Source organism: Bos grunniens, chromosome 19, assembly GCF_055505025.1.
Source record: "Bos grunniens cultivar Pamir isolate PY7600 chromosome 19, Bosgru_T2T1.0, whole genome shotgun sequence".
NCBI lineage: Eukaryota > Metazoa > Chordata > Mammalia > Artiodactyla > Bovidae > Bos > Bos grunniens.
Window position 1 is genome coordinate 38,354,010 of NC_141183.1, and position 61,385 is coordinate 38,415,394.

At 56.2% G+C, this 61,385-nt stretch overlaps 2 protein-coding genes across 11 annotated transcripts; one reads left to right on the plus strand and one right to left on the minus strand.

Moving 5' to 3' along the window:
• Window positions 1-445: 445 nt before the first annotated feature.
• On the plus strand, window positions 446-15,788 carry MYBBP1A (MYB binding protein 1a). 2 transcript variants are annotated; one of them, XM_086359543.1, is made up of 26 exons: window positions 446-665; window positions 843-941; window positions 1,659-1,742; window positions 1,833-1,907; window positions 2,008-2,115; window positions 3,079-3,254; window positions 3,403-3,570; window positions 3,682-3,799; window positions 4,817-5,112; window positions 5,345-5,455; window positions 5,988-6,113; window positions 6,321-6,488; window positions 6,613-6,712; window positions 8,739-8,835; window positions 9,186-9,337; window positions 9,666-9,752; window positions 9,831-9,989; window positions 10,091-10,270; window positions 10,358-10,518; window positions 11,452-11,704; window positions 11,904-12,029; window positions 12,103-12,171; window positions 12,723-12,836; window positions 13,041-13,142; window positions 14,271-14,419; window positions 14,581-15,788. In XM_086359543.1, the coding sequence occupies exons 1-26, from the start codon at window positions 459-461 to the stop codon at window positions 15,155-15,157; spliced, it is 4,062 nt and encodes a 1,353-aa protein (XP_086215669.1). In that variant the 5' UTR covers window positions 446-458; the 3' UTR covers window positions 15,158-15,788. The 2 variants fall into 2 exon arrangements, with proteins under 2 accessions (XP_086215669.1, XP_086215670.1); XM_086359544.1 differs by lacking the exons at window positions 446-665; window positions 843-941; window positions 1,659-1,742; ... (9 more) ...; window positions 6,613-6,712; window positions 8,739-8,835 and adding an exon at window positions 9,012-9,096.
• Window positions 15,658-53,271, minus strand: SPNS2 (SPNS lysolipid transporter 2, sphingosine-1-phosphate). Of its 9 annotated transcripts, XM_086359547.1 has the most exons (15): window positions 52,694-53,204; window positions 46,355-46,372; window positions 41,890-41,947; window positions 38,659-38,761; window positions 37,650-37,752; window positions 27,612-27,748; window positions 23,497-23,648; window positions 23,194-23,260; window positions 21,525-21,667; window positions 21,076-21,228; window positions 20,774-20,963; window positions 20,401-20,466; window positions 18,498-18,596; window positions 17,763-17,923; window positions 15,660-17,231 (listed from the first exon to the last, which is right to left on the minus strand). In XM_086359547.1, exons 1-15 carry the CDS (start codon window positions 53,061-53,063, stop codon window positions 16,721-16,723), a joined length of 2,331 nt encoding a protein of 776 aa, XP_086215673.1. In that variant the 5' UTR covers window positions 53,064-53,204; the 3' UTR covers window positions 15,660-16,720. The 9 variants fall into 9 exon arrangements, 3 of the variants coding, with proteins under 3 accessions (XP_086215671.1, XP_086215673.1, XP_086215672.1); XR_015148042.1 differs by lacking the exons at window positions 38,659-38,761; window positions 41,890-41,947; window positions 46,355-46,372 and adding an exon at window positions 18,239-18,402 and having other exon boundaries at window positions 15,658-17,231; window positions 37,650-37,715; window positions 52,694-53,252; XR_015148043.1 differs by lacking the exons at window positions 38,659-38,761; window positions 41,890-41,947; window positions 46,355-46,372; window positions 52,694-53,204 and adding exons at window positions 18,239-18,402; window positions 39,326-39,392 and having other exon boundaries at window positions 15,658-17,231; window positions 37,650-37,715.
• Between the last annotated feature and the right edge of the window lie 8,114 nt (window positions 53,272-61,385).

The following is a 61,385-nucleotide window of genomic DNA, read 5'->3' on the forward strand; positions in this document are numbered from 1 at the left end:
GGAATATCCCGTGGAGAACGAAATGGCAACCCACTCCAGTATTCTTGCCTGGATAATCCCGTGGACAGAGAAGCCTGGCGGGCTACAGTCCATGGGGTCGCTAACACTTCACTTCACTAGAGGTACCGTGGTTAGGACTCGGCTCTCTCACTGCGGAGGGCCGAGGTTCCATCCCTGACCCATCCCTGGTCTGGGAAATAAAATCCCACAAGGCGGGGGGCGTCGGGGGAGTTAAATAGAACCAAGGCTTGTGTCTGCATAAAACCCTCCGGTGATTTCCTATCACAATCAGGACGAACTCCGAACCCCTGAGCTCCATGAGAGCGGAAGAGCCACACCTCCCCGCCCGCCCCGCCCCCGTCCAAGCCAGCTCCGCCCCCAGCCGACCCAATTCATTGCGCATGCGCCCCGACCTGACCTGGAAGAGGCTGTCTTCCGAGCCCACGTGTTCGACGAGCATGGCGGAGCCGGGGAGTATGGAAGTCACCGAGCCTCAGGCTCCGGGAGAGGCCCAGAAGAGCGGCGTCCGGCCTGCCGACCGCCATGGCCTGCTCAAGCACAGCCGCGAGTTTTTGGACTTCTTCTGGGACATTGCGAAGCCTCAGCAGGAGACGCGGCTTGAGGCCACAGAGAAGCTGCTGGAGTATCTGCGTGCAAAGCCGAAGGTATGGTGGCGGGACCTGGGGCAGGAGCAGCAGAGATCCCGGCAAGTAGCGGCGGGCTTGGGGTCACGTGGTCGCGAACCTGGACGCCCCAAGTGAGCGCGCGCCGAGGAGTGGGCATGGGCGGGTGCCAGACCACCCTTCTCACTGGTCCACCTGGGGATGTATTTGGTTCCTTAGGGATCTTCCGAGATGAAGTACGCCCTGAAGCGCCTAATCACTGGGCTCGGGGGTGGACGAGAAGCAGCCCGGCCCTGCTACAGTTTGGCCCTGGCACAGGTGAGGTGGTGGCCCCTGGAAGGTGTCCACCTGTGCTGGTCAGAACGGTGGGGGAGTGAGTGAGCAGAGCAGATGTCCCCGCTGCAAGGGAAGTGAGGACTGACAAGTAGGGGTAGCATCTCAGGCGAGCCGATGGGAGGTGTGCCCACGTGGATGCGGAGAAAATTGTGTAAGCAAGGCCTTTGTGCAGAGAAGCCCAGGCAGGCAGAGAGAGGGAGGTTGAGGCTGCTTTTGGGTACCTGGGTTGACCAGCCTCCGAGGTACATGTACTGGCGGTGCTAAGCTCTGGGGTGAATTCTCTTATCTCTTCAGGGTTCAGGACCCTCTTCTCCCAAGGGGCACACAGCTAATTATAAGCCATATCTAAGGAGCTTGGACAAATGGAAGGCCTCTAGAGACCCAGTCCTTGAAGACCAGTCTAGCGGGAGCTCAGAGCTGGCTGTGGGGACAGCGTGTTTGGGAATCACAGTCTAGTGGCCAAAGCACCCCAGCTACACATGGGACAGGGAGACAGGGGTCCGCTCCATTCACAACTGTGTTCCATCATCAGCACTGCTCAGAGGCGGGTAGGCAGCTTCAGAGGCATCTTTGGGGCGGGAGCAGGGGCCCAAGGCCTGCTCCCAAGGGCAAAAGTTGAAGGAAGAAATAGAAAGAGATTGACGTCTGTCGGGATGTGGCAGGGCCACTCCCCCTGAGCCTCTCTCTTCCTCCTGGCAGCTATTACAGTCTTTCGAAGACATCCCCTTGGGCAGCATCCTGCAGCAAATACAGGAGAAACATGACCTGCAGAAGGTTAAGAAGGTGAGAGTTAGCAGCCCCGGGGATATCAGCAGTCCCCCAGGGTGGGAAATGCTTGGGTCCTTCTCACGGGTGCCTGGAATCCTTTTCTAGGGGCTGATGAGACCTGCCCTCTTTGGAAACCTGTTTGGGGTGCTAGCCCTCTTTCAGTCAGGCAGGCTAGTGAAGGTAAGAGCTTTGAGGGTTCTGGGGGTATGTGGACTGCCTTGGAGTGGTGGGGGAGAGTGGCACGCTCCGCTCATACCGTCTCTGCCTCTGGGACCACCAGGACTCAGAAGCACTGATGAAGTCAGTGAAGCTGCTGCAGGCCCTTGGCCAGCATTACAATCACCTTCAGGAACAGCCCCAGAAGGCCCTGGTGGACATCCTTTCTCAGGTATGGGCTCAGCAGCTGTGGAGCCTTGGGTAACTAACACCACCCGTCATAGAAGAGCATGAAGAAGACACAGGTTAATGCATGGAAGTGCAGTACCATCCCACGGAAGCATAAGTATGGAACATGATGTTTTGTAGTAACTTTCCTTAAAAAGTAAGAAGGAAAAGGGATGTGGTTTAATAACATGGTTTAGCCTAACATCTAAAGTATTTTCATGTGCAGTCAGTATCAAAAAATCTATGGAGATTTTTTACATTCTTTATTGTGGTAAGTCTCCAAAATCCAGTATATTTCATACTCACTGGCATATCTCTGTGCAGAATAGCACATTTTACATGCTCAGTGTCCACATGTGACCAGTGGCTTCCGTACTGGACCATGCATTTGTAGAACAGTGCCTGACGTGTGCCCAGTGGGTTAAACATGTTGGCCATTGTTGTTTTGGGCAGAGCTGGCCCCTCAGGGGTCCCCACTGCCCTACTTGGGAAGTGGAGGTGGGCTAGTACCTAGAATCCTTGCTGTGGTGAAAAAGCCAGGGACTGGCACATCCCAGGCCAAGGCTTTCTGCATAGCCCTGGCCACAGAGCTGGAAGGACCTGAATTGAAATCCCAGCTCTTCACTGGGGACTCCTTGTTTAAAAAAAAAAAAAAAGGCTAGCCCTGTAAAACCCAAAAGAGGAATAATTAAAAGGGTGGTCCTGGGCTAGTTAGCATCAGTGGGGTGCTTATTTAAACCCAGTTTCCAAGGACTTGGGAATTTGAGCTTTTTAAGAAATCCCCTCTGGTGATTCTGTTGCCTGACAAGGTGGATTGTGACTATCCCTTCTCAGGCTGTTGCTGTGCCAGGGGCCTTGGGGGAGCCTGGGAGGTAGAACAGGGCCCAAAGAGCTCACCTCACAGCAGGACAGACAAAGGATGCCGTGAGGGCGCCCTCCACACCCCCAACCTGTCTCTCCATGCCAGGTCCCGGAGGCCGCGCTGCAGGAGATCCTGCCCAAGGTCCTCAAGCCTGACTTGAATTCAGTGCTCGGCTCCCCTGAGCACCTGGAGCTCTTCCTCTTGGCCCAGCAGAAGGTGCCCGAGAAGCTGGAGAAACTGATGGGACCGGTCAACCTGTTCTCGGACGAGAACATCCCCAGGTGTGAGGGCGGTGGGTAGGTGGGCTCTCCATCCACAGGTTTGCACCATGACCCAGGGTTGGGGGTCCATGTGGCCCTAGATGCCTGGCCCTTGTTTGCTGGGGAATGCCCCCTGAGTCTTCTTCACCTCCACCCCCCACCTCTGCAGGCTGGTGACTGTGCTGAAGACGGTGGCCAACTCTGTGAAGAAGGAACGCAAGCTGCCCACCGTGGCTCTGGACCTGCTCCGCCTGGCGCTCCAGGAGGACAAGTTCCCATGGTTCTGGAAGGAGGTTGTGGAGCAGGGGCTCCTGAAGAAGCAGTTCTGGCCGGCCAGGTGCGTGGGCACTTGACCTCTCCCTGCTTCCCATCCCCCCTCCCCTGTTTGATGAGCAGGGCTGGGTTAGGGGGCCGAGGGCTCTGACCAGGCCTTGTCGTGTGCCCCCAGCTACCTGTGCTTCCGCCTGCTGGGTGCAGCCCTGCCCCTGCTGTCCAGGGAGCAGCTGCAGCTGGTGATGCAAGGGGACCTGATCCGACATTATGGGGAGCACATGGTCACCGCCAAGGTGAGCGCTGCCCCTGCGGCCCAACCCTGCCGGAAAGGGCCAGGTGACTGGGCTGCTTCCTGCCAAGAGGTGGGAAGGGATCAGCCAGCTTCCAGAAAAGAGGGTGGTTCTTGGTGTCAGTGGTCCTGCCTGGGATGGGCAAACACAGCTGCCCCTGGGAGGAGGGGCTGGGGACCTGGGTGTCCCCCACCCCTTCATCTTCCCCTATGAACCGAGAGTGGCAGGGTCAGCCCTTCTGCCCCCAGGCCGCTCAGCCCAGGCTTGTACAGCCAGCAATCTGTCCAGAACCCCCTCCACCCCAAGCTGGTGTTACAGGAATACTACCCACCAGTGCTGCTTTGAGTACGCCCACATGCCGCACACTAAGCTAAGTGCTCGACGGGAATCGAGTAGCGGTTAAGATCAGGGAACCTGGGACCAGACTGCTGGGTTCCTGTCCTGACTCCACCGCCGCTAGCTGTGTGACCTTCCATAGGTCGCTTCCTTTCTCTGTGCCTGCTCCTGCTTGTCCATGAGCCAAGGAGCAGGACCTTCCTTAGAGTTGTTGTGAGGATAATCAGGCTAATATCCACAGGTGCTTAAAGTAGTGCCTGGTGTGCAGGAAGTGCTGCTGGGTTTGCTTCTAGCTCATTCTGTCTTTACCGCCAGCTTTGGAGAGCTGCCATTCCCCTCTTCCGAGTGAAGGACAGGCTCAGAGTACAGCGCAGGGGTTAAGAGCTCCACGGGCTGGGGGACCAGATGGACTGGGGCCGAGTCCCAGCTCCGCCAGTTTTAGTCCTGTGACCCTCAGAAGTTGCTTCCAAGCTTTCTTATGCTTCATTTTTCTTCATCTGCAAAACAATTAGAGGTGCTAGGACAAAGATTGTCCCAAAGACTAAACGTGGGGGCTCCTGGGCGACCCAGCTGGGTACAAGGGAGGGGACTTCCTAGGCCCCAGGGAACCTGTTGTGGAAAAGGCTGGGAGTGTGTTGGACCCCTCCTGGCTGGTGACCCCAGCGCTGTGCCCGACTCTCGCAGCTCCCAAAGCAGTTCAAGTTTGCCCCGGAGATGAACGAGTACGTGGGGGCCTTCCTGGAAGGCTGCCGGGGCGACCCCGAGCGGCAGCTGGCTCTGGTAGTGGCCTTCACGTCCATTACCAACCAGGGCCTCCCTGTGGTGCCCACCTTCTGGCGGATCGTGCAGTTCCTGAGTCCCACCGCCCTCAAGGGCTACGTGGCCTGGCTGCGGGACATGTTCCTCCAGCCTGACCTGGACTCCTTGGTGGACTTCAGCACCAACAACCAGAAGAAAACCCAAGACACTTCGTTCCATGGGTGAGTGGGTCTGTGGGGCCCAAAGGCCTGGACCCTGCCTCCCAAATACCTTGGTTCCTCGGGCCAGAGAGAAGCCACACCTTTGCTCTTAAAGGCCTCAGTTTCCTCACACGTGGCCCTGTGCTGGGGATCAGGGCGTTGGGGAGCCTTGGTTGATTTTCCCGTCTCAAGGGTAGGAGACACCCATTTCACCACCTCTAAGTGGTTTCTGGGACTTGTCTCCTGCCCACAGGCCCGAGCGAGCTGTGTTCCGGCTGCGGAAGTGGATCATCCTTCGCCTGGTCAGCATCGTGGACAATCTGCACGTAGAGAAGGAGGAGGCGCTGATCGAGGAGGTGGCCAGGTACGGTCCCGAGATGTGCCTGAACCCCGACTTCCACGGTGCAGCGGCCTCATGTCTGACCTGCTGTGGTTCCCTCCTGGAGCCAAAAGCCTGAGGGTCAAGTCATCCTTGCCCCTTGGGCAGGAGGAGATTGGGGGAAATTCCCCAGGGAGTCTGGGTATGGCAGGGGGGGCGGAGCTCCAAGGTTCAGGCTGGCTCAACGATCCCCCCGCTGCCTTTGTGTATCGATGTCTGGGGGTCCTTAATGACGACACTGCTGCTGCTACTCACCCTCACGGCGGCCCTGAGACGGGCAGGAGTGGCGGTGACCTGGCCGAGGCCACGCATCTTCGCATCTTTGGTTCCAAGGGAGGGATGCTGGTCCTCTCCCGGTTCGGGCTGGGCTCTGTTCTGCTGGGGCTCCAGGCCTGAGGAACGTCCCTCTGTCGTCATTGCCTCCTGGCCCCAGGCCCTCGGTGAGGCCACCCGAGAGTGGCTGGTCAGGATGGTGGCACTGACCGAGGGCACACGGGTATCCTCCCACCCTCCCCAGGTTTTGTTTCTTCCACTCGTTCTTCGAGACAAAGAAGCCCACGTCGCAGATCCCCGAGTCCGAGCAGCACTTCACCCTCCCCTTGGATGGCCGGACGCGGGAGGTGGTGTGCAGTGCTTTCTTCAGGTGGGCACCGGGCAGCCAGGGAGAGGCTTGAGGGTGGGCGAGTGGGCGGGGAGGTGGCCTCAGGCAGGATGGGCGCCACTCTCTCCAGCTCTTCATCTGAGGCCCAGTGAGTTCCAGGGGCTCAAAGTGTGGGGATGGAGTAGGGTGGCCATGTGTACCAGCCCAGCCCATGACCCTGACCGCCCCCGCCTACCCCACCACCACCAGTCTGCTGCAGACCCTCAGCACGCAGTTCAGGCTGGCGCCGGAGCAGACGGCAGACGGGCGGCCCTGGACCTACCACTTGGTGCAGTTCGCAGACGTGCTGCTGAATCACAGCCGTAACGTGGCTCCACTGACAGCCTTCACCACGCAGCAGCGCCAAGCCTGGGACCGGTGAGAGGGCGTGGTTGCCACCCATGGGTAGAACCTCCTGGGGTCTGACACTGGACACATGGGTGGGATCCCCTGGGGTCTGACGCTGGCTGCGGTGGCCTGAGAGCATGCTCATCTCGCCCAGGATGCTGAAGACGCTGAAGGAACTGGACACCCTCTCTTCAGAGGCCAAGGCCACTGCCTTCCAGCACCTGCTACTCCTGGTGGGCATCCACCTCTTCAAGGTAAGGCGGCCTGAAGTGGAGGGGGCTTACAGACCTAGGGTCTGCGGGGGCCAAGAACTGCTCTGTGGAGCTGAAGGTGACAGGTTTCCTAGGCTGACTGCTCCTGGTTGGAAGTACAGCCCAAGGGAAAAACCACTCCATTCACTTACTGGACACCAGCTCTATCCTGGGCTTCCCTCGTGGCTCAGACAATAAAGAGTCTGCCTTCAGTGTGAAAGACCCAGGTTCAATCCCTGGGCCGGGAAGATCCCCTGGAGAAGGAAATGCCTACCCACTCCAGTATTCTTGCCTGGAGAATTCCATGGACAGAGGAGTTTGGCAGAGGAGTTTGCAACCATGGGATTGCAAAATCAGACACAACTGAGCAGCTAATACACACTCTGTATCCTGAGCTTTCTGAGCAGTGTCCCTTGTTGTTATTACCCACAGATTGGAGGCAGACACGTTTCTGACAGGTGGGATAATAGACTCACAGAGGTCAAGTAACTTACCCGAGGCCACACAGCTTTTGGCTGGGATTCAAACATGGGGCTCTGACTCTACTATCTCATAGGACCTCCCCAAACTACCTCACTGGCCAGGGGTGGTGGATGTCGAGGAGGACAGGGCCTGGTTCTGGGCAGACCCATCAACCAATGGGGATGCTTCTTCTGTCTGTCTGTGGTCAGTTCGAAGTGGAGCCACGATTTTTCCGTTTAGCTTTTGCACGTTTGGAATCTACAGTGGTGAGTTGAGGGTAGTGTGTGTTTTTCTGGCGCCGCCCTCCCATGGGCTTCTATGTTCTATCAACTATATTTCTCATGTCATGGGTACCTCTTCTCATAACCAGTTCTCTAAAACCCACTCCATCTCCTTTTCTGTTCTTTCCACAAAGGAATTTTGACCATGTGTGGAACTTAGTGCCGACAGCTGTTTTGACCCTTGTGGTTTCCTCTGGCTGTGAACCCAGGTCTCTGGAGGTTTTCCTCTCAAGTTGTACAAGGCTCTTGTGGGTTGCTTCAGGTCTTCAGTAGTCTCAGGAGATAGGACTCCCTTCTGGCCTCTCGGCTGAGGTTTTTGCTTCCACGCCTTGGGCACTCAGCCCAGCTCGAGGACAAGCAGTGTGGGGAACAGTTGGTCACCATGCCCCTTCCAGTCCTTGGCACTGGACATCCAGTAGGGGCTGCCCAGACCCTGGACCTCTGAGCTTGACATGGATGAAAGCTACCCGGCCACAGCCAGGATGCTAGAGGCAAAGATGCCCGAGGCTTTTGAGCCCCTGTTCTGGCCTTCCTTCCACCACCCCCACCCCAAATATTGAAGCTGCCCTGCAACATTAAGGAGGGAAAGTCTGCCTTTTTGGTACTAGCAGTCAGTTATTTTCAACTCACTGGCTGGTAGCTGGAGTCTGGTCTTATGCTTCAGCAAAATAGACTTGAAAGGACTGTGAAAGTTGCTCAGTTGTATTCGACTTTTTGTGACCCCATGGACTATACAGTCCATGGAATTCTCCAGGCCAGAATACCAGAGTGGGTAGCCTTTTCCTTCTCCCAGGGATCTTTCCAACCCAGAGATCAAACCCAGGTCTCCCGCATTGCAGGCAGATTCTTTACCAGCTGAGCCACAAGGGAAGCCCAAGATAGACTTAAGTTAGTTTAAATTAAATTTGTTGTAATTGGTCATTTCTAGTTCTTTTTGTAACGATGTCGAGCCAGGTGTGGTGGAAGAATCTAGAACTGCAGATCAGGAGTCTGGGACCTGCTGGTGCCCTGTGATCCTGATCCAGCCTGGGCACCGGTGGGGAGGTTGGGCTTCATCTTCCGTGAGGCTCACAGACTGTGTGTCTGGATGTTAGGTCATCAGCTCTTGGGCTGCCCCTGGGGTCTGGCTGTAGCCCTCTGCTCTAGATTGTGAGGGGGACTGGCCAGGACAGTCTGGAGTCTTTGGGGCCTTGATACCAGCTCCTCCCTCTTGGTCACTCCCTCTCCCAGCTGAGCAAAGGCTGGGCATGGGGCCTGGCCCCTGATTTCTGTCCTGTCCCACGTAGTCCCCCGCAGAAAGCTGTGACCTCCTGGGCGACATCCAGACCTGCATCAAGAAGAGCCTGGGGGAGAAGACCCGCCGGACCCGCTCCAAGGCCACCAGTGGGTCGTCGTCCCTGGGGCGGGGGCGGGTGATGGGCAGACAGTAGGACCCAGCATGGGGCGCTCAGACCCGCTCCAAGGCCACCAGTGGGTCGTCGTCCCTGGCGCGGGGACGGATGATGGGCAGACAGTAGGACCCAGCATGGGGCGCTCAGACCCGCTCCAAGGCCACCAGTGGGTCGTCGTCCCTGGCGCGGGGACGGATGATGGGCAGACAGTAGGACCCAGCATGGGGCGCTCAGACCTACTCCAAGGCCACCAGTGGGTCGTCGTCCCTGGTGGGGGGTGTGGGGGGTGATGAGCATGGGTCACTGGCACCCTGCCCGGGCTCACCCCTGCCGTGCTTGCAGACCCCCAGGAGCCGCCGTGGGTGGAGGTGCTGGTGGAGATCCTGCTATCCCTCTTGGCCCAGCCCAGCCACTTGATGCGCCAGGTGGCCCGCAGTGTGTTTGGCCACGTCTGCACCCATCTGACCCTACATGCCCTGCAGCTCATTCTGGATGTAAGTGGGGGCCTCTGGGGACGTGGGTCCCAGGATGGGGCTCTCCGAGCCCAGGGCTGCTGCGTCCTTGCTGTGACCTGCATGGTTGGGGGGTGAGGGCCTCCTTCAGAGTCTTCTGCTATGCACCCCTGACTCAGGGTCAGGACTGTCAAGGACACTGCAGGGAATGGCTTTCTCTCCCAGGCTCCATCTTCCTCCCTGAAATGGGGACCTTTGGCCAAGACTGGACGGGACGGGGTGGGAAGGCAGTTGAGAAGGTCCCAGGGCCTGAGGGGGTGGTGAAGGGGCAGGGACCACAGACGCGACGGGCACCTGGGACTCCCCGCAGGTGCTGAACCCGGAGGAGAGCCAGGATGAGGACGACAACGTGGTGGTGACGGACGACTCCGAGGAGCAGCTGCTGGGGGGTGCGGAGGTACTTGTCAGCAAAGGGCAGGGGGCGGGCGGACGCCCAGTGGGCCACGCGGAGGTGTGACACACGGCCCCCCCACAGGACAAGAGCTCAGATGGCGAGGACAGCAAGGGCAGCAAAGGCTCGGAGAGCGAGGAGGAGAGCGATGACGACGACAGCGACGAGGAGGACCGAGATGGGGACGTGGACCAGGGCTTCCGGGAGCAGCTGATGGCGGTGCTGCAGGCCGGGAAGGCGCTGGTGAGTGGGGGCTGGTCCCGGGCCCCCGTCCCTCTGCTCCTTCTCCTGCACGAGGAGGGGCTGCTCACCAGGCCTCTGTCCGCCCGCCCTGCACCCCCCAGGGCGGAGCGGACAGTGAGGATGACAATGACGATGAGGAGCTGGGGGACGAGGCCATGATGGCCCTGGACAAGAGCCTGGCCAGCCTCTTTGCTGAGCAGAAGCTGCGCATCCAGGCCCGGAAGGACGAGAAGAACAAGCTGCAGAAGGAGAAGGCGCTGAGGCGGGACTTCCAGATCCGGGTGAGCCCAGGCCCTGCGCTCCCCCTCACCACACCCCTCCCCCTGCCCTCGCCCCCACGCCTGGCTGAGCTCACCTTCTCACTACAGGTCCTAGACCTGATCGAGGTGCTGGTGACCAAGCAGCCTGAGAACCCCCTGGTTCTGGAGCTGCTCGAGCCGCTGCTGCTCGTCATCCGGCGGAGCATGCGCAGCAACAGCAGCGCCAAGCAGGAGCAGGACCTGCTGCACAAGACGGCCCGCATCTTCACGTGAGGGCGGCAGGGTGGGCCCGGACAGCCGGGCCGGGGGGCTCCCGGAGGGAAGGGGTGGGAGCCAGGGGCCCGCATCACTCAGGAGCCTACATCACTCAGGAGCCTTCACCCATGTGTTCCTGCAGTGCTTAGCACAGGGCCCCCAGTCCCATCGATGCCCTCAGGGTCACTGTAGTTGGGAAAGCAGACTTGGTGCCCAGTTGTGACAGGCTGGGGCTGTGGCAGCGAGTGGACGGGAGACGGGACACCTAACCCAGTCTTGAGGGACTGGGGAAGGCATCCTGGGAGAGGTGTCAGCAGTGCTGGGGGCTGTGGAGCTCGCTCATCCACCCAGAGACCACAGGCAGAACAGGAAGACGTGTCTAACACAGAACATAAGCAGCTTGTGGCCTGGCCGACCTCAGTGTTGAGGGGCCACAGAGGCCTTTGCAGCAAGAGCAGACGTGGGGTGAGGCAGGGTGGGCGCAGCTGGAGCAGGGAGCCCAGCCACGGAGACATAGATAGCAGGTAGAGTCCTGCTTGCTGGGGAAGGGTGGGGGAGGGCAGTGTGGAGACAAAGGCCTGACAAGAACTTGAGACGGGGGCGTGCCCCCAGTGCCCTCACCTCACCGGCCCAGGTCATACTTTCTCAGCTCGGTCTTTGCTCAGACACACAGTGTCCTGAGCACACAGACCCTGGTTTTGCTTTACAAAGGGCCCGGAAGCCACTGTCCCCATGGGGCTGAGGACCACATTGGGGTGTTAGGGTGTCACCCAGGGAGCCAGTTTCCCTCTGGCTTCTCCTCGGTAGATCTGTGTGTGGCCCCGGGCCTCCCCCCGCAGCCTCAGTCAGACCCTGTCTTTAGGGGTCTGTTTCCCACCTGTGAAGTGGGGCTCGGGTCTGCTGGGGTTGGGGGACGTTGTGACCAGCTCTGCCCCTGCCCCCCGCAGGCATCACCTGTGCCGCTCCCGGCATTACTGCCGCACGGCAGGCGACCGCGTGGAGACTCTGTACGCCCGGCTGGAGCGGCTGGTGCAGCAGGCCGGCCAGCAGGCTGACTCCTCCGTCGCCCTCTACCACTTCAACGCCTCCCTCTACCTGCTCCGCGTCCTGAGGGGCAGCACCGTGGACAAGCCCGCCCGCAAGGCCCAGAAGAAGGAGAAAGCCAGCAAAGACGCCAGCTCCCAGCCCCAGGGCCCGGAGGTGAGCAGACCTGGCCTGGGGAGGCTCGGCCTGAAAGCCCAGCGCCACTAGATGGGAGCGCGTCCCAGGAGGCGGTGGGGCAGCCAGCCTACCTGTTTCCTTCCCTGGGACCCAGCCTTCAACCGTCTGTAGGCAGCCCAGGCTGGGCTCCCATGCCAGGCCCCACTCCGGCATCACACTAGCTCTCTCCCTTGCGCAGGCTGCTAGCTGCCTGGACTTGAGCCTTGTGACCCCGATTTACTCGTCAGCACTGAGCTCCTTCCTGACCAAGCGCAACAGCCCCCTCACGGTCCCCATGTTCCTCAGCCTCTTTTCCCGGCACCCGGTGAGTATCGGGCGCGGCCGCCCCTCGGGCCGCTGTTGGGCCCCGTCCTCACTGCCCACCATTTCCTCCACAGATGCTCTGTAAGAGCCTGCTCCCCATCGTGGTCGAGCATGTGACGAGCCACACGCGGCCCCGCCATCAGGTAAGGCCTTCCCGGACCCCAGCCCCAGGTTTGTGTGAATACCCGCTTGACTTTCGTCTTTGTTGGCTGTTTGAGAGGCTCAGAACGCTGCCCTGGGGGACAGGGTGGGGTGAGCCTGCCCCTCCAACCTGGCCAGTCCCCTCAACCGCACCACTGTAGGCCCAGAGTAAGTGGACATGGGGGGACACTTCCCACATGGCCTGAGTCCTCCGGCTCCTCAGAGGTCACGCCCTGGCCTGACGGGTATGCCTGGGGGTCAGGGTAGGAAGAGGGGGCTGGAGAAAGATGTCCTGAGTTAGTAGAGGGCCAGGAACTGTGTGCAGCTGACAGCCCTGCTGCCCCCCCTCGGCCTCAGGTCTCCCCACTACCTGAGACGAGCAGGTGGGAGCAGGCGATGGTGACAGCTGAGCCCAGAGCTTCAGTGATGACCCAGGCGGGCTGTGCTGGGCGCAGCAGGCAGCCCCGCCCGCGCCCCCTCTTCAGGCTCCTGGAGCTCATGGGGGTCGCCCAGCGTGCCAAGGCTCCTGGTGACCACATTGCCCCCACCCCAGGTCCAGGCCTGCCTGCTGCTCCAGAAGACCCTGCCCACACGGGAGCTACGCGTGTGCTTTAAGGACCCAGAGTGGAAGCAGCTGATGGGCCAGACCCTGGGGAAGGTCACCGAGGTAACAGCCCTGCACTCGCCTCCCCTACCAGCCGGCTGTGGTCCTCGGGAACCCAGGGGTGAGGGTTGCTGGACCCTGTGCCTCGGGGTGGATTTGGGGTTCCCCCAGGAGATGTTTCTTCCCTGGGGACCCTAGTCTCTCACATGGGAGACGAGCTTCGGGCAGCTCTCCAGAGTGGCTCAGCCCAGCCGCCTTCTCCCCCAGATCCTGCGGACGCTGGGCGAGGCTGAGACCAAGTCAGGGCACCAGAAGGATCTGGCGGCCTTGGAGCTGCTCAACACTCTGTTCAGGAATTTCCATCATGAGGTGAGCGCTGGGCACAGCAGGAGGTCGCCAGGCGGGCAGAGCACACAGTCTGAGCAGAGGCTGGGGGGCAGGTGGGAAGCCATTTGGGAAAGGGTCTGGATGCCAGGATGAGAAAACTGGGCTTTATTTATTTGAGGCGGGCTAGTGCTATACAGAAAAGGCAATGGCACCCCACTCCAATACTCTTGCCTGGAAAATCCCATGGATGGAGGAGCCTGGAAGGCTGCAGTCCATGGGGTCGCTGAGGGTCAGACATGACTGAGCAACTTCATTTTCACTTTCATGCATTGGAGAAGGAAATGGCAACCCAGTCCAGTGTTGTTGCCTGGAGAATCCCAGGGACGGGGGAGCCTGGTGGGCTGCCGTCTGTGGGGTCGCAGAGTCGGACGCGACTGAAGCGACTTAGCAGCAGCAGCAGTGCTATAACCTGTGCTTGGCCAGGGTAGGGTGAGCTGGTGTGCTGGTGCCGTGCTCCAGTGAGAAAGCTGAGAAGGGGCTGGGAGGGCTGGCGACCACGGGAAGACGCTGTTAGGTGGGAACCCAGGCTCCCAGACTTGCAGAGATGGAGCTGGGGTATGGCATGTGAGATGTGTGAGGACCACGGGGCGGCAGTGGGCAAATCTCTGGTTCCCCTAGTCTGGCCCAGAGGGAAAGGTGTGGGGGTCCTTGGCGTAGACACTGATCAAAGCCCCAGTGCTCTAGCTTCCAGGAAGGTGCCGCGGGGGCAGGTGCTGAGCGGCAGGCAGGCAGATCCCGAAAAGCCACACCCAGAGTGATAGCAAAAAGCCAGGAGAGGGACCGTTCTGGAAGCCAGTGGCTTTCAAAAACACCCCACTCAGTACGTGACAGGGAAGGAGAGATGGGAAAAGGGCCTTTGGCAACCCGAAGGTCACTGGGTGGTGCCCCCTGAGGTGGGTGGGCTTTGGGCCATGGGAAGAGAGAACAGACTTGGCTCCTGGGACCCTTTTTTCTCCCCAAGGTGAGAGAGGCTAGGGAGGCACAGGCTAAAGGGCTGGCTGAGGGGCCACAAAGTGGTGGGTGAGGGTGGGAGGGATGGGGACCGGGATCTGGGGAGAGGCCACGTCTCTGGTCCCCACTGCAGCCACAGCCTTGCCCGTCTCTCTGCAGAAGCTGACCATGGACCTGACCGCCGTCCTGGGCGTGCTGCAGAGCCAGCAGCCAAGGCTGCAGCAGAGGCTACAGCAGGGGGAGCACTCGGCCGGGTCCAGCCGCCTCCATGACCTCTACTGGCAGGCCATGAAGTTCCTCGGAGTCCAGTACGTTTCAGGGAGGGCAGGTGCTGGAAAGACCCCCATGTTGCGTGCGTTCTGATGTCCTCTCACCCATCGTGGGAGCTTTAGGCAGCTTGAGGACGACAGAGGCGCAGGTCACCCCTGCCCGGGCCACAAGTTTCCTTACTCTGCTCACTTCCCCCCAGGCGCCCCAAGTCAGAGAAGGATACCAAGGAGGCCCCTCAGGCCACACAGCAGAGCCCGGTTAGCATGAAGCGGAAGAAAAAGGGCTTCTTGCCAGAGACCAAGAAGCGCAAGAAACATAAGCCTGAGGCCACCACGCAGGAGGCGGCGGCGGCCAAGCCCGAAGCCGCCAGTGGGGACCAGCCCCCCAGCGCCGGCAAGAAGAAGAAGAAGAAGAAGAAGATGAAGAAGACCAAGTCCCCAGCACTGTTCCAGATGAATGGGACACCTGCTGCCAAGAGTCCAACCCCAGAGCCCCCTGCCGTGAGCCCCAGCACCCCAACCAAGACCCCAAAGCCACAGAAGAAAACCCAGAAGCTGGCCCAGGTAAACGAAGCCACTCCCCTGCCTCATCAATCCCCCGAGGAGCCATCTGCCAAAAAACGTCAGAAGAAGCTACCCCAGAAGGGCGTTTCAGGCAAGTCACCACAGTCCGCGCTGCCTCGGAAAAAGGCCAGGTTGTCCTTGGCCATCAGGAGCCCCAGCCTCCTCCAGAGCGGGGCCAAGAAGGTACAGCTGAGGAAGGCGAAAAAGCTCTGAGTGCCCCCCTCCACCCTGTTGTGCTCAGTCCTGACTCCTTGCAATCCCATGGACTGTAGCCTGCCAGGCTGCTTCTATCCATGGGATTTTACAGGCTAGAATACTGGAGTGGGTTGCAGTCATTCCCTTCTCCAGGGGATCTTCCCGACCCAGGGATCAAACCCGCAGCTCCTGCCTTGCAGGCAGATTCTTTACCCACTTCATCACCCTAGAGACTTTTTTTCACCATGATTTTAATAAACTAGCTACTGTCTAAGGTTCCACCTTTTATGCTGGGGGTAGTGGGTCTGCTGCAGCAGGCATGGCCTGAGAGACCCCAGCCCTAAGCTGGGCCCTGCTGCTGCTCTCAAGCCCAGAACACCCTTGGGACCTTGGCTCCCAGATGCTGTGGGCCAGGCTCAGGGCTCTGGTGTCTGTGTGGGTCGGGTACAAGTGTGACCACACCCCTTGCCCCTCATCCCCACCCCTCAGGCTGCTTTGCTGCAGGAGCCACCAGGGCATGACTTAAATAGCTTTATTTCTTCATTTACAAGAGGAATATATTTGGCTTCTCTCTTAAGACTCTGAGATTCACAATCAGCAGCTCTAAAAAATAAAGGAGCAGTTTGGCTTCCGGAAGGAAGAGGAAGCAGCACTTGGACCTGGTTCTTGTACAACAAGAAAACATTGCTGGGGCCCCGGGCTGAGGCTGGGGCGGGAGTGGAGGCCAGGCTGGTCTTCGGGGGAATCCCACCCCCTGGTTAAGCCCCCCTCCCAGGGTACCCCAGAGCTTGGTGGGGAGTGGGGTGCTCCACCAACTTACCCACCCCTGAAGCCACGCCAACCAGAAACTGAGCAGGGAGCACTATGCTGGCTGGCTCTTGGGGTCTCCTGCCAGCCCCACAGGGCCCACCAGACCAGAACCACCTTGATGTGGTGGGGAGTGTGTGGCGCAGAGGGGACAAGCGGTGGTGGGGGCGTGGGGGGGGTCTGATGTGAAGTTGGCAGCTGTACCCTGGTGTGTGGCTGCAGGGGTGGGGGTCTCAGCCACATGGAAATGTGTGAACTGAGCGGCTGACGTGCACAGGGAGGTGACTCTTGACTGCTGGCCTCTCCCGATGCACCTTAGCCTCCACCAGGCTCTTCCCAGCGACAGGAAGCTTGGAGGATGGCCGCTTCCTCTGGCAGCCAGAGCCCTGGCTCCTGCCCCACGGATTCTGGGAATACTCCCCTGGGCGCTGCCCCTGGAAGGGGTCCAGCCTCGGGGCAGGAGTCAGTTCCTGGCATCTGTGGGGATGGTCAGGCAGAGGATGGACAGTGGGGGTGCTTCGGTGGATCCAAGGAGCCCTCTAGGGACAGGGAACCCCCAAAGGTCTCAAGCATGGGGCACAGGTGGTATGTCGCTGCCACCAGGGCCTTCACTCCCGGTGATGCCAGCTTCCTGTCAGCCCAGTCCCCGACCTGGGAGACCTGACAGCCAGCCCAAGGTACAGACCAGTGTCCTCCAGAGTGACCAGCCAGGCTGGGAAGCGCCAGCAGCTTGGGTGCCCAGCTCTTGCCAGGTTGAGTTCAGTGTCCTCAAGGTCAGAGGTCCTCACCCACCCGGCCCTTGGGGAGCCAGAAGTGCCGCCCTGAGGCCTGGACCCCCTCCTTTCCGTGTAGTCCAGGGGCTGTTGGGTCTTCAAAGCTGCAGCCAGCACCTTGCCCAGCAAGCTGTATGGGAAAGTCCAGCCTCCTGGCCCCAGGGTCTGGGGAGGGCAAAGACGGCCCCAGGATCACATAAGCTGGGGACAGGCCAGCCTCTCCCCACGCACCCATAGGGGGCTGTCTTCCTCTGGGACCCCAGGGCCCCTGTGCTCCAGACTGGGGCCTGAGGGCAGCCTGTCCCAGGGCATGGCTCCAGCAGACACAGCCTTCCAGGTTAGTTGAGGGCACAGCTTCTTGGAGCCACTGCCACTCAGCAGTCCCAGACCAGAGCCGGTGGGTGCCCTGCTGTGGGTCACAAGGAAAGCTTCGGGACAGCCTGGCAGGGCCAGGGTGCCGGGGGACACCTCCCAGACTAGGCAGGAGTCTGGGTCCATTATCCCAGCAGCACCTGGAGGGAGGGGGTCAGAGGTCAGGTGCAACGCCCAATCCAGGGCTCCCCTCCGGATCCTCCCGGTGGCAGGGACAGAGCAGATCTGCCACGGCCAAGGTGTGGGGGCAGCGACCTTGGATTTTCCTCTGCTGGGAAGCTGAGGCCCCCCGAGGCCAGGCCCAGAGGAAGGTCCAAGTAGGAGTTGGGCTCTGGCACCTCCAGGAGGATTTGGGAGGATGGAATCCAGAACAGCAGGGAGTTCCTGGCCAGTCCGCACCCTGACCTGTGCCCCTAGCCCTTCTGAGGAAGGAAGGGGGAGCTGATTTACTGGAAGAGGGAGCCTGTCCGCCCCCTCATCCCATGGGTCTACCGGTCAATCCAGGCAACATTACTGGAGGAAGAGGACCAGTCCCGGGGCTGGGATGTGCTCAGGCAGGAGGTGACTCACAGGGAGTCTAGAACATCCCTCTGCACGGCTCCCCATTCTGAGATCCCCACCCCTTCCCTCCTGCAAGAAGCGCCCCCAACACCCACCCAGCCCGCACTCACTGCCTCAGACTTTCATGGATGTAGGAGGCATCACCAGCTGGTTCACCCTGGGGGAGAGACGGGCGGGGGTCAAGGTGGCACATCAGCGGGGGCCGGGCCCGGGCACTGCTCTGGAGCATCGCATCGCGGGAGCCGGCGGGCCGGACGTGCTGGGCAGGGACCTCGTCAGCCCCAGGGGGAGGTGGGAGAGCCCAGGAGTGGGGAGAGGGGGGAGAGAGAGGGGAGTAAAGAGGAGAGGAGAAAGAAGTCAGACGATGAGAGGAAAACGAAGGAGCAGAGTCCCAGCCCTGAAAACCATTCATTTCAGAGAAACACTCTGTCTAGACCCACCACACAAACCCCGGTGCCACCGTGGGCTCCCACTAGTGATGCAGGCCACACCTCTTGGAGGCGGGGACCTCGTCGGCCAGGTGAACCCACCCACTCACCCTGTCACAGCCGCAGTAGGCCCACCCCCACCCACGCTGCCAACTCACTGCTGCTCAGCCTTGGCACGGTCGCTGAGGAAGAAGAGCGCGGTGGCCAGGAAGAACATGCCACCCAGGACCACAACGAAGGGGCAGAGCATGAGGGCATAGCCCAGGCTCAGGAACTCCCAGAGTGGGGAGTCCTTGGTGCTCTGGCGAATCAGGTCGGAGATCTGGGGGGTGGGGGAGCCAGTGGATGTCAGGGCGGGGCCACCTCCCAAAGCCCCCACACCCGCCCACCCCCTCCTCTCCAGTCCCTGGTACTCACAAAGCCAATGAGGTAGGGGCTTCCGGCATCCCCCAGCAGGTGGGAGGTGAAGCTCTGCAGGGCCACAGCAGTAGCCCGCCTGGTGGGGATGACCACATACTGTGCAAGAGGTGGCAGGTCAGAGGCCAGGGGAGCCAGGCGCACCCACCTGGCCTCATCCCAGGGGGCCCGACACTTCTGATGCTCCCATGGCCTCACACGAAGTTCTCTCTTCCCCACTCCCTCCTCCAGCTCCTAAGTCCACACTGCCTTAGCACCTGGCCCTTGGCCCTTGGCAGGGAGCCAAGCGCACCGGTCATGGGCAAACCGAGGCCCCAAGGCACAGAGATGGCACATGGCCGCCCTGGGGCCAGAACCCCAGCCTCAGGCTTGCCCTGACCTCCCCCACAGGGGAAAGACCCATCCTGGTTGCCCTGCCGAGGCCCAGGCTGGCGGAGGTGGGCGATGCTGGTGAAGAGGATGAGTGGAAGAACCTCCACCTTCACCCCAGCACCAACTGCCGGAGCCCCTGGGCCCCCAAACCCACCCTCCCACCTAGACCAAGCAGCTCCTGACCCACAAGGGGGCCACAGCTCTAAAGCCGGGTGGGCCAAGGCCAGACAGAAGGGCTGGTGGCAGAGGAGCGGCGGGTGGGCAGCAGCCACCTCAGCGGGTTCTCTGGGCAGCCCCCTGCCCCAGAACCCCACCCTTTGTGGACAGACTATGACAGCAGCTAGTGCCCACCAGGCACCCAGTTACTGGGGGCGGGGGGAGGGGAGACCTCGATTGCATGGCCCCGTTTCCAGGAATAATTAGTCACTTAGCTGTGACACTTAATAAAATGGGACACAATTTCCCTGGGACCCAAACCCTGTCAGCAGCTGGGGCTGCCCCTGGGGGTAGAGGCAGAGCAGGGGTCCTGCCTACCGCCAAGGACACTTGATTCAGTCTCACTCTGACCGTCACTCCCACGTGTGCAGTGACCCGCCCCACCCCTGCCACCCGTGCCTGGCACCATGCTGAGGCGCAGAGCTGAGTCAGACCTCCCACCCTTCTGGCCACGGGCTGGTCAGGGGTTAGTCAGGAGAGACAACCCTGGGTGAAGCAGATTTGCAGGGAAGCTCAGGTGAGGCAAGGAAGGCTTCCTGGAGGAGGAGAGATGGCAGGGGCCCGACACCCAGGCCGAATCTGACCTCCTAGGCTGACCCCAGGTGCCCTGAAGGTGGCCCCTGAGGAGTCCTTACTCCTCCCTGCCCCCCAGGGTCCCACCCCCAGCACCTCCCAGACACTCTCCCCACCACCAGTCAGTCCCCCACATTACCCTCCTCTCAACCCTCTTCTGGCCCCAACTTGGAGGATCCCTGAGATCAGGACCACATGTCACCCCATCTCAAACCACTACCCCCAGACTGCTGCCACAGTCAAGGCCACAGGCCCCTCCAGGTCCCTCCTAGACTGCTCCTGTCCCTGCTCAAGGACACAAACCCCTGCCACCACTCAGACAGCCCTTTGTCCCTGGCTGGCTGGTCTGGAGCCTATTGTTGGCCCTGTGAAGACAGCCTCTGTCCACCCAGCCCAGCCACAGGCATCGGGCAGGCACGCCTGGGACCCAGGCTGAGCCAGAGAGGGCAGAGTCCACAGGAGCTCAGACCCTGGGGGCGGAGCGCTGGCAGACAGCACCACGTCGGTGCCAGCCTGGCACTGCCAGCCTCCCGGCCACAAACCTAGTCCTCCAGACATTACCCTTCTGCACCCAGTCCCTACATCCCTCCCTTCTGCCTGCTCAACCCTCTGATTCCAGGCACTGGCCCAATACAGACCCCTCAAAATCCCCGCTGTCTCCCTTCTCAAGTCCTGCCAGCTCTCCCATCCCTTCACCCGCCCTCCCCAGCTGCCCTGAGCAGTCAGCCATGGCCTGCCTCACCATGAGGATGTCCGCGGTGATGGCCCAGTTAGAAAACAGCAGCGTCTCCCCTACGAAGATGCAGATCTGTCCAGGGTCGGGGAAGACCAGAACAACCATCAGGGGGCGCTCTACCCACTATAGGTCCCAGGCTGCTCCCTGCACCCTGGCTGCTGGCAGGGAGCCCCCCACAAGCCTCCCCTACCCCAACTCCTGGCAGTCAGGCTCCTGAGAAATCTGTGGATAATCTACAGGCTTCAAGCCAGGCCCACAGCCCTGAAGGGCACCCAGAGCCCTGGTCAGAGCAGGGACAGAGGACTGGAGCCTCCGGTGGGGGAGGGGGGGGCGGCATCTCCCACCCCCACATTTCCTGCTCCAGAGCCCCTGCACTCACATAGGCCCCCACGATGCTGCTCTTGGCGGCCACGAAGATGAGGCAGATGAAGATGGCGGAGCCCAGCATGCCCACAGCACACACTAGCGGGTCAGCCCTCTGGGTCCGCAGGCGGCACCAGCGTGTGGCTCCCGCCCCCGTGACCACGCCCAGAAAACCCGTGAAGCAGGTGATGGCCCCAAAGATGAGGCTGCAGAGACAGAGGACAGTCAGGGGGCAAAGCTGGGGTATGGGGGCTGACCGCATCCCTCACTACCCACCCCCGCCCGGCCCCTGGCACCAACCCCCGGGCCCGGCCCCACCTGTCCTTGGCCCCACAGGGTGGGCTGCTGCAGGTTTCCGCCGTCTTCTGCACGACTTGGGCACGGTGCAGGTAGAGCGGAATCCACATGCCCAGGGCCCCTGTGGCGAAGGACACGGCCGACGTGGCCAGGGAGGAGAAGACATAGCTGCGGCTGGAGAGAGGCCGGGGCAGCGACATGAGCACGGGGGCTGGCAGCCCTGTGGACGGCAGGGCCCAGGAGGCAGATTTTCCTCCCTCACACCCTCCCCCCAAGGGCAGAAGGCCTCGGATGCCTTCCCTGCGGGCTCCGGGGCCAAGGGCTCTGGCTTCAGGAATTATAAACACTAGTGGTCTCAGCACTGCCGACAATGGAGATGCCAGGGAGTCCAGCCAAGCAGGCAAGGGGGGATGTCCTCTCATCTCGGAACCCCTCCCTCTTCCCACTGGACCCCTCCCAGCAGCACTCACTTGCGGATCAGGGCCTTCATGTCCCGGAGCCATGACGTCCGTGCCTTGAGCTGCCCCCCGAGCTGGTCGGCGTGGCCCCTCTTCGTGGCCGGGACCAGGACAAGGATGAGCGTTCCTGTGATCATGCCCAGGATGGGGGACACCTGGCGGGGCAGGGTGCATCACGTTAGGACACCAGGGCCCCAGAGTCTTTGTCTCTCTTGGGCACTGGGAAGGGGCACCAGGCCAGCCACGCCTTCTCTGGGCCCTGGGCTCCTCCTCTGGGCTCGTATCTGCCCAGCCTTCCAGACTGGGCAAAGCCACTGGGGGTGATGCTAGCACAAAGGGCAGGTGGGCTCCAAACGGGCTGTCCAGACTAGGGGTAGGACGGGAGAGGGGACTGAAAGTGAAAGGGAAGGAGGGAGGAATGGTCAGAATGGAGGAAGGAAGGAGGATAGATTGCTAAATAGACGGACAGATGGATGAATGCTTGGATGGACGGATTGCTGGGTGGATGAATTAACACATGGAAACACAGGAGGATGGATAAATGGATGGATGATGGATGGTACAAAAGGAAGACAGGTAGGTGGGCGGATGAGAACTAGGAAAGGGGAGTTCCTGGGATCAGGGGCCAGATACCAGCTCTTACCCACCTCCCTGGGTCTGGGAAACTTTCTCATGCCAGCTCCTCTCCCTGGGGAGGGTGGGCACTGAGAAGGGACTGGTTGGGCATGAAACTTCCAGCTAATATATCAAGTAGGTGATCATTTGGGAGGGGCCCATGTGGGTGGCTCGGCAGTAAAGAATCTGCCTGCAATGCAGGCAACCCGGGTTTGATCCCCGGGTTGGGAAGATCCCCTGGAGGAGGGCATAGCAAGCCACTCCAGTACTCTTGCCTAGAGAATCCCACGGACAGAGGTGCAGGCTGCAGTCCTCAGGGTCACACAGCGTTGGACACAACTGAAGCGACTAAGCAGCTGCAGCAGCATGGGGGTCCCTGGAGAACAGAGGCTCGGGGCCCCTTTGGGTCTTCCTTGCATCCTGCCCAGTGTCAAGAACAGAATCTCCAAGGCCCCAGGCCTCTTTCCGGATGGAAGGAGCACATCTTGGGAGCCTGAATTCCAATCCGCCAGCTCCTCCACCCGCTCATGAGAACAGGGAAATCTGTACCCACCCCCACCAGCCCTGGGAGCCCGTGGGCTGGGGAGTTCCTTTCCATTTGCCGTCTCCCCCACCCCCCATCAAAAAATTCCACGGAGGCTGCTTCCTTCCTGCTTTTGAGGAAAAAACACTTTGTCTTAAGCTTCCTCTCCTTCGCTAGACTGGGGATCTCTGTTTCCTCTGATTGCACCGTCCTGGGGCCTTGGCACACTTGTGCTGAATCCTCCTGCAGGACAGGAAGTGGCCCCACACAGAGGTCTGGTCTCAGTCCCACCCTGGCGCAGTGCCCCCCCCACCCCCAGCTTGAACCAGGAAGTGCCACCATGAACCTGGAATTTCCTTCGTCCTCGCAGACTGAGGCCCCTGAGGGTGGCAGGGGCAAGTCTGGCTCCCCAACACCTCAAAGTGGGTTCATGGAGAAGAGCCCAGATCTGCGAAGTGGGAAGCTAGGAAGCCAGGCCTGGGCTCTGTCCCCGAATTTCTGGGTGACCCTGGGCAAGAGCTGGTCTGGGGAAGGTGTCCTTACCCGCAAGGCCCAGTGCCAGTCTCCGGCCGCCTGCTTCACGCTGGAGCCGGTGATGTAGCCCAGGCCGCTGCAGAGAAAACAATGTAGTCAGGCAAGGATGGGCAGGGAAGTGGGGGTCAGGGAATGCTCACCAGTCTAGGAGGCCACCAGCCCTGTCCCACCCCAACACCCCCCTCAGCCAGCCACAGAGCTGGTCCCGGCAGCTTTCAACGCTGACCGCCCGCATGTTTAGGTCACAGACAGCTGGACATCAAGGAGAGGGGATGGTCAGAAATCCGAGGGGACCCTGCCCGGATCCCTCACCTGCCCAGCGGGATGGCGAAGTAGAAGACAGACAGCATGAGCGTGCGTGTGTTCTTGGTGAAGAGGTCGCCGATGATGGTGGGCGCAATGGTGGAGTAGCTGGCCTCACCGATGCCCACCAGCCCGCGGGAGAGGACCAGCAGCCAGAAGTGCTGTGGGGGAGGGGCGCAGGCTGCTGGGAGACTGTCCTGCTCCTCTGCCTGCTCATCCTTGGTCCCCGCTTTGCTCCCCACTCCCTGCGGGGCCCCGGAGCCAGGATGGAGCCCAACCACTGCCTGAGCAACAACTACACCCCAGGCCTCTCCAGGCCTCAGCTCCTACCTCTGAATAGTGGGTCAGACTGGGCCCAGGACTGGGATGGAGCTGGACATTCACAGGCTGAGAGTTGCAGGTGTGGCAGGAGCAACAGCCTGTCTCCACTGCCAGCCCCACCAATTAGGAGCCTTCTTCCCTGGGTTCTGGCCCCACCTCGGGAGCCTCAAGCCAGCCGCACTCTGAGTCCCATCCCTGACAGGGCCGCTGGGCTGACCCTGGCGGCACTGAGGACCCAGTGTACACGGGGAGTGGGCAAGGCAAGCCCAGTGGGCTCAGCACCCCTCCCCCATCACACATCAAAGAGCAGAGCCCAGCTGAGCCGGGAAGGGTGGGGCCCTGCCAGCTGCCAGTGGTCCTACCCGCTTTGATGTAGAGCCGGCCCCTCCATCCCCCCCAGCTGCCCAGGGCCTGAGAACCAAGCCTGGTCATTTTCCCCTGGCCCCACCCTGCCCACCCATCCGGCCCAGCATCGCCCACATCCAACCCTCCTCCAGGTCTCCCTGTTTCTCCATCTCTTTCCCAGCCCTCTCTCCCATCGCTGGTCCTGCCCACCCCTCTCTGTGCCTCTCGTTTCCATAGTTCGTTCACCCTCTCACTGTCTTCCTTCCCCGGCCCCTGCCTGTGCTTCTTTCCCTGGGAATCAGCTGCTCACAGCCTTAGCCTAGTTTTCTGTTGGATTCTTTGTCTGTCTTGCAGTGGTTTCTGTTAGCTTCTTATATATCATGGGAATTGATGTTTATTAGATAGGTCGCAAATATTTTCCACCATCATCTTTCTTTCCACTTTTTTACGGGGAGTTTCATCACACAGAAGCTTTATTTTGTGTTATTTAATTCAATGCTGTCCCAGCTGCTGATTTTCCCTTAATGGTTTCTGAATTTCATATCTTGCTCAGGAAGGGCTAGTCCATCCCAGAACTATACATATATATATTCTCTTTTCTTTTGTGTTTATTTTAGAAAGAGAAAGAAAATTGGAATGATGTCCTGTTCTCCTCGGTTACAAGAGCAGGCAGATAAGGCCTCTTTGACAAAGGATCCCATTGATCCTCACTCCTCCCGCTGGAGCTGGGTATCTTGTGCATCTGTCGTGACTTCTACCTTTGCCTGTATGTACACATATCAGGGGACAACATTTAGTGCCCCCTGTGTGCTTTAAAAAAAAAAAAATCAAAGGACCATGTTTTTCTCCATGCATCTTGTCCCACAACTTGCTTTTTTTCCCTTCATCTTTTGGAAACCCATTTCAGCTGGTTGATGTAGATCTCGTTCATTCATTAGCTGCCAAGAATCTCATAGCATGAATACACCCCATTCTATCTGGGCATCCCCCTAGTCATGATCATTTAGACTATTTGTCTTCTCTCTCCCTGTCTCTTTTTTTCTATTACAAAACTACGACAAACATCCTTGCATGCACCCATCACTTTGTGTCCATGAGGTGGAGTGTCTCTCTTCGGCATATACTTCGAAGTAGAAGGCAGGGCTCTGGGGTATACCCAGAATTTTATAAAATCCTGCCACTTTGCTCTCCAAAGAGGCTCTCCCAATTTACACTCCCACCAGCAGCTTTAATAACACTTGGTACTGTCAGCCTTTTTAATTGCTGCCAATCTGATGGGTGTGAAATGGCATCTCATTGTTGTTTTAATTTGCAGTGCTCTCCTTACTCTTGAAGCAGAGAACCATCTCTTCCTACATACATTGCCCTTTGGGGATCTTCCTCAGGAATTGCCTCTCACTATCCTTTGCCTATTTTTTTTTTACTGAGCTATTTGTCTTTTTCTTGTTGATTTTTATAGTTTGCTTTTAACTTTACTTTCATCTATCTGGGATTTATTTTGAAGTGTGGTTAGAAATACAGACCATACTTTATCTTCCATCCAGATGGACAGCCAGTCCTCCCAACACCATTTATTTGAGATGCAACTTTCATCCTTCCATGAAAAGGAGGACTCTGTTTCCTCAGTCTCTTAGTTTATCCCTCTGCTGTTTTAGTTAGAATAGCCATGTTGTGATAACCAATGGGGCAAGGCCCCTTTCACTGTTATTTTCACAATGCTCTTGGCTGTTCCTGGGCATTTTCTCTGCCAAATTAACTTCAGAATCACATTGCCAAGGTCCACCAAAACCCCCCATGGGACTCAGAACATGACAGCAGTGAATTTAGAGATGAATTGGGAGTGACCCGTCTGTTTCTCCCTCTGCCTCTGTTCATCTTCTCTCCCCAGCTTTCCTTTCCTTCCACACACCCGGAACGGTGCCCAGACTTGACATCATGGTCCTAGACTCACTGGTCAATCCCAGAGGCAGCCTCGTGGGCAGGACGAGACCCAGAGGAGGCCCAGGAGCCTCTTCTGGTCCAGTCCCAGTTTTGACTGTGGCCATCAGACTTTACCTGATGCTGTAGGTCTGGAGCTTAGCTGACCTGACCCTCCTCCTTCAAGTTGCCCCATGAAGCAAAGCTGGAACCCCCAAATCTACCAGTTCTCTCTGCCCTCACCTCTAACCTTCTCTCCATAAATGTAAATCTGACTCACCCTTCCCTTCTTCAGACTCTCCCAGGATCCCAGAAAGAAGTTCAGGCCTCCCAAATTGGCAGTCAAGGCTCTCCATGACCTGGTCCCTGCCTTCCTCTCTAGTCAAAGCACTCTCCTCCTTGATCTGTCAACACTCTACACCATTTGTGCCTCCATAGGGCTGCTCCCTCAGCCCGTGCCATCTTCACCAAAAGGCCAAACCTGCCTGTCTTGCCTGCCCAGCTCAAGTGCCACCTCCTCCAGGAAGTCTTCCCTGACTATATGGATGTCAAAGACTGTTGTCTCTCCTCAGTGAGGACTTTCAGCACTTTGCATATCTTGAAAGTCTGAATGTGGGAGCTCCTGTCACATCTTCCCACCCCTAGCCTGGATGCTCCCAAGGCCAGGGTCTCCTCTTTTGTCCCCTAGGCTGAAAACTCCCTGAGGATAAGACCTGATTTTCCCCCTTCTTCCTCTATCTCCATCTACAATAGCCATCATGTGATTGTCCTTTCTCTGCTTGAACACCCCTAGTGATGGGACACTCACTACCTATCAGAGCAACATATCTCCTCTTTGGAAGAAAGAACAGAAATAAAAATGTGCTGAACACCTTCCATGTATGTGTCAGGGTGTGGACATCCACCCGTTCAGTTTTTTCTCACAATAGTCCTTCACACAGAGAAGTGTTATCCCCCTATTGAAGATGAGGAAACTGAGGCTCAGAGAAGTAAAGCAAGTTTCTCCAGATCACAAAGTTGAATGGGCCACAGAACTGGGATCTTCAAACCCTGAACTGTGGGAGCCAAGTCAGAAACATCTTCCTTAGGTTAAACTGATGTTTATTTCCAGAGGACTTTGATCCAGGGAACTGGCTGGCCATTGGACAAAGAGCAAACTGTGTGAGGCCCAGAGAAAGGTGGCGATGTATCTAGAGTCACGCAGCAAGACAACAGCAGAGCCGAGACTAGAACCCAAGGTCCTGTCTCCTTGGCCTGACTTGCTTCCCCCTCTTTCTCACATTCTCTGCAAATCAGAACCAGCTCAGGGAGAGTTAAGATGTCCCACTGGGCTACGAGTCCTTCAGCTCAAGCCCAGCACAGGGAAAGGCCATCAGCAAGGCCAGTGTATCGAAGTACCCAAAGACCCCCTCATCGCAGTACACTTGAACCCAACAGGCTGGAACCCCAGTCTAGACTAGGACAGGCCACCCCCTGGAGGAACCAGGACACGTGGACGGGATGCACAGGAATGCCGGGTGGGAAGCCCGGGCAGGCCTCACCTGCTGGGGGATGAAGGAGCTGGAGAACGTGACCGCCGACCAGAAGAAAATCCCGCAGCTGAGGATCACTTTCCTGTTGAAGCGGTCACCCAGGTAGCCGAAGATGGGGGCGGCCACCATGAAGCTGCAGATGAAAACTGCATGGGAAAGGAGAGTTTCAGGGGTGGGGCAAGGGTATGGGAGGGTCCCATGGCGGAGCCCACCTGCTCAGATCACCCAGCAAGAGACCAAGTGCCTTTTGAGGAAGCAGCCCCCACCCAAGAGGGGCAGCCTCGGCCAGGCCCCGGGCCCAGGGGAGCCAGGACAGCCCCGTTGGGTTAGGAGACCACACAACTACATCCTCTTCAATGCTCAGCGGTAGGTGAGCCCTTCGGGTACTTGAAAAGGGCTAAGCTATCCACTCCAGTGTTCTTGGGCTTCCCTGGTGGCTCAGCTGGTAAAGAACCCGCCTGCAATGCGGGAGACCTGGGTTCAATCCTTGGAGAAGGGAATGGCTACCCACTCCAATATTCTGACCTGGAGAATTCCATGGACTGTATAGTCCATGGGGTCGCAGAGAGTCAGACACAACTGAGTGCTTTTCACTTTTTAAAAGAGTAAAGATTTATTCAGTGAACACTTTTATGCACCAGGGGCTGTTCTGGGGGTTCACCGCATCACATCTTGTGTGTCCTTCTGACCCCTGTCCCATTTCACTTCTCTCTCACACACACTCAGAGAGAAGTGATTTGTCCAGAGCCCCACTGGCAGTAAGTGTCCCAGTGGGGATTTGACCTCCTATCTGCCTGACTCGAGCCAGTCTTCTTTATACTTTGCCATACCGCTCTCTTTATTATATTTGAAAAAAGAGGTTCAGAGAGGGAAAGGAACCTGCCCAAGGCCACACAGCAAAAGAGGGCAGAACTGAACCTGGAAACCCAGGTCTCATGCTGGCCTAATCACACAACCACCCTAACTCCCAGTAAGCTACAGAGGCTTTCCTAACAGTTAGGAACATTGTCATTTCTTTGTTCATTCATTCATTCAATAACTCGCTCATTCATCCATCCTTTCATCCATTCAACAAAGACGAAAATTCCTGGCCTCTTGAAGCTTTCATTCTAGTGAGAAACAGACAATAAAATTAAGAATATAGTATGTCAGGTGGTGACAAGTGCTAAGGAGGGGAAAAGGGCAGAAAAAGGAGATAGGAAAAGCGTGTCAGAGAAAAGAATACAAGCGTAAACATTTAAAATAGAAAGGTCAGAGAAGGTGACATTTCAACAAAGACCTGGAGGAGATGAGGAGATGAATCATGCAGATATTAGATTGAGGACAAATGCAAAGGTCCTGGAGCAGGAGTGGGCTTAGCATATTTGTGGAACAACAGAGACCAGAGTAGCTGATGTAGAGGGACCTGGAGGAAAGGCTAGATGGGGTAGGGCCTTGTGGCCCACTGAGGTGACTATGGCTTCTAGTGACAGAGGAAGACACCAGAGGATGCTGAGCAGAGGCGTGAGGTGACCTGGTTTTGTTCTTCCAGAACAAGAGAGCAGCAGAGTCTTAGAGGACCCCATGGGGATGGCTCTAGCAGGATGGGAGGGGCCTTGGGGGTCCCAGGTGGGATGAAGAGGCCAGCAAGGCCGGGTAGGCGCCAGGTCACACAGAGAGGCAGCCCCCGATTTCCTCCTCCTGGAAGGCGGACCAGCAGCTGACGGGCAGATGGCCAGACAAAGGCCGGGTGAGCAGACAGGGTGGCCTCTGACCGCCAAGTTGGACGTTCACAGGGGCTGGCTGGTCCCTCACAGGCCTGCGCCCCTAAGAGAAGAGACAGACGGAGGGAGGAGGGCAGGCTGGGGCCACGTGACTGTCTCTTATCCTCTGGAGGAAGACAGAGAGTGTGTATGGTGTGAGGATACTTTGTAATCCCAACTGGGTGATGCGGGCCTGCTGCAGAATCAGCACAGCAGAGAAGTGCAAGAATCTGGACTCCAGACACACTGTCCAGGCTCGAATTCAGCTCTGTTCCTTGCCAGCGGGGTGACCTTGGGCAGGTCACAACCTCTCTGTTCCTCATTCCATGGTATGCTGATAAATGTTTAGCAACTGTCTCTCCAAAAGGCGGGGGGAGGCGGGCCCTGATGAGTAGTGTTGCCAGTTTGCATGGTGCAAATACTCCCAATGTGGCCTGATTTCAAACTCCCAACATGATGTCACTGATCAGAATTGAGAAGAGATACGCAGTTCCACAGAGCTGTATATGAGTCTACCATCCAGATTCAACAGACATAAATAACCTAAAGAACGCAGATAATACATACAAGGCAGTAAAATAATTAGGAAGTGATGAATCTTGAGTGTTTATTACCTTTGTTTTTAATATGTTGTTTAATTGTAAGTTGATGTAATTTAGTTTTTAACAACGGTCTGTGCTTAACAACAAGCTCACACAATTCCTGAAAATTTAACAATCAACTCTCAGGAGTCTAAGCCACCTCCGGCGTGCCAACTTCCTCATCTGTGAAATGAAGATAAAAATAGCAACTCCCGGCTAGCTCTGGGCACTACTGAGATAATGCTTGTAAAGTGCTTAATGCCACGCCCTGCCCAGAGTGGGTCAACCTTGGTCGACAAAGGGCCCTTGTGTAGATCAGTCAAGGTAGAAATTATTTCCTCGTATCTAGAAAAAGAATTATTCCTGCTGGGTCTGTCTCCCAGGATCTGCCTGAGATCAGAGCAGAATAGGGGTAGGAAAGAGACTGCAGTCTCCTGAGGACTCCACATGTTAGGGAAGAAGGAAGACTCGTTCAGTCTATGCCTGTCTCTGCAAGGTGGGGAGTGGGCAGAAAAAAAATTAGAGTAGAAGTTGCCCCCGCTGTCCAACCAGGGAGCAGACCTCATCTGTGGGTTGCCCAGCTTAAAGAGTTAAAATGCCAAGGAACCAGCAAGTAGGGCTAAATTCTGCTAAGACAGTGAAGGGAGGCTTTCTGGAGGCAGTGATGCCAGAGATGGGCATTGAAGGCTCCATATGAGTTTACTGTGGTGATGATAACACTTAAAATCAAGAATACCAAAAGATCAGTTACAAATCGTATGACTGTATAATGGTTAATGAGCCATAATGCTGACCATTAATAATAACTGCAGTTACCATTTATGGAGCATTTATTCTAGGCAAGGCCCAGGGATGTACCCTGGACATAAGCACAGATCCTCTCAATCTGATTCTATTATCTTCATCTCACAGAAGATACAATAGAGGCTTAAAGGAGTGACATCACACAGCTAGTGTGTGGCTGAGGCAGAATTTATACTCCAACTTGACTCCAAAGTCCTTGCTCTAAATCACACTACAGACTGCCAGGCTGGGAAGGCAGAAGATCCCAGCTGATGTTCCAAAGGTCAGAGAAAGTTCAGGGTGTGTCAGGGACAGCAGGAAGATGCAGGAGGCTGCAAGCTGGGAAGGTGATGGAGGGAGCAGCAGGGGATGGGGATGGGGAGGGGGACCAGGCCGTAACCCCTAGGACTGGGTCTGGCGGTTAGTGAGTGGGCAGTGGGAGATCCACAGCACTCTGGCAGTTAGTGAGTGGGCAGTGGGAGATCCGCAGCACTAGACAAGCCCCCACTGGATGGATGCAGAGAGGCTGAAGGAGGTGGGTCAGGCCTCAGCCTGACATCCAGCCATCCTGGTCCAACCCTACCCTCCTGTCCACAGGGGAACTGGAAGGCAACCCCTCTGGCACTTCCCCCACTGGTTTTGTGCATGCTCTGTGTGGCCAGAGGCACCCAGGACTGCAGGTGGACTCCTGTTGGAGCAGCCGCACCCTTTCCCCACCCTCATCCTGCCAAAGGGCACCGAGTCCCATTTTACAGCCGGAGCCACTGGAAGGTGGAGGAAATTGCTCAAGATGACACAGCAACCCTCTTGACCTTGGCCTCCCTTCTTCCTCAGGGCCTTCCCCTTGGGGACAAGGGAGTCCAAGGTCAGCAGGAAGACTCAATCCATCTTGACAGCCCTCCCCTTCTGCTCAGGGGAGACAAGAGAAAGGACCTTTCCTGGCCCTCAGGGATGTCACAGGCCAGCAGAGAGGCCTGAACACAACCAGGTAGGGACCAGAGGAAAACAAATTCCCGACGGGAGGAACAACACGGGCAAAGGCCTGGACAGGTGACCCATGTCCCAGGAAAGGGCCAGAGCCTTCTCCAGCCAGCAGGAAGCTCTGGTGAAAATAAAGACCAGCCCAGGCTAGAAGCTTCCCAGGCCCACCACCGCCAACCCCATAGTCTGTTTATTCGAGGAGAGCTTTCTGGGCAGAGTGGCTGCCCCACCCCTGGTCTCCGCAGGGATGGCTTTCCCAGCACGAGGACATCCTGTGGTCAGGGTGTGGGGATGCCCTCCGTCAGCTCACATGTGCTGAGCCCACAGGTCCCAGACAATGGAGCCACAGGCAGGGAGCCAAGGCAGGGGGCAGGGCCTCGGAGGGCGGTGTGGGAGGAGTCGGAGCCCCTGGCTCACCAGGAGAAGCTGGGTCTGAGCCTTGCTGCTTCCTCTGCAAGATGGGCGATGCCCCTTCCCACTTTTTAATTTTTTTGCCTCCCAGCACTGGCTTCCTGAATAGCACAGTGGTAAAGAATCCACCTACCAATGTAGGAGACGCAGGTTCAACCCCTGGATTGGGAACATCCCCTGGAGGAGGATCCCGCTCCAGTATTCTTGCCTGGAGAATCCCACGGACAGATGAGCCTGGCGAGCTACAGTCCATGGGGTCACAGAGTCGGACACGACTCTTGTGGGATCTAGGTCCCTGGGGACAGAACCTGCATCCTCTGCAGTGGAAGCGCAGAGTCTTAACCACTGGACCGCCAGGAAGTCCCACCTCCTCCTCGCAGGGCCAACAGGAAGTCATCAGGGCTTGGCGCCCTCCACCTCTCGTGGTGCTGGCTGAAAGCCTTCTCCCGGTGGGCCTGCTGAGGAGGCCAGCACCCACAGCTCGGAGCAACCCCCACTGAGAGCTCTGAGCCCTGGCAGGCAGCCCCAGGAACCCTTCTACCACCACCCCCCTCCCTGCACCCCATCCCTTGGGGCTGCTGAGGAGGTAGTCCTGGAGCAGGAGTGGGTGAGGTCTACACTGGGGGAGCCCTGGACTCCCATACCATGGCCTTGGAGCACGTACCCAGCCCCACCTCAGCCTGGGCTGGACCAGGGTTATTTTTACAAAATCCGGATCCGACCAACTTATTATTGGAAGGAGACTCGCCATCCTCCACATCCTGTGGGCAGGGAGGGAGCTCAGGCAGGCAAGGGGCGGTGGGGGTCAGGCTATGCCTGCCCATGGGATATGGAGGATGGAGGCCCAGGCCAGCTAAGATGACCAGGAGGACCCAGATCAGCGCCCACCCCCCGATCGGTGCCTGGACACCCATCACACTCAAGAGGAAGGAAGGAGGGGGACTACACCTCTTGCAGACTCTGCTCAGGATATAGACCCTAGGCTGGCCACTGAGGCCTCAGGAAGAGAGGTTCTCCAGCATCCCTTCAGACAGGAGGGCCGTGAGGGGACAGCCACAGGGGCTGCCCAACTTTGCCTGCAGAACCTGAGTCTTTGCCAAAGCTGGAGGATATTGCCCGGCTGGCCGAAGTTGGGAGGGAGCAAAGTGGGGAGGGAGACTCAGTCCCAAAGCAAAGGCGCCGTCTGGTTTCAGTCTGAGCTGGCCCTTCCTCTGTCCCCTGCCCCCGAATCCTAGCCCTTCCTCGTGATGCCACAAACCCCAGCCCTGAGTTGCCTCCCAGCTTCCCCCTCCATCTGCTCGCACACTCAGCCTCAGCGTGACCCTCCTGATGCACACACCTTACAGGGACCAGCCCTGATCTGCTATCTTCTCTGGCTCCCCACTGCCTCCAGACAAAACCCAGATGCTCCACACCATCAGACCCCACCTGCTGTCCCCAGCCCCTCACCTTAGCTCTCCCCACGACAAAATTCACGCCAGAGCCAGCACAGCCCTCACTCTCACTCCCCGCTCCCCTGAGTTGCATTTATGCAGTGTCCTCAGATCCAGCTTCTCATTCACTTATTTTCTCTTCAACTGGGTCTAGTCTACTTGTTAACTCATCTAATTATGTTTTATTTTAATACTTATATTTTTCACTCTGGAATTTCGAGTTTAGGGCTTTTAAACATCTTTTTTTTTTTTTTTAAATAATGTGCTATTCTAGTCCTATAAATTCTACTCGTTCTTTAGAGCTTTGAGTGTTAAACATACCTAACATAAAGTCCTTTCAAATGAGTCTGTTCTAATGCTTTAGGAGTGGGTTTCCCCATTTTCGGAGCTGGGGGACTCTCTCCCACAAATGTGGGTTTCCCTGTGTGCTCTGTTCATTTTGAATTTGGGTTTGTCTTCAGTGGGAATTGTAACCTGTGTCCTGTGCAGGTCCTGGGTCATGACAGCTTCCCTAAGGAGCAGTTTGGAACTTGGTTCTGCTGGGATTCCTGAAAACAGATGCCTGTCTGTGGAAGTGGGTGGAATTCCCAGGCCTGTACAAAGCACGAGCTAGACTCGGCTCCCTGCTAAAATGCTGAACCAAGGAAGCCATGTCTTTTCACGGATGGAAAAACTGTCCATCAGCCTGGGTATATAGCTTGAAATCAGGGAGCTTGCCCCGGGCAGAAACTGAATCACCCAGATATTGGTGATCAACTAAAAACACAGGGACCCAAATCTGCTCTGCACAATCTTCAAAGTAAAAAATACCCCCAAGTCTGGAAACTGGGCCAGACTAGTCATACTTTGATGAATCTGGGTGATGGCTCTATGGAAACCTGTTACATTATTCTATGATTTGTGTATATTTGAAAGTCTTCGTGATAAAAAATGTTTACATTAAAAATACTGTAACAAGCTTCTAAGACATATGCTGGTCCCCACTTGGCTTTGGTACTAGCTCCCACTCCTGTTTCCGAGTTCAACTCTTTGTTTCTATCACCTGGAAATGTCCCTGCTAGCTTTAGCTTTCAAACTCAGCTATGTCATTTAAATATGTTTTCTTGACATATTTTATCCAGCTGGAAGGGGGAAACTCTGACAAATCAACAAGCTAACTGAAGTCCTTTCCCCTGTATGTGTGTGTGTGTGTGCTCAGGCACGTCCTACTCTTTAAAGGCCCCATGGACTGTAGCCCACCAGGCTTCTCTGCCCATGGAATTCTCCAGGCAAGAATACTGGAGTGGGTTGCCATCCCTCCTCCAGGGGATCTTCCTGACCCACGGATCAAACCCAAGTCTCCTACGTCTCCTGCATTGGCAGGCAGATTCTTTACCACTGCGCCACCTGGGAAGCCCTGCTTTCCCCTGAGCAAACTCTAAGTCATCCTTCAAAGCCCCACTCAAATGTCCCCTCCTTGGGGAAGTCTTGGCTTGCCACCAGACACAGCTAGGTCCACGCTCTCTGCTACAACCACCACCACCCCAGGCTCCCACAGTCTCTGCTGGATGGGGACTAAATATGTCTTCTGTTCCCATCAATACAAGGAATCTTCCTGCATGCAAGGACTGAGTCCGAGGCAGAGCCTAGCGCAGGGTCTGCTGAGCAGTAGGTTTGGCAACAGCTGCCCCTTTAGGTGTGGGCTCTGGGGACTCTTGACTTCCCAAGACAGCAAGACCCAAGAGCTGTACTTCTGCTGTGGGCTTTCGCAGAGGCTGAGCTATGGCTGCTGCAGCCGAGGGGCCGGCTCAGAGCTGGCAGCAATATGCGAGGGGGCTGCCAAAAGTAGGCTCTTCCCAAACCAGTCTTCATGCTCTGGTCCCCAGGGGAAAACAGCACGGGCAGGCCCAGGCCGAACTCTCCGCCCCTGCCCCCCAACCCTGTCTCCTGGCCCAGCAGCCCCTGGTGCCCACAAATAAGCAGGCATCCCAGCCCTCAATCCTGGCCCTTTGATCTGGGCAAGCACCAACACCTGGCTGGCGCCCTCCACCTGGCTCCGACCTTATCAGTGCTTGGGGAAGAGACAGGTGCCTGGGGCCCAGGCCAATTTGATGATTTGCCTGGTAGCCCACTGAGTCACATCCTGGTCCAGCCCACCTGGCTTCTTGGCTCAGTTGGCCAGAAGGGCAAGGACACTCTGGGGAACCCTCCCAGCTGGTGCCCAGGGTAGGGGGTAGGATGAGGACCACAGGGCAAAGACTAGAGGGTCTTGGAGAGTGCTGGAAATGCTCACCACGGCCTAGAGGCACTCACCCAAAGAATGTTGAGATGCCAGACACTCTGACGCCTGGGACAAGCCTCACCAATCCAGTGAGTGTCTGTGTCCCATCCCAAGCCAAGAAGACCCCATACGCAGAAGTCCCAATGCCAGGCCTGCTACTCTCTCACCATGAGACCTTGAGCAAGTCACTTCCCCTCTCTTGACCTCTATGCTTCCATCCTGAAAGTGAAGCTGACCAAAGGGAGCTTGGAGGAGGACGAATCAAAGAAGATGATGCTGTGGATGGTCTGTCCACCTCCAACCAGGTGACCAGGGATAAGTAGGGGCTGCCATGACTTCTCTCTTAACCAAGACAGGCACAGCCCAGGACATAACTGTGGCAAAACCATGACCCTGGCAGCCCTCCCACCCTCTCCCTGGGTGGATGCACTGGTCCTGACCTCCATCAGTGGGGGTTGAATGGAGGAGATGGAAGCGGAGGAAAATCAGTCAGCAACCTGGAAGGGGATGAGGCTTGGGCTGGGTCCCCAGTGACTCAGGGGCTCTGGAGGGAGGAGGATGGGCAACAAGGCTCCTTCCTGCCCTTCCCTCACCAGCTTGGCAGCCTGCTCCCTCCCACACTCCCATCGGGCTTGACCTCAGTCTCCCCCATCTCCCAGGCTGTAAGTGCTGGTCAGTGCATTGCCCGGAGCCCAGGAGGCTGGAGGAACCTGTCCCAGGCTCCAAAGCAGGATGACTTGCTCTGACCCAGCCAAAGGAGGCCAAGCAAGGGCAGGGAGGGGGCAAGGAGCCCACAGAGGGGCTTGGGAGGTGATGTCTGCAGAGGCGAGGGTGACCTGGATGCCCTTAGGAGAAGCTGGGCCCCACAGACTTGCCCCAGTCCCAGCTCCGTCCATTCTCACCTATTAGGGCTGAACCCTGGAGCTATACATCTGCCTTCTCTCTAAGCCCAGAAGACCCCACCTAGGAAGTGAGAAACGGAGCCTGGCTGAGTGGCTGTGGCTCAAGGAGGCCTGGCACCAGGCATGCTGGAATGCCACCCAGACAGGTCAGGCAGGTTCCTGGACGGAGCCAGCTCTCTCCACCCCTGCCTCCCCGGAGAGCCCGGGAGGGGACGGGGTTCCCAGACTGGAATGCAGACCACAGACCTTCTCCCCTACATCTAGCTGGGCCTCACAGCCCGAGGAAACCAGGGCCAAGGGAACCAGCCACACAGCAAGGTCAGGGCCGGGTCAGGACCAGCCCTAGGATGTAACACTGCTCCGAGTCTCTGCCCCGGCATGGGGGTCCTGCTGAGGGCACGGCCAGCAGGGCCACAGCCCATGGGAGGGCCAGGAGCTCAGGTCCAACAGGGCCACTGGGCAGGCGCAAGGTTGACATGGGCCCTGGAGGGAGGGGCAGAGAGGCTGGAATAACTGCATAATCACCTGCTGTGCTGCCCTGGCCCAGGGAGGGTGGGCCCTGCCTCCCCATCAGTCCCAAGGCCAGGATCTCAGGCGAGAGGGGCCGAGAACCTCAGACCCAGGTCTAGTCTGGGACCCAGGTTTCTCAGGCTCCTGCCCTGGGTCTGCAAACTGCTCCGAGGCTGACCAGCTAGAATTTCCTGCTTTGGCATCTGAGAGGTGATTCCCAGGTGCCTGCGTTCTTACCCACAGCCCTGAGGGCAGGTGCTGTTTGTTTTACAAGAATAGAAGCAGAGACTGGGAGAAGTGGCGCCTTATGTGAGTGACAAGGTGGGATGTTGGACACGAAGCTCACGTTCTTTTCAGCAAGTCAGGACCACGGAAGAGATGGGCAGGGAATCCCCACCAGGTAGAAAGCCAGGTTGGGGGACCAGGATGGGAGACGGGCCTCACCTGACTGCAGCAAACCGGCGCCGCGGTCCTTGACCCCAAAGTGTTGCTGGATATCCAGAAGAACGCCTGGGAGGAGAAGACAGAGGGTGATTATTGGAGACGCCTGAGCCCAGGGCACCCTCACCCCTCTGCCCACCCAAGTGACCCTCAGCCTCCACTCAGTCCTCTTTCCACCCGTCTGGGTCCAGCTTGGCCCCAACTAGAGAACTCCACCCTGCCCAGTTATCCAGGCCACTGGGGGCCATGGAGGCCAAGTGTCCATCCTGCAGTGTTTAACCTTGCACTCTGCCAGTGTGGGGTCCGAGGAGCAGACAAGCGAGGCTCCTCCATGATCACTCAGCCCACCTAGGGCAGGCAAGCCTCCTACTGCCAGCCTGGGCCTCTTGCCCACCTGCAGCCCAGCCCCAGACTAGGAGCTGGAACCCCAGAGGTGGACCCTGCCCTCAGGGGAGACCCTGAAGCCCACAGCCCAGAGAGTGGATAGGCAGCCTCTGAAAGCTGCAGGGAAAGCCCTCTGACCAAGGAGAGGGTGGTGAGAGCATGCAGGCAATGCTTATACCTGCTCACCTGCACATGTGCACAAACACATCCCCCCAGCTGTCCTCAGGAGTATAGTAGGACCCCCAGTTTTCCAATGAGGAGCCAAGATGCAGAGGGAAGCAGGTAGGGCTCTGGGCCTGCTTTCCTGGGGGAATGGGAGCCTTTGAGGTCATGTCTGCCCTTCACCCAACTTCCAACCACCTCTGCACTCCCGCTAGGAGCGTCAACGGGGTTGGTAACTAGGACAATTAGAAACGATTGACAGCTGTGGACGGACCGGGCCAGCAACGTCCTGGCCCCCTCTGACTTCACGCAGCCCTCTACCAGGGCTCCTGGGTAAGCACAACCCTCTGCCCCCACAGGCCCCAGGGCCTCTGCCTCAGCTTATCTCAGGACAACAGGAGGCCGGACCACAGGCCAGAGCCCCCCTGACCACTGCACGTCTGCACTGAGAAGGAAAAGGGGAGACAGGAGACAGCGCCTCTCTCTGGAGCTCCCCACACAGAGGACAGAGGAAGGGACCAGACCCCGCCTTCCAGGAACTCCTAGAACAATTCAACACGGCGATGCTGACGCCAGCATCTAAAATGATGGTGGTTCATATTGTTTTGTTGTTGTTTAGTCACTCAGTTGTGTCCGACACTGCGACCCCATAGACTGTAGCCCACCTACAGGCTCCTCTGTCCATGGGACTCTCCAGGCAAGAAAACTGGAGTGGGTTTCCATTTCCTTCTCCAGTGGTTCCTATTACTGAGCATTAAGTGCTTTATCAGTTTAGCCCTCACACAACCCTGGGTGGCTGGTACTATCGTCCCACTGGATAGATGAGGAAACAGAGGCACAGAAGGTTAGGCCACAAGTTCAAAGTCACAGGGAAATGGTTGAAAGTGGAATATCCAAACACAGTACGAAGGTCCCGTCCAGTGGCCGGCGCTGCAGAAGATGCCACTGTCCCCCCGACCCAAAACCCAGGGCTGGGATGCCCAGGGATTTCCTGTTCTAGCAGCCTGACAGTCAAGAGCAGCTGGTCTCCTCCTTGTTAATACCCAGAGAGGATTCACCATAATTACCCATAATGAAGAGGCTGTGTGAGACCCAGCTAACGACTTAATAACCGGGGCGGGCTGCGACTTTACCTCGAAGGCGGAAACCAGGGGCCAATCCTGGGTCTGTGGATGGCAGAGCCATCAAGTGGGACCTCCGAGGTGCCCCCGACTCAGACTCAGAGGCCTCAAGTTCCATCAGGGGCTATGGGTGACATGGCTGAGTTCGGGAAGCCACCCACACTCACCTCCCCGCCTCACAGCCCATTCCCAGTCCTGAGCCAGGGCCTGTAGCTTTTTGATCTGATCACAGCCCTCTCTCACATAATCACCATCACCGGTGCCTCCCCTGGCTTCATCAAGCCATGGGGCTATAGCTTCAGCCCTGCCAACATCACCCTCCAGCCTCACTTCTCAGGGCGTCAACCCCTACCCCCATGCTCTAGCCACCCCAATCTACCTATGGCCCCCCTAACTATACCTGCTGCCTCTTTTTCAGTTCAGTTCAGTTCAGTCGCTCAGTCGTGTCCGACTCTTTGCGACCCCATGAATCGCAGCACACCAGGTCTCCCTGTCCATCACCAACTCCTGGAGTTTACTCAAATGTCCATCGAGTCGGTTATGCCATCCAGCCATCTCATCCTCTATTGTCCCCTTCTCCTCCTGCCCCCAATCCCTCCCAGCATTAGGGTCTTTTCCAATGAGTCAGCTCTTCGCATCAGGTGGCCAAAGTATTGGAGTTTCAGCTTTAGCATCAGTCTTTCCAAAGAACACCCAGGACTGATGTCCTTTAGAATGGACTGGTTGGATCTCCTTGCAGTTCAAGGGACTCTCAAGAGTCTTCTCCAACGCCACAGTTCAGAAGCATCAATTTTTCAGCTTCCCACTCTCACATCCACACATGACCACTGGAAAAACCATAGCCTTGACTAGACAGACCTTTGTTAGCAAAGTAATGTCTCTGCTTTTGAATATGCTATCTAGGTTGGTCATAACTTTCCTTCCAAGGAGTAAGCGTCTTTTAATTTCATGGCTGCAATCACCATCTGCAGTGATTTTGGAGCCCAAAAAAATAGTCTGACGCTGTTTCCCCATCTATTTGCCATGAATTGATGGGACCAGATGCCATGATCTTAGTTTTCTGAATATTGAGTTTTAGGCCAACTTTTTCACTCTCTTCTTTCACTTTCATCAAGAGGCTTTTTAGTTCCTCCTCACTTTCTGTCATAAGGGTAGTGTCATCTGCATATCTGAGGTTATTGATATTTCTCCCAGCAATCTTGATTCCAGCTTGTGCTTCTTCCAGCCCAGCGTTTCTCATGATGTACTCTGCAATTAAGTTAAATAAGCAGGGTGAAAATATACAGCCTTGACACACTCCTTTTCCTATTTGGAACCAGTCTGTTGTTCCACATCCAGTTCTAACTGTTGTTCCTGACCTGCATATAGGTTTCTCAAGAGGCCGGTCAGGTGGTCTGGTATTCCTATCTCTTTCAGAATTTTCCACAGTTTATTGTGATCCACACAGTCAAAGGCTTTGGCATAGTCAATAAAGCAGAAATAGATGTTTTTCCGGAACTCCCTTGCTTTTTCGATGATCCAGTGATGTTGGCAATTTGATCTCTGGTTCCTCTGCCTTTTCTAAAACCAGCTTGAACATCTGGAAGTTCACAGTTCATGTATTGCTGAAGCCTGGCTTGGAGAATTTTGAGCATTACTGCCTCTTCTTACCCTGGCGCAATTTTGTTGACTGAATTAATTCTTGCCATTCCTTCAAAAGTAGTTTAGATGCCTCCTCTTCTGGGAAGTCTTCCTTGATTTCTCCCCCTCCCAAAAGGGAGAGAGAGAGCTCGTTGCCCCCACTCTCCGAAGTCCATCCTTGTTTTAGCGCTTGTCACACTAGGATCAGTTTGTTCTACAGAGAAGACACAGGGACATGGATATGAGCTCCTTGGACCCGCTGTGGCCAGGAGCAAAAAGCCCCTAGTTGCTGGTTCCTGCTAAGTTCCAGGCACTGTGTGCGAGTCTACAAGGGGTATTTCTAGCCCTCCTACCCACGCTGATCTAGGGTTATCATCCCCATTTTACATAGGAGGAAACCGAGGCTCTGGGAAATTACATAGCTTGTCAGACAGCACACAAAATGTCAGGGGCAAGATCTGAAACCAGCAGCCCCCTGCAATCCAGCCTTGGGTCCAAGGCCTGAATTCCAGGCAGAAAGTCAGAGAAACCCCCCAGGGAACAGGGCCTCGGGCGGGCTGTAAGACTCCAGGTCAAGCCCTGCCCAAGCCTTTCTGGGTTGTTTTCCCTCTTCCAGGCCTGCAAAGGGCCACTGCCGCAGGCGAGTGAGATCCCACTGGCCACTGGCACGGGAAGCGTGTGTCACAGCAGCCCGGACGGTCGTCTCAGATTTTCCTCTGGGCTCCAGGCTGGCTTGGACCCACACAACCCCCCTCCCTTCTTCACCACAGCCTTATTTTTAGCCTCTTTCCTGGAGGCTGAGGTTTAGTGGGTCACAGGACGGGCCTCACGCCCAGGAGCAGCCTCCTACAGCTCAGACCCAGCCCATTCCACCAGCCCAGGGTGAGCAAGGTGGGGCTTCCATCCCACACGCAACTCCCCCAACCCATGGCCACAGCCCCCGATCCAGGCTTCTCCAGGCAGTCACCCCAAATCCACAGCCACGACTGTCCTCGGTCCACGGGGTCCTTGTCCCTGAGCCAAGAAAAAACATTCTGCAGAAGCAGGAGCACCTGAATTTCTTACCCATTGACCCTAATTACACCCCTCTCAAGCCTCCAAGGGGCTCGCCTCTTGTCCAAGGCCAGCTGCCCATTCTGCCTCCTGGGGAGCTGGCCCTGGGTTAGCTGCTGGCTTGCCTTGTGCTGTCAGCACCTCCCTCACCCCTGTGAAGGAGGGAGAGAAAAAGACGGCTGGTAGAGGGAATGAGGTAGGACTGTTTCTACCACCAGTATCAGTGAGAGGTGAGCGCGTTTGTGGACTCTGCAGGAGGCAGGGTGCCTCAGATGGTAAACAATCTATTTGCCTGCAATGCAGAAGACCCGGGTTCAATCCCTGGGTGGGGAAGATCCCCTGGAGAAAGGAACGGCTATCCACTCTAGTATTCTTGCCTGCAGAATTCTGTGGACACCAGAGGTGTCTGGTGGGCTACAGTCCATGGGGTTGCAAAGAGTTGGACACAACTGAGCGACTAACACTTCGCAGATGAAGTTCTTTTTTCTTTTTTTTTAGTTCCCCAACCAGGGGCTGAACTCAGGCCACATCAGTGAAAGCGCTGAGTCCTAACCTCTAGACTGCCAGGGAATTTCCATAGCTAAAGTTCTTAAAAGAATTTTCATCCCTCCCAACTCAATGTCCTCACCTCCATCCTCTGTTGAAGCCAACCGCCTCCTGGTGGCTCAGTCCCACAGGCTTTCTCATCCCTCAGCATCGCAGTCACCTGGACCCCAATTCCACGACTCCACCACCTGGTCCACTCCCTAGGCCAGACACCGGGGAGTCGGCCACGAAACCCCCTCATCTCCCATGAACGGGTCCCAAGGATTCTCTCTCTTCATCTCCAACTGGTATCCTCCCTGGACTCCCTGCCTCCAGCCTCTCCCATCCACCCAGCACCCCTCAAGCAGCCTGATCACACAAGCACTTATCAGCTTCTTATTAAGTCCTGGGCTGGGGTTTCAGAGATCACAGACAGTCTCTGGACTCAAGGAGCTAAGGCTGTGGCCCAGCGGTTGTCAGCTCTGGCCAGGGCTCAGAGTCATCTAAGTTGTTGTTGGTTGGTTGCTCAGTCATGTCCAATTCCTCGCGATCCCATGGACTGCAGCACACCAGGCTTCCCTGTCCTTCACTATCTTCTGGAGACCTAGGGGGTCTTCAAAACATACAGCCCCAGACCCTTGTGCATAATACTACTGCTAATGACAACAGTAATATGGGTGTTAACATGTACTGTGGGCTCACTACATGCCAGACACTGTTCTGAGAGTGGAACCAAATTATTAGCTCATTGAGCGTGGCTGCCGCACTAGGGTTTAGTGGCTTTGCATTACCACCCAAATTCAGCCCAGACTTCTCGCATTTGAGGCCTCCACGCTCCAGATCTGCACAATCACCCTGTCTAGAAGCGAAAGCCAGGAATCTATTAACACACTGTCCAGGTAGCTGGAAACCACTGGCCTGGGTGGTCTGAACCCCTGTGGCTTGCACATCATGGTCCACAGGACTCCAAAGCCTTGACACAGCCGTGCCCTCTTCCTGGGCTGTTCATCTCTACCTGCTAACCTCCACCCCATCCAGGGCCCAGATCCAAGCTCATTTCTACCAAGGTTCTTCCACCCCCCAGCTCCCTCCTTTGGGGCTCTTATTGAAGAGATACCTGTAACCTTGAGGTACCCCCAGAGCTAGATGAAATCTGGCCTGACTCATCCATCTTACTGGTCAAAGATATTCACAGTGACTCCCCATCACTGCTGGCCCCTCAATCCCCCCCAGAGGAGCCAGGTCCAGAACCCAACCTGCTGACATCACTGAGTCCTCAAAAAGGCTGCGGTGTAAGAGGAAATCCACACTGATGTCAAGAGACCCCAGTTCAGACCAGCCTCAGATGCAAGGTAGGGACGTGATCCCGAGGTCTCTTTCTGCCTCGTCATCCAGTGCAGTCCACCTTGCCTCTCTCAGAGTAGCAGGCAGCATAGCTGAATTCCTAGGTGCATGGGCTCTGGGTTCAAATTCTGATTTCTCCACCTTCCCTGCTATGTGATCTCAGGCAAGTTATTTAACTTCTCTGTGCCAGTTTCCTCCTCTGTAACAAGGATTAATTTTTTAAATTAATTTTTATTATAGTATACTTGATTTACAATATTGTGTTAATTTTAGGTGATACCAAAGTGAATCAGTTATATATCACACACACACACATGTATCTCCACTCATTTTTAGATTATCTTCCCATATAGGTAGGTCATTATAGAGTATTGAATAGAGTTCTCTGTGCTATACAGTAGGTTCTTTTTAGTTACCTTTTTTATATATACTAGAGTATAGAAGGCAGTGGCACCCCACTCCAGTACTCTTGCCTGGAAAATCCCATGGACAGAGGAGCCTGGAAGGCTGCAGTCCATGGGGTCACTGAGGGTCAGACACGACTGAGCGACTTCACTTTCATTTTTCATTTTCATGCATTGGAGAAGGAAATGGCAACCCAGTCCAGTGTTCTTGCCTGGAGAATCCCAGGGACGGGGGAGCCTGGCGGGCTGCCGTCTATGGGGTCGCACAGAGTCGGACACGACTCTCAATCTCCAAATTTATCCCTCCCCTTGCCTTTCCCCTTGGTAACAAACCATAAGTTTGTTTTCTCTATCTGTAACTCTATTTCTATTTTGTAAGTAAGTTCATTTGTACCATTTTTTTTAGATTCCACATATAAGCGATATCATATGATAGTTGTCTTTCTCTGTCTGATGCACTTCACTCAGCATAACAATCTTTAGGCCCGTCCATGTCGCTGCAAATGGTATTGTTTTGTTCTTTTCTGTGGCTGAGTAATATTCCTATATATATATATGTATGTATGTATATCTATATACCATAACAAGAATAAATTTTAACATTTGCTTTATATAGTTGTTGTGAAGTTTAAATGGGTTAATCCTGTAAAATGCTTGGAATGGTGCCTGGCACATAGTAGGTAGTCAATAAATGCTATAAACCTTATAAACCCGATCATAGATCATTAACTCATGGGGCAAGAGCCCTGTCCTGTGATCGGTTTCTGGAGAATGGGAAGCCCCATCTCAGTGTTTTTTTCTCCAAAATGGGGGCAGATGGCGGGTGCCGCTTGCCATTGGCCGGTCCCTCTTGGAGGGACCCTTGTCCCCTTTGGAGGCCTTACAGCTGGCTCAGTCTGGAAGTCTCACCCCTGCTACCATACTGGGCCGTAGCTCCCGCCCCGGTAATTATAGGGGCCTGAGGGCCTGGCTCTGCTGACCTGGCTCTGAATGGCTCAGGCTAAGAAACCACAGCCTGGCCCCACCAGCACCCACCCCCTCCTTCCTGAGCCTGAAGGGACTGACCAAGGCAGTTCCTCAGCCAGGGACCCAGGCTGTCAAGAAAGCTCACTTCTACCTGCCCCAGAGTGTCCACAGGGCAAGACCCTCCCCCGATCCCCCAGGGACAAGCTGAGTGACCTCTGGGAGCATCTGGCCTCTATTCTGGGGCCCAGGTTGCCCATCTGACAGTGACCCAGAATCCCTAGACATCCCTGCTGTGTCCATCCTAAATCTTAATCGAGTTTGTTTTATATACACTCTCCCTCCTATTCCCCACATCTGCCTAGAAATCTGGATCATCAGTGTTAGGACAGCCTAGTGGTCATCTCTGCAGGGACCATGAGGATGGGGCCCTAGCCCCACAGTCTCAGCCTCTCCCTAGAAGACCTAGACTCCAAACTTGGCCCCTTAAAGAGCACCCATAGCACCACTCCCTACCCACAGCCCTGCCTGCAGACCCCGCCAGCCTGAGGAGAGCAGAGAGCCTTCCCCCAACACCCCACCCCATCTCCTACTCCCCACCAAGCCTCTCTGCCCAGAGTGGGCGGAGACAGGCAGCTGGGCCTCTGGCCTGTGGTTCTGGTCTATCATTTGGGGCCGGCTTTCCTGGAACCGGACTCAGCCTTAGCAATTTGGGGGCTTTGCAGGGCCACTCCTTTCCCACCTCAGCCTCTCCGGCCCTGTTCTGGCTCAAGGACTCCCAAGACCACCAGGGGCTGGGGACAAGGTGGTCACACCCTTATCGTGACCCATGGAGGGTGTGGCCTGTGTGGACACAGACCCAGGATAAGGCCAAGAATGTATGAGGGGAGAGAGGGTAGGGAGAGATAAGAGACCTCGGAACGGCATGGCTCAAGCCCACGAACCCTCAGCCGTCTCCCTGCATGTTGTGCAAGCGGGCTAAGGTGACCGGCGACACCCGCTGCCACTTCTCAGATGGAAAATTGAGATTCAGAAAACACCAGAAAAGAGGCTGCAGCCAGCCCCCTCTCAACATCCACACCAGCCACTCTCACCTGGGTGCTCCAAACAGTGTGTGACTAAGTAACAACACCCCACCCCAGGCACAGCCCTCTACAGTTTACGAAGCATAACCGTGCTCCTTGTGGTCAGAGATCCCATTTGGCAAGTTCATGCCGGGCAGGGAAAGGATCATGAAGACTCCACAACGGAGGGGTTGGGGAGCGGAGAAGACCCCAGCAAGGTCACCATGGAGGCAGAGAACTGAGGGCAAGGCAGGGGATGGGGCCTGCACCCCTAACCTCCAAACTCTGGCTAGTGCATCATTCTTGCTTCTTTCTCACTCTAAAAGAAGTGCTTCTGCCCTCAGCCATATCTTTACCTAGGGCTCCTTCCACCAACCCCTCAACCACCAAGAGAGGGCCACGACCAGAGAGGACCAGCGTCCTGCTTCATCCCACCTGGCAGTGTGACCTGGGACCAGCCCTTCACCTCCAGTTCCCCACCTGCAGAAGAGGCAGAACCACCCCGGTGCCCTCCTGCATGTACAGGAGCCATTCTGCTCAGCATGGGGCCAGGCAGCCCCATTGTCAGGTCTGCGGGCAGGGCAGACAGGGACCACACTGACCACTGCCCCCACTTCCTTCCTGGAGACACGAGGCTTGTAGCTCATTGTGAGCCCTGGTCAGCACAAAAGGGCAGCACTGGCCACCACAAGAGAAGCCCCAGCCTCGGCCACAGGGGCCTATCCTGGTCCAGGGTCATCCAAACCTACGAGTGCCCAGAAGGATGGCCTTTGGGGTCAGGCCAGGCTGGGGCAACTCAATTCTGTCACATAGTCGGCCAACAAGAGCCAAGCCTATGCCCAGGCTCAGCAATCCTTGAGGCTGGAGGGAGACAGCTAGCCTATAACAGGGGTAGGTGCCATGATGGATGTGGGACAGAGTGGAGGGGACATAGGGAAGACTTCCAGGAAGGAGGGCAGAGGCACCACGGAGGCCCATCAGCAAAAACTAAGTTTGGCCCCTGCAACAACAGGGAAACAGACCTGGCTATCTTGGGAAAGGGAGATATAGGCAGAGCCGAAGTCTAGCAGGTGAGAGTCCCTGAGACCAAGTCACGTGCCCCATACTACCCTTGGGAGCAAGACCCTGACCACAGAAAAAGAGGAACAAAATCTTCTACTGTGGATTTAAGGCTCAGAGAGGGTCAGGATCTGCCTTAGGTCACACAGCAACTCTGACAAAGCCAGGAGCAGCCCAGGAGATGGTCAGGGCCCATGGGGAGCCCAGCCCCATGAGCCTGGGGATCAAGACAGTGTCTTCTTTGCCTCCTGTGCTCTCATCCCCTATCTACCCTCAGGATTTCAGGCCCCCACACCCAGGGCTTCCCTGGCGGCTCAGACGGTAAAGTGTCTGCCTGCAATGCAGGAGACTTGTGTTCAATCCCTGGGTCGGAAAGATCCCCTGGAGAAGGAAATGGCAACCCACTCCAGTACTCTTGCCTGGAAAATTCCATGGATGGAGGAGCCTGGTAGACTATAGTCCACGGGATCGCAAAGAGTTGGACACGGCCGAACAACTTCACTTCACACCCAGGCAGAAACAAAAGCCACTTCCTGTCAGGGAAGAGACATGAAACTCCTCTCTGAGCAACTCTGGCCCCGCAACCTCCCTCTCAGCCCAGGCTATACCCTGCAGCCTTCCTGCCCCATTCACAAAGGAGAAACAAACGCAGAGGCTGGGAGGGTCACTGGCCCTGAGTCCCAAACCAAGGTAGTGAGTTTCAAGGCACTTCTCTGACAGGTCAACTGCACAAAGGAGGTGCCAACAGATCCAACCAGAAGGTGCCTAAGAAGGAAAAAGGAGCTTGAAAATGGGCTGCTAGTGGTTAGTCACTGGGGTGCTGGTATTCCAGGCTGGCCCAGCGGTGCACCTGGACACTGACCTATCAGACAGGCATTCTGGAATGTGGCCCTGGGACACCCCGCCCTGCAGACATTATGTAGTGCTGACTTGGTGGTGACCAAGGCAGGGCCACTCAAGGGGTCAAACGAAGCCACCTGAGGGGGGAGGGCGGGAGTGGCGTTGATAATCCTTATCCACAGAGATAGCCACAGAGCATGGGGACTGACCTGGCTTCTACACACTCAGGTGACACTGCAGAAGGTCCGGAGCCTCCGTTCCCCTAAGTGTTAGCTCTGGACAGATTCAACAAAGCAGACAAAAAAAAGAAAAAGAGCCAAGAGCCCATGCTTGGCGGCTCTTCCTGCACCCAGCTCAGGTGTTTGGGGAAGCCCCCAGTCCCTGCCAGGCCTGCATTCCAGGCTGGGTCCCTGTACTCCTCTCTCCTGGGTTTGTGTTAGTGAGCGGTTGCCATGGATACCGGTCTCAGCTTCTTTGGCAGAAAAGACTCCCCCAGGGCAGGGCTCTGCCTCTCCTCCTCACCAGCCCCTGCTCCACCCGATTTCAAGTGCCTGGTCTGCCAAGGGGCTGGATCAAAGGGAAGGAAACTGGGTCTCAGGAAGGGAACAGGTGCCCCCAGAGAAGTTAGGGGAGAATAGTCCCCTAACTCTCAAATAGTCATTCAGCAACCATAAACAGGGCCATGCCAACTCCTTCTTGCTGGGCCTGGTTCCAGGAAAAGAATGCTGCCTCCTACACCCTCAGCTCTGCTTCTCTTCTGTAGATGGAAGAATGGAAGCCGGGGGCACAGGCTTCTCGGGCACCATGGTGCTGTGCTGGTGAGGTGAGACTCAGGACCCTCAAATGAGAGGCTCCACCCCTTCTCCTGACCTGGCAGCCACAAGTGGGCTCAGAATGGAGAGTGAGTGGCTGCCAGGCTGGTAGGGGCCTTGGGAGTGGGAGCCGTGTGCCCTAGGGGAGCTCAAACTGCTGCTGTTGAACTGAGCTGAAATTCATCTGCCTGGAGGGCTTCCGCCCTGGCCAGCGGAGTCTCCAGTTTTCCAGGTCAGAAGCAGGGGTGGCATGCTCTGTCCTGCCCTGGAGAGAAGACCACACTGGAGGGTTCTGATCCTGCTCCTCCCTACCATGTGACCTTGGGTAAATGCCAGCTCTCTCCCAGCATCCACGTCCCCATCCACCCAGGCAGGTGGAGGGCAGGGTTAAGAGATAGCTTCTGGGCTACATCAGTTCCATCCAACTGAAGCAACGCTCAGTAAGAAAAGCCAGAGTGGGAGCCTGGCCCTTCTCACCTGCTTCTGAGGCCTGCTGCCCTCAGGGGGTTCTCATGGGGGGGAGGAGGAGGAGGAGAAGCCGTAATTAGCTCGATCACCCCGTGGCGGTGGCGCTGGGAATGCCAGGATGGAGGCAGAACCTACTGGAGTTCCCAGGATGGTGAAGAAGCGGGGGATTTGCCAAGGAATCCTAAAAGGAACTGTGAGAAAGTGAGAAATAGGAGGGCACAATGATCGGGCGGCCACAGCTTGGGCAGAGCCATGGAAGAGCAAGGAAAAGTGAAGATCTCCTAGGAGTCTGGCCTTGTCCTGGGCATAAGAGACATTCTCAGTTACACTACAACCCTGGGAGGTAGAGGGGAGGAAGTGATCAGCCGGAACCCAGGCGACATCCTCAAGGTCACACGGCTGGGAATTTGAAGAGCCTGGACGTGAACTCTGGCATCAAAGACTCTAGACCTTCATTATCCATCGTGGTGGCCCCAAGCTACTACGGCTTTGGGGAACCTGAAATACAGCTAGTCTAAACTGACCCGTGCTATAAATGCAAAATACACTGAGTTTTGAAACTCAGTATGAAAAGTAGGCAAACTATCCCATCAACAGCTTCTGTGTTGATGATGTTGGATACAGTGAGTGGAATAAAATGTTGTTCATTCATTTCATCTAGTCTTTTTACTTTGTTAAATGTGGCTCCTAGAACATGTTAAATTATATTCGTGGTTTGCCTTATATTTCTTTTGGACCAAGCTGGTCTATTCCATGAAAACAGAAATGCACAGGATGAATTGAAAGGAAGAGTGTGGGAACTCTCCCATTTTTTTTTTTTTTTTTTGATGGGGGAGCCAGGGCCAGATGGTGAGATTTTCAGGGATCAGGTGGGTGCAAATATACAAGATGACTGAGCCATGGACTGTCAGCATTGCCTCATCTGTCCCAGCTGGACAGTCAGCAACAGGTGGACTGAAGCCTGAGATGACCATTCCCCTGCGATCCCCCCAAACCGCCCCCAACCTCCCAAGACACATCAAGCCATAGTAGTTGCCATAGAGACAGTAAATCTTCCTGAAAACTGAACTTGGCAACAAGGGGGTGGTGGTAGGAGAACGACAGTAAAGAGAGAGGGAGGGAGCAGGCTCATCCGGAGAGGAAATCTGTGTGTGCTGTGTGCTGGGGGCAGGGTGGAGCAGGAGCTCCCGGCCCTCCCTGGCGGGACAGAAGGGGATGCACAGCTCAGACAGTGTTTGCACAGAGCTTTCAGGACCTTCCTCCCTACTGCTCCACCCCCTGTTACCAATTTACCAAAAGTTTCCTATCTTATTCTCCCATTCTGACTCTGGGACCCCTGTGGGGGTGGGGGCAGATAAGTACCAGCCCTCCTTGATCCCACCCTCCCACCTCAACCAGTAAACAGAGTCGGTTTCCCTAAGAATGTTAGAGTGTGGGTCGGGTGGGGGTGGGGGGTGGTCTGAGGCCTGAAAAGAGAAGTTGGTGTGACAGAGCCAGAAGCAGGCCATTCACTGACCAGCTGAGAGGGTAGGAACCAGGTAGATGGATTTAGATGGAATGCCAGTTTTGTCGTGCCCTCTCTGAGCCATTGTGGACAAAGGCCTTGGTTTGCTCATCTGTGGACAGAAGTTGACTATCCGCAGGTCCGCCCCCCAGCGTCCGCCCCCCCGCCCGTGTTCTCTGACTTCTCCCCACTTTTGGGTGGCACCTAAGCTCCCAGGTCCCAGGCAGGATGGCACATGCATGAGATGGGCTGGTGTGCTTGGATGGTGCTGACTACTCCAGCTCACCAGACCAAGTAAGAGTCCCCTGGGGACAGCTTGTCCCAGAAATTGGTGCCAGGGGTACCCCCTTTCAACTCCCCACAGAGAGGAACAGAGAGATAAAAGATTTTGAAAGTGGGAGTCGGGGAAGGCAGAAGCCTCTGCTGTCCAAGCACTTGACACAAAACCCCATTCAACAGACAGGGAGACTGAGTCCTGGCAAAGGGGACCCAGGTGGCATTATATTTTATGGTTTAGGCCAGGATTCGCTTCTCGTCACGGGCACAAAGTTCTCTGTAGAGTCTATCCAAAAAAAAAATTTTTTTTTTTGTAGTTGCAGATTTTACTAAGCTGTGGTTAGGCAGGTTCTGGGGCCAGCGGGCCAGGATGTCAGGGATCCAGTCACTAGTCTCCTATGGCAGAGAGCCCCCACATGCAAGTCTGGCCCAAGTCCTTTTCTCTTAAGGCTGCACCATTCCCACCCAGGAGCAGCTCAATTTAGGGAAAAGTCCCTGCTCACAGACCCCTGAGAACTGGGGGAGGGAAGCCAGCAGACTAGAATTGCCAGAAGGCTCTTTCATCCCCAGAGGGTCCCACCTCAGAACGGGGAAGAGACCTAAACACTAGCTAAGACCGGCCCAAGGTCACACACCAAGCACAGAAGAGCGGATTCCGGGCGAGAACTCAGTTGTTCTATCGAACCCTAATCCCTCCCTGAGGAGGCTGGCTCCCGGAGACGCTCACAGAGGACTAGGCAGTCCCTCTCCTGCCCCAGTGGCCTGCGCCCTACCCCAGGCCCCAAGCGACAGAGAAGAGAGGGAAGAGTCTTCAGGCCTCTAGCCAGGGCCAGCTGCAAACCGCATCCTGGGTCCCCAGGCGCCGCGGACCCGCCCCGCCCCTCCCTCCACTCCCCGCAGCCCCAAGCCTTTGTCAGCCACGCGCTCACACGCTCACACACACACATCCGCGCCGCCCGCGAGCACACACTTGGTCTCCTCTGGCGCACACCCGCAAGGGGCGCGCGCACTCGCGGCACGCACGCAGGGGAGTGGAGGCGGCGGAGGAAGGAAGGAACTGACCGGCTACGGACGGACAGACCGCCTGGGCTGGGGGAAGGGGAGGAGAGGCCCAGGAATCTGAGGCTGAGGCGGGAGGGGTCGCGAAGCCCAGAACGCAGAGAGACGCAAAGGAGACTCTCGCAGAAGAGGACAACGGATGGGACGTCAAGGGCTGGCGGGGACGCGCGGGCTACTCCAGGGGTGGGGACTCCCCCTACCCCTGGCCCGGGGGGTGCGGGGGCGGTCCCAGGATTGGACCAGTAGGTCTTGGGGGCATCACTTGCCCAGTGGTACCTGAGGCGAAGGCCCTTAGGGACCCCACGAAAGGCTTGGATATAGGGGGCCTGCCCCGGGGTACCTCCAGGCAGAGGGTCCTGGTACTCGGACTGGGTGGGGCACTCGCTCACCTGCTACGGTGTACCTGTCCAGGTAGTTGAGCACGTTGCCCAAGCTGAGGATGGCGGCGGCTGCCCCCCGCCCGCGGCCCAAGCTGGCTGGTTTGGGCTGCTGCGCGCCCGGGCCCTTGACAGCCGCTGCGCAGCCAGGAGTGCTGGGGGTGCTGGGGGGTCCGGAAGGGGCCCGTCTCACGCTGCCCGACAGCGTCTGAACCTCATCGTCCGCGGTCGCGACTCCAGCGGCGCCCGCTGCCCGCGCCCCGCAGCAACCGCCACCGCCGACCCCTCGCTGCGCCCCCCGGCGCCGGCGCCGCCGCTCCGCGTCCGCCTCCTCCTCCTCCGCGCCGCCCGCCGCCGCCGAGGCGCATTCCAGGCACATCATGCCGGCCGGGATCGGGGCGGCGGGGGGCGCGGGGGGCGCGGGGCCCAGCTTGGGCCCACTCAGTGCGTGTGTGCGCCGAGGAGCCGCCGCTGCACCATCCCGGCCGGGCCCCGTCGGCTCCTGCGCTCCGGCCCCGGCTGCAGCGCTGCCACCGTTTCAGCCCGATGCGCCGCGGTCGCCGCCGCCGCCGCTCTGACAGCTGCGGCCCGGCCCCGCCCACCAGGCCCTTGCCCAATCAGCCCCGGGCTCGAACCACAGCCCCGCCCCACACGTGCTGCCCCCGGGGGGCGGAGAGGGGGCCGGGCCGCAGAGCCCCTCCCGCCCGACGGGGGCGCAGTCATGCTGGAGCCGCGCGGCCGCCGAGGCTGGCGAGGACCCGGAGGGGTTTGTGGGGAACCACGGAGCTAGGGGCCGCGTGCGGGAAGTAGGACTCCCTGGCACCCACTCAGTGCCCTCCCTCTCCACCCCCTACCGCAGCGGAGAGTCTGGGGGACAGGTGGGGGGCTGGAGCTCAGGGCATGTGGACATCTTGGAGAGAGGGTCTCAGATGGTTAAATCAGGAGCGCGGGTGGGAGAGCCCGTGACCGCTCCAGCAGCTACGCACCCGCCATGATTTAATCAGTTCAGGGAGGGCTACTGTAAGAACCGAGAAGCATGATCGGTGGGGGTTTTGGTCCAGGGCTCCACCAGACACAGAAGGTTATGTCGCCCACCTCCCCATGGAAACTCAGATCCAGCCCCCAGCCTCCCCCTGGACCCATTCCTGTGTGCACACCGAGACCCTACCCATGCTCCACAGAGAGGCAGCCCCTGGCAGGGAGAGACAGGGCTCCAACTGGGACACCTTGGAAACAGGGCATTAAAAGGGGGCCTTGTCCCCTGAGGGCCCAGTAACCGCAAGCATCAGGCTTCAGCAGCGCATGACAAAGCCCTGAATGGGAGACAGGAAGCTGGGCCCTAACTCAGTTCTGCCCTGGTGTGTGGCATGACCCTAGACAAGAACCCTAACTGGTGTCAGTTTCTCTCTCTGGGGGTAGATAGGAGGATAGGCTTTAGATGGTCTGGAAGTCCCCCAGGTTCTCCCTTGGGGGGGGCAGGGAGCCCCATCCCCTGTGGAGAGTGTCAGGGTAGCTTCTGTATTCGGGATTACATTCTCCACTGTCACGCATCTCAGAGGTGCTGTGGTTCTGGTAAGCTCCGTCCCCCGTTCATGAGTTTGCAGCTTTGATTGAAAAGAAAATCCTGTACAAAGGGCTGAGGACAGAATGCTAGACTGAGACAGAGCCTGGGGAACCAGAATTATGTCCTGTGTTCCACATACAGGTTCCAGGGCCCAGAGATGACCCCACCATGGACGTGCAGCTAGCAGGTGCCAGAGTTGGCACTGACCTGGGGTTGGTGCAATACCTGGGCTGGGAGCTCAGTTTCCACCGCAGGCTGCTCCAGATCCCACATCCATGGGCAGGTGCATCTCGTGAAGGTGGCGGCCACAGTGAGTCATGGCACAGGCAACGGGTGATGCAGCACAAGGCAGCCCTCCCCACATCCGCCCCACTGTCTCTTGTGAGCAGAGTTAATCCCCAAGCTGGTGTTTCTTGGCGCCTTCGAGGTGTGTTTTAAATTCTGTGAAGTGACTAAAAATATGCATCGTCGTGTTGGGTATGAATGACTGTGACGAGAGGGTTAGGAAAACATTTCATTCTGAAAGTTCTTGTGCTGCCTCTTTCCAGCTTGCTGAGTGCAGGCCTGCAAAGCTGGATGCGGGAAGTTCCACTGGGTGGCCCAGAATGGCAGGTGATCAAACAGGAAAGGACAGACCTAGGAGCTCTGTGGGGTTGGGACTGAGCCCCGGCACTGACCTTCATAATGGTGTGATGATGCCAGGTAGAGGACAGGGCCCAGCCGGAGGATGTGGCCAGCTGTGGGACTGTTGGCAGAAGGCAGAACCATGGCTCTAAGCCCAACACCATGGTCCCCTTCCCACTCCCCCAAATTCCTCATCCTTTCAGCCACAGCCCTGCCCAGGGAGCAGTTTTAGCTCTTAACCAGAGAGAGAGACCCAAGGAAGAAAAATAATATACCTAAAGTCACATACCTAGTAAATGATGAAGTAAAAGTGTTAAGTTGTACAGTCGTGTCTAACTCTGTGACCCTATGAACTGTAGCCCACCAGACTCCTCTGTCCATTGGATTCTCCAGGCAAGAATACTGGAGTGGGTAGCCATTCCCTTCTCCAGGGGATGTTCCCGACCCAGGGGTGAACTCTGGGTCTCCTGCATTGTAGGCAGATTTTTTACTATCTGAGCCACCAAGGAAGCCCAGTAAATGATGAGGCTTGAACTAAACCTTGAGAGTAGGGTGTGTCTACCCTCTAATCCAGTGTTTCCTCTACTGCCCCACGGGAATGGGGGCAGTAGCCTCTCTTAGCTTCTCCAGGACAGAGCTTCCTCATCAACATAATGGGAGGCTGAAGTCAATGATGGCTAAAGGGCATTCTAATATTCATTAAGTTTAGACCATAATTTCAAAACAAATAGGGCACAGGACATTAGTGGTCCATGTCCCAAGGGTGAGTATATTTGGGAAATGGTGAGGTAAACATAGAGAATTAGGTTCCCTCACTGAGGAACTTTTCAGAGCCTTTAATCTGAGAGTGTACATTGGGAGTCTCCCATAGGGAGGTATAGGCTGCCATCTCCCCATGTGTATGAGGCCACAGAACATCTTGGAAGATGACCACGGCTTTGCAGAACACACTCAGAGAAATACTGGCTCCCCTACATCTGCTAGCTGGGAGCTCAGTCCAGCTCGTCTCTGCCTGTCTCCCTACACGGGAGTGTCTCCAGTGCTCAGCCTGTCTCCTCCCTGCTCACGTGGCACACCCTCCCTTGGCAGCCTCTCACTCATTCTTGGGCTTTCAACAATTACCCACATCCCTAGGACATCCCTCCCTCCATCTTTAGATGTGACCTCATCTCCAAACAGTAGGTCTATATGCAGTTTCCTGCACATTCCCCCCAAGACACCCCCAGCACCTTAAACTCAGCACATCCAAGACTGAACTCTTCATCTTTCCCCTCAACCTGCTCCCACCCAGTATCATTTATCTCTGACAAATAGCAGCAGCATCCACCTTGTTACCAAGCAGGAAACCTAGAAGCCATTTGGGACTCCTCCTTCAACTCCCACTTTTAGGGCCCATTCCCTTTTTTCTTAATATATTCAAATGTCTTCCTTGCTCACGGACTTAGCTCTAACCTTTCATGTCTCACTTGGACCCTTTTAAAGCTCAACAACACCTGTTCCAACATTCCCCTCCAGTCTTTTCTTCATATTTCTTGCCATAATTTTCTAAGTCACACATACAACCCTATCATTACCTTGCATAAAACCTTTCCATGGCTCTCCACTACTATAAGACTAAAAATATCTAAGTTCCTATCTATGAAACAGAAACAGATGCACAGATATAGAGAACAGGCTTGTGGTTGCCAAGGGGCTGAGGGGGTGAGAGAGGGATGGAGTGGGAGTTTGGGATTAGCAGATGCAAACTATCATATATAGAATGGATACACAACAAGGTCTTACTGTATATCTTATACTAAACCATAATGGAAAAGAACATGAAGTATATATATATATATATATGTATATGTATAACTGAATCACTTTTCTGTACAGCAGAGATTAACATGATAGTGTAAATCAACTATACTTCAATAAATTTTTTAAAAAATATCAAAGTTCCCTAACATGATCTCCAATAATCCTTCATGACCCATGCCAATCTCCAGCCTCAGATCCTACTGCCCATCTCTAAATTACACTCATCCATACTGAAAATGGAGCTCCCTAGACTCACTCATAGTTGCGATACTTTCTGGAGCCCAGAGGAGTGGCAGGAATTGGGAGCAATCGTCTCTAGTTGCCCCCTACCCTCAACACAAGTCTTGTCCTGGTAATACAATGATGGTTCAGGACCACGGAGAGCGCCACCTAGGCAACCCCCTCCCCTGGCTTTTTGGTCTGGTTCTGCCTAGCTCACTCCTCCCACTCGTCCTTCAGAAACCCAGCACAGACACGACTTCCTCCAGGAAGCCCTCCCTGACCTACTTATTGAAATTGTCATTTCCTCTAGGCTACTTGAGTACCCTGTGTACCCCTCCATCGCACCAAACTCATTGTGCTGATTATGTTTGTACATCAGTCCCCCGCTCCCCTCCACCAGCCCAACAACAGATCGTGAGCCTTGAGGGTTCAAACGCTATCTGATTCATCTCCATAGTCCAGGGCAGAGGAGGTGGCTCAGAGAATGTTTGTTGAGTGAATGAGTAAATGACATTTAGCAGGCGCAACTCAGGAAGTGCGTGCTGATTTGCATCATGTATCTGTTGTTCTTCGTGATTCAGAAACCAGCCAGATCCCTCTCCTGGCCTCTCTGAGAAAGGCATTTTCTCCCTCTTTGACTCCACCCTCCATTAGCTTCCATGTGCCATTTACATCCACCCTTTGACTACCTTCTCTACAGGTCACCACCCAAGGGTAGGGAGAGGACCGCTCCTCTCTGCTCCTGCTGTTGCCAAGCAGGGGACTTGGAGCCCCTCCACCCCCCAGCTCAGAACGCTTCCTCTCTGCCTCTCCCCTGCTCAGAACAGATGGCTCTGAGTCCCCACTAACACAGAAGTTCCTGTTCTGTTATTTGAATATTTTTAACACTTTCTGAATTATAGAAGCTTCCATCTCCTTTGATCATGGACTCGGACTCTCAGAAATTAAGAATCCCTTGAAGGACACTGAGTCTGGCCTCTTCCCTGTCCCATGAGAGGCTGCATCTGAGAGAGGGCCAGTGGCCTGCCCAAGATCACTGTAATGGACACAGTCATTGGTATTTGTATATGTATTTTTTTGGTCTTTTTCTTTCATTGCTGTTTTATTTTGATGCTCTTAAATGCATCCTAGTTTCCTGGTCTTAATGGAGCTATATATAAATCAAGACATGGGCTAATGATCCAACCGGACTCTCCCATTCAGGGCTTTAAATCTTGAGTAGGGTGGAAAAAGGATAGGGAAAAATTGTCTGGCGCTCTGGTGAAGGTCCCCCAGTAAGATGGCCCAAGAGCCCTGGCTCCTGAATCTCCACATAGATGCTGTGAGCTCCTGATGTGCTTCAACAAATCCCCTTCTTGCTTAAGCTATCAGTCAGTTTCTGTTGCATACCAGCCTACAACCTTAACTGATGTAGTCCCATACCTCCCTGTACGGGATAAAGCTTGGCTACAGCAGCCTCTCACTGCCTCCTGCCAGCTCTGTTAGAGACTGCATTAAACCAACAAGCTCATGGGCTCATCTAGGCATGGAGGAGAGATAAGAGTCTTCAGAGAATGAAACAGACTGATGTCTGGTGTTGCAGGGAAACAAGCCAGGATTGGGGTGATCATCTCAATGTGTGTGCTCAACCCTCCAAGCCTGAGGTCAGGGTGGAAGAGAGATTAATCATCCAGACCCTATCAACACCTGCTCGCATGCTCAGACACACAAATGAGCAGATATGGGTGCATGCACACTGACAGGCACAGCTGCATACCTGGAATGACACCTGGGAGCTGGAATGCGACATGTGTCCAGGAAGCACAATTAACACATGATGTGAGCAGGTCAGGTCTGAGGGCCTCATCCTGCTCAGCAGTGAAGTCCCCCATCGACATTCCCAACGAGTGAGTCCAGAGTATCAGAGACTAGGGTCGCCCAGCAAGTGCCCTTTCGGCCAGAAAGGCATGTTCTACTGACCATTCCTCCTGCTGAGCCTGAGTAGCCGGGCTCTCAAAGATCTATAGCTAGGACCTCAGCACAGCGAGGTCTGAGTGACCGGCCCCACTGGGGCAGGGGCTGGGAGCTGAATACAGCTAGGGTTGGGTTGCTTACAGAACAGATACTGTCTCCCCCTCCCAGAGTCCGCCACCCCGGCGCTCCTGCCCTGCCTCAAAACACTTAGGATGATAACATCCTATAAACTCCCAGCAGGGCATTCTGTCTAGCTCAGTCCCAGAAAGCACCACCCTGCCCTGCCTGGCAACCTAAACTCCAGGAAGCGCTTGAGTCAGAAGGGACTACCCTGATTACAGGCTCCAAGCCCCAGCTCCTCAACTGGCACCTGAGCCCTCCAGTCCCAGCCAGTCTCTCCTGCCTCCTCTCCCCCGCTTCAAAACACACACCCCCACCCCCTCCTTTCTGACCACACCACACCTCTCCATGACTCACCACATACCTTCTGCCTCAGCCCCTGTGCCTCTGCCTGTTCCCTCCACCAGGGATTCCCTTCCCCGTACCTTCTCTGGCTATTTCCCAGCTCCTAGGTCAACTTCTCACAACTTTTGAAGGATGGAACCACTTCTTCTACCTGTAAGTGGTCCTTACTTGGCCCAGCCAAGTGTTTTCCTGTTCCTTCTGGGGGCTGTGAGGTCCAAGGGCAGGGTTGGAGTCACTGCCCACCACCTAGATGGGCATTCATTGGTACCAATGTGTTTCTGGAACTGGCATAAATGAGATTTCTGATCTTTCTCCCCAGCCCCTGGACTCAAGCTGGGGAGGTGGCAGCCGATGACCCTCGGGAAGCCTTTGCCCATTTCCTGGGAGCTGAGTCTCACAGGTGTCCTCCTCAGGACTGTAGGGAGAAGGTTCAGACCCTGGAGCTAGGCTTCTGTGGACCCAGTCCATGAGAAATCACGAGGTATATCTCTGGGTCAGGAAGATACCCTGGAGAAGGGAATGGCTACCCACTCCAGTATCCTTGCCTGGAGAATCCCATGGACAAGGGCAGTCTAGCAGGCTACAGTCCATGGGGTTGCAAAGAGTCGGACACAATTGAGTGACTAACAGGCTAGAAAAACCACATGCAATACACCTTTTAAATAGAGCCAGAGAGTCTGAAGCTGAGAGAGGACAGAGAGTGGCCCGGGTCACACAGCCAGTGAATCCCACACCGACTGCCTCCTTCTCAGGAGAAACCAAGTATGATTTTGTCATTTATAACAAGAAATATATGTTTGGCTGCTCATCCTGTTTCTGGCATTGAGCTCCTAAAACCCTTGGAGTTTGCTAGGTGATGAGATCCTAAAAGTGTCTTCAGTTTGTTAGATGACTTTTGGAACTCACCTAAAGACAAGGCTAAGAGCAAACCCTGCAATTAGAAGGTTGGAACTTTCGGTCCCAACCCTGCCCCAAAACCACCTCCGGGGGAGGGGAGGGAGGCTAGAAATTGAGATCACACTCCAAAGGCCAATAGTATAATCAATCATGCCTGAGTAATGAAGCTTCCATAAAAATCCAAAAGGGAGATGTCCAGAGAGCTTCCAGACTGGTAAACACATGGACATCTGGGGAGAGTGGAGGCTCCATGCCCTTCTCCCATACCATCCACTGGCTGGGACCAAAAGCTCAGATGCCAGATGCTCAGATGTCCTACAAATCTCTTTTATCGGGCTATTCCTGAGTTCCATCCTTTGTAATAAACCGGCAAGTAAATGGGTTTCCTAAGTTTTCTAGCACATTAATGGAACCCCAGGAAGGGGTTTCCAGTACTCTTGCCTGGAAAATCCTATGGACGGAGGAGCCTGGTAGGCTGCAGTCCCTGGGGTTGCTAAGAGTCAGGCACAACTGAGTGACTTCACTTTCACTTTTCACTTTCATGCATTGGAGAAGGAAATAGCAACCCACTCCAGTATTCTTGCCTGGAGAATCCCAGGGACAGAGGAGCCTAGTGGGCTACTGTCTATGGGGTTGCACAGAGTCGGACACAACTGAAGTGACTTAGCAGCAGCAGGAAGGGGTTGTGAGAACCTTGGATTTACAGCCACTCACCACCTGGACTTGTGGTTGGCATCTGTAGTGTGGGATGGGCCTGGTAGGGGATAGTCTTGTAGGACTGAACCCTTAACCTGTGGAATGTGATGTTCTCTGGGTAGACAGGGCTTCCCTGATAGCTCAGTTAGTAAAGAATCTCCTACAATTGCAGGAGACCCGGGTTCAATTCCTGTGTTGGAAAGATCTGCTGGAGAAGAGATAGGCTACCCACTCCAGTATTCTTGGGCTTCCCTCGTGGCTCAGCTGATAAAAAAAAAATCCTCCTGCAGTGTGGGAGACCTGGGTTCGATCCCTGGGTTGGGAAGATCCCCTGGAGAAGGGAAAGGCTACCCACTCCAGTATTCTGGCCTGGAGAATTCCATGGACTGTATAGTCCATGGTGTTGCAAAGATTCAGACACAACCGAGCGACTTTCACTCACTGGGTAGACAGTGTCAGAGTTGAACTGAATTGCAGGATACC

What these genes read in the sequence shown, in the direction of transcription:
- MYBBP1A (XM_086359543.1), top strand. Translation starts at nt 459, where the DNA reads ATGGCGGAGCCGGGGAGTATGGAAGTCACCGAGCCTCAGGCTCCGGGA. An exon ending in ACCTGCAGAAGGTTAAGAAG is followed by an intron (nt 1,743 to 1,832) that starts GTGAGAGTTAGC and finishes ATCCTTTTCTAG; the next exon opens with GGGCTGATGAGACCTGCCCT. An exon ending in GTGTGCAGTGCTTTCTTCAG is followed by an intron (nt 6,114 to 6,320) that starts GTGGGCACCGGG and finishes CACCACCACCAG; the next exon opens with TCTGCTGCAGACCCTCAGCA.
- SPNS2 (XM_086359547.1), bottom strand. Translation starts at nt 53,063, where the DNA reads ATGATGTGCCTGGAATGCGCCTCGGCGGCGGCGGGCGGCGCGGAGGAG. An exon ending in GGATTTGGGGTGACTGCCTG is followed by an intron (nt 38,762 to 41,889) that starts GAGAAGCCTGGA and finishes AGATGCTGGCGT; the next exon opens with CAGCATCGCCGTGTTGAATT. An exon ending in TCACCGCGGACATCCTCATG is followed by an intron (nt 18,597 to 20,400) that starts GTGAGGCAGGCC and finishes CCTCTTGCACAG; the next exon opens with TATGTGGTCATCCCCACCAG.